Source organism: Coregonus clupeaformis, unplaced genomic scaffold (genome assembly GCF_020615455.1).
Source record: "Coregonus clupeaformis isolate EN_2021a unplaced genomic scaffold, ASM2061545v1 scaf0765, whole genome shotgun sequence".
NCBI classification, from domain to species: Eukaryota; Metazoa; Chordata; class Actinopteri; order Salmoniformes; family Salmonidae; genus Coregonus; species Coregonus clupeaformis.
This window is the reverse complement of record NW_025534220.1, coordinates 49,407-118,700: the sequence shown is the minus strand read 5'-3', so window position 1 is coordinate 118,700 and position 69,294 is coordinate 49,407. Positions and strand designations below refer to the sequence as shown.

At 43.8% G+C, this 69,294-nt stretch overlaps 1 protein-coding gene across 5 annotated transcripts; it reads right to left on the bottom strand.

The window, feature by feature from the left end:
• Window positions 1-21,866: 21,866 nt before the first annotated feature.
• Window positions 21,867-36,223, bottom strand: LOC121582282 (ubiquitin-conjugating enzyme E2 Q2-like). 5 transcript variants are annotated; one of them, XM_041897986.2, is made up of 14 exons: window positions 35,790-36,223; window positions 35,222-35,469; window positions 34,015-34,119; window positions 30,116-30,238; window positions 29,145-29,201; window positions 28,811-28,954; window positions 27,761-27,845; window positions 27,585-27,645; window positions 27,269-27,359; window positions 27,120-27,178; window positions 26,813-26,861; window positions 26,613-26,708; window positions 25,607-25,673; window positions 21,867-25,353 (listed from the first exon to the last, which is right to left on the bottom strand). In XM_041897986.2, exons 1-14 carry the CDS (start codon window positions 35,845-35,847, stop codon window positions 25,322-25,324), a joined length of 1,275 nt encoding a protein of 424 aa, XP_041753920.1. In that variant the 5' UTR covers window positions 35,848-36,223; the 3' UTR covers window positions 21,867-25,321. The 5 variants fall into 5 exon arrangements, with proteins under 5 accessions (XP_041753920.1, XP_041753918.1, XP_041753921.1 ...); XM_041897984.2 differs by having other exon boundaries at window positions 28,796-28,954; window positions 35,790-36,222; XM_041897987.2 differs by having other exon boundaries at window positions 28,811-28,951; window positions 35,790-36,222.
• Window positions 36,224-69,294: the final 33,071 nt, after the last annotated feature.

Here is a 69,294-nt window from a genome sequence, read left to right as displayed (position 1 = left end):
GAAAAACGAATTTTAATGACTCCAACCTAAGTGTATGTAAACTTCCGACTTCAACTGTATATACACATATATAGATAATGCAACACTGGGAGATTGGTCTACACAACACAAACAGTTTCCTTTTCTCGCCATCTCACAAAGGCATACATGATACACGCCATGCAACTTGCATGCACAGGCACATACACTCACTTCTCACACGAAGAACCCATGTTTGTTGTTAGCGTGCGAGGCCAGGCCACACAAACAACTACTAATAGATATTTTCACACACACTCCCACCCGTTTTCCTGTGCATGGTGGGGCTGTGTCCAGTCATCACTCTTTCTCAGACATGCTCTCTGTACACAGAGTGAGCCCTGTGTTTGGCCAATCAGAGCTGCCCACCGTCTCATCAGGAGGTCTGGGCCAGTGTGTGTGTGTGTGTGTGTGTGTGTGTGTGTGTGTGAGTCCCATGGCCCTAATTTATTCATCATCCTTTCTCTCCACTGAACACACACACATACAAACACACACACACACACACACACACACACACACACACACACACACACACACACACACTCCACAGCCCCACTGATGCAAACTGACACCTGAAATATAGCTAATTGAAAAGCCTGATGATGCTTAATTCTATCTGACAACAAATCAATTTCTTATTTTTTCCTCCCATACTCCACAACGTTCATAAACTCTGAAACAAAATGTCTCTCTGAAAGAGGTGCTCGAAGTATTTAAAGATCAATCATAAAACGCCCTCCAGCTTCCCATTACAGAGAAGGCAATTTATGACTGACAGGATAGTGCATATAGCTAGTTTGTCTGTTTGATGCTCAGTAAATTAAACATGACAAACCTGAGTGATGCCCAGAATGTGTCATGAATCCCGCTTCCTGAGTCTGTTTCTGCCTGTGTTGCCGGTTTTCTGTCCTGGAGTCTGTTTCCTGAGGTTCCTGAACGCACCCTGTCTGGTTGCCGGGTGACGAAGCTAGGCGGGAGATCTCTCTATTACCCGCACCTGCATCTCATCAGCTATCTGCACACCTGGTCCTGATCATCACCTCTCCACTTCATAAGCTCTGACCTGACATCCATTCCCTGCCAGATCGTTAGCCATGAACAGTATGTTGTGTCAGCGTATCAGCCTCAAGTTTGCTAGAGTTAGTTTTGTTGTTTTGTACTTTTTGCTTGCCGTGTACTTACCTCCGTTTACTCTGTCTACAGTTATTCTCCCGGAACATTCACTCCACCCTTGCCTGGTCGTCGGTGGGTTACATCATTGGATCTGCTTATTCACTTCCACCAACTCACCTCCGCTGCCCACTCCGTCTCCTGAATTATCCTGCTTCCACATTTGAGTCGTTAAATAAATATTCCCCTTCTGTCTACTCACCTTGTCCTGGTCTGCTTCTGGGTTCTGCTTTGGAGAATCGTGACAGAAAGACTCTGTTTTAATTTTGTTTAACTTTTTTGCAGTATTACTTTAGTGCCTTGTTGCAAACAGGATGCATGTTTTAGAACATATTTTATTCTGTACAGGCTTCCTTTTCACTCTGTCAGTTAAGTTAGTATTGTGGAGTAACTACAATGTTGTTGATCCATCCTCAGTTTTTCCCTATCACAGCCATTAAACTCTAACTTTTTTAAAGTCACCATTGGCCTCATGGTAAAATCCTTGAGTGGTTTCCTTCCGCTCCAGCAACTGAGTTAGGAAGGACGCCTGTATCTTTGTAGTGACTGGGTGCATTGATACGCCATCCAAAGTGTAATGAATAATTTCACCATGCTCAAAGGGATACAAAATGTCTGCTTTTTTTTTTTACCCATCTACTAAAAACGAATTCCACTTTGACATAATGCGGTATTGTGTGTAGACCAGTGACAAAAAATCTAAATGTAATCTATTTTAAATTCAGGCTCTAACACAACAAAATGTAGAAAAAGTGATTGGTGGATTTCCCTTCATGTACTATTTTCACTTAACACACAAACAGTGACCCTCTTAACCTCAACCATCAGAGGACTGTGGAGGGAATGTATTCTCCTAGTAAGTGGCCCGATGCTACGAAGCCTCTCTGTCAGTGGTGTGTCACAGTCATCTACTGCTGGGTGATATAATCCTCCTATCTATACAGGCCGGGCCAGATCACTGAATTAATAGTACTCTCTGAGGGTTACACTGGAACCTCTTTCACAAATTAGGTTTAACAAAGTCCCCTCTGTAATTGTGTAAGCATTCCCCATTTCACCACTCTTCCCAGGCACCATCAGCATAACTGCTGCCCTCTAGCCCCCATCGCTGCCACAGCGCATCCCAGGCCCACCTTGTCCCCCACCTCCTATAAATCAAATACACTTAATGGGGAGAGGAAACATTATAGCTGTAATAGAACCTGGAGCAGGATATGTGTATCTCTGTTCACCGCTCATCCCCACATATCAGGACTGAGAGAGAGGGGAGAGGTGCAGTATGGTGTAAGCATGGTTAATAATCAGTGTCATCTAGATAGAGCTTTGGAGCTGCTTTCACTGTATGTGCCTCCCACTACCATTCATTCCTGTGTGTGTGTCTGTCCCCCAGTCCACAATTTTTTTTTTTTACATTTTAGTCATTTAGCAGACGCTCTTATCCAGAGCGACTTACAGTTAGTGAGTGCATATATTATTTATGTATTTATTTTTCATACTGGCCCCCCGTGGGAATCGAACCCACAACCCTGTCGTTGCAAACGCCATGCTCTACCATCTGAGCTACATCCCTGCCGGCCATTCCCTCCCCTACCCTGGACGACGCTGCGCCGCCCCATGGGTCTCCCGGTCGCGGCCGGCTACGACAGAGCCTGGATTCGAACCAGGATCTCTAGTGGCACAGCTAGCACTGCGATGCAGTGCCTTAGACCACACACACACACACGCACACACACACACACACACACACATCCATCCACTGATGACCCGAATGGGTCATGACAGGAAATGGAGTGCATGGTCAGTGGATCAGGTTCTCTGTGTGATAGAGGAGGGACAGGGAGAGCTGCAGAGTAGAAGCTCAGAGGTGCTCCACTCACCACAACCCAGGGGGAAATATGCTGCGTCCAGAGGGCAACCTCAAGGTGAAAGAGCTGACAGCTAACTGCAATAACGACTCTGTCTATACAGTAAAGCCATGGTTGAAAACAGAATCAGAGAGAAAGCCATATCTGGATGGGATTACAGCACGTTTTAAGGAGAGTTACTGCAGTACTTTACTATGTCTGTTAAAAACTGGATTTACTGGTTTCCTATACCTCTGTTACACATGTTCAGCCAGTCACCTCTGTACCTCTCTGTCTACACCAGTCATTCAGCATGGTGGTGTCAGTGGCCCTCTCTCCTCATCATCGCAGCACATTAATACATTATCCATAAATAATGTGGAAATCCATTAGAACAGACTTTGCATATAGATAGCCTACTTAAGAAGGAACTGGTAATTAACACAACCTGCAGGGGGGAGTGACGAGTCACTAGACTGGCTCTCATCCTGCCCTTCCTTCTTCCTGCCACGCCAAGAGGGAGGCCATGGTGGCAGCGGGATGGTGGCCAAACATGAGTCTGAGGCATGTTGTCCAAACACCCCTCACGTTGCCCACACTCACCCCTCTCCACAACATAGAAAAGTCCCTTTTTCTCATAGGCAACAGTTGTGCAGGGCTCAGAGCACCGGATACCCAGCAGGCCTGCTCTGCTCTTGATGGAAAAGCAATTAGTTCCAGATTAATAATGGATAGAATGGGAGCAGTTAGAGTGGGCAAGGCCCAGGATGTGAGACATCAACAACCAAGCCATAGTGGGCAACAAGCTGGATCTGTCAGGTGGTACATAAAAATAAAATAAAAAAGTTTTATTGTCACACACCTTGTCGGCTCAGGTATTCGAACCAGCGACCTTTTGGTTACTGGCCCAACGCTCTAACCACTAGGTGCCCTGTCTGGTTCTGTCTGTATGGATGTCAAAGATCAAACCACAGACTGACATAGACTGACATTGACCTCAACTCACACAGACACCCAGTGGGTCCTGTGGTATAGATACAGGTTCTCAGTGATCCACTGCATTCTGAGGTATAGATGAGGCTACACGCTTTATCCACTTATGAGAGCACTTTGCTTTGTGTCCAAACAGGCAGGCAGGCGAGAGCGAGGAGAGACCAGCTCTGACATTAAATCACCTCAGCACCCACAGGGCTCTGTCGGAAGACAGATGAACTGCCAATCCCTGGCCGGCAGAGGCAGGAATTAGCCCGCACTCAGCTAATTATACGAATCACTATGAGCGGGTCATTAAATATGGGATAAATCAAACATCATGTGCATTACTGTCTCATTCATCAGGCCCATGCTCCCCTCAGCAGGGTGGAACTCAGGCAGATCCATCAGCCCAATGCATGGGAAACCATAGATTGTCCCATTTCACAACAATGGGGGGAGGAAGGGTTTTATAAGATGGCAGGGATGCCCTTAGTTCGTAGTCTGATATATTGTGCGTTAATCAGTAAATAATGGCCAGTAGCAGGCATTGAATGGATGTACAGTGGGGAAAAAAATTATTTAGTCAGCCACCAATTGTGCAAGTTCTCCCACTTAAAAAGATGAGAGAGGCCTGTAATTTTCATCATTGGTACACGTCAACTATGACAGACAAATTGAGGAGAAAAAATCCTGAAAATCACATTGTAGGATTTTTAATGAATTTATTTGCAAATTATGGTGGAAAATAAGTATTTGGTCACCTACAAACAAGCAAGATTTCTGGCTCTCACAGACCTGTAACTTCTTCTTTAAGAGGCTCCTCTGTCCTCCACTCGTTACCTGTATTAATGGCACCTGTTTGAACTTGTTATCAGTATAAAAGACACCTGTCCACAACCTCAAACAGTCACACTCCAAACTCCACTATGGCCAAGACCAAAGAGCTGTCAAAGGACACCAGAAACAAAATTGTAGACCTGCACCAGGCTGGGAAGACTGAATCTGCAATAGGTAAGCAGCTTGGTTTGAAGAAATCAACTGTGGGAGCAATTATTAGGAAATGGAAGACATACAAGACCACTGATAATCTCCCTCAATCTGGGGCTCCACGCAAGATCTCACCCCGTGGGTCAAAATGATCACAAGAACGGTGAGCAAAAATCCCAGAACCACACGGGGGGACCTAGTGAATGACCTGCAGAGAGCTGGGACCAAAGTAACAAAGCCTACCATCAGTAACACACTACGCCGCCAGGGACTCAAATCCTGCAGTGCCAGACGTGTCCCCCTGCTTAAGCCAGTACATGTCCAGGCCCGTCTGAAGTTTGCTAGAGTACATTTGGATGATCCAGAAGAGGATTGGGAGAATGTCATATGGTCAGATGAAACCAAAATATAACTTTTTGGTAAAAACTCAACTCGTCGTGTTTGGAGGACAAAGAATACTGAGTTGCATCCAAAGAACACCATACCTACTGTGAAGCATGGGGGTGGAAACATCATGCTTTGGGGCTGTTTTTCTGCAAAGGGACCAGGACGACTGATCCGTGTAAAGGAAAGAATGAATGGGGCCATGTATCGTGAGCAAGGGCATTGAAGATGAAACGTGGCTGGGTCTTTCAGCATGACAATGATCCCAAACACACCGCCCGGGCAACGAAGGAGTGGCTTCGTAAGAAGCATTTCAAGGTCCTGGAGTGGCCTAGCCAGTCTCCAGATCTCAACCCCATAGAAAATCTTTGGAGGGAGTTGAAAGTCCGTGTTGCCCAGCGACAGCCCCAAAACATCACTGCTCTAGAGGAGATCTGCATGGAGGAATGGGCCAAAATACCAGCAACAGTGTGTGAAGACTTACAGAAAACGTTTGACCTGTGTCATTGCCAACAAAGGGTATATAACAAAGTATTGAGAAACTTTTGTTATTGACCAAATACTTATTTTCCACCATAATTTGCAAATAAATTCATAAAAAATCCTACAATGTGATTTTCTGGATTTTTTTCTCATTTTGTTTGTCATAGTTGACGTGTACCTATGATGAAAATTACAGGCCTCGCTCATCTTTTTAAGTGGGAGAACTTGCACAATTGGTGGCTGACTAAATACTTTTTTTCCCCACTGTAGCTGGCTCACTCACTCATACAGTTTCCAAACTGCTGTAGCAGCCCACTTAAAATCTCCAGCTGTCAAGTGCATCTCTTTGACATTAGCTAACTGGGTTGTCATGGAAACAGTGGCTTGTTAGCGGTGTTAATGCTCAGAAACATGCTGGTTTTAACACCAAGGGGTGTACTATATGGCTCTATCTATTCATCCCATTACATCCACCACCTACTGTAAGTAGAATCCTGAAAATAGAGTAACCGGGGACACCAATTATGAAGATAAGATGGCACATAACTGTACAATAGATAAGCCATGCAATGTGTCTCACCACAAATCTCTTCAGCATCTGTGATACATTCACCAGAGGACACATATAAACTTAAATAAAGGTCCCTGTGGCGTAAAGCTAACGCGTCTACTCTATCGCGTATGTTACCGGACTGCCTTGAATGATTTTGGCATCTCTCTGATAGCATGACTAGGCGGATTCTACAGCCCAGTGACTTGAAAAAGTGTCATGACTGACAGATGGATTCGTGAGAATCAGGCACACATGCATCAGAGTCATATATCATCCATCTATGGCTCTGACATGCATAACTTCTCTCATGTTGCTTTTCCCTTAAGGCCATGCAAGGCTGCTGGTGAAGAGGCATTTTTAGTAAGTGAGATGTCAAGGTGCGAAAATAGCACATTTGAGTAACAGGCAAATTAAAATCAAATCAAATCAAATTGTATTTGTCACATGCGCCGAATACAACAGGTGTAGTAGTCCTTACAGTGAAATACTTACTTACAAGCCCTTAACCAACAATGCAGTACAAGAAATAGAGTTAAGAAAATATTTACTAAATAAACTAAAGTAAATAAAATAAAATAAAAAGTAACACAATAAATTAACAATAACGAGGCTATATACAGTTGAAGTCGGAAGTTTAAATACACTTAGGTTGGAGTCATTAAAACCCATTTTTCAACAACTCCACACATTTCTTGTTAACAAACTATAGTTTTGGCAAGTCGGTTAGGACATCTACTTTGTGCAAGACACAAGTAATTTTTCCAACAATTGTTTACAGACAGATTATTTCACTTATAATTCACTGTATCACAATTCCAGTGGGTCAGAAGTTTACATACACTAAGTTGACTGTGCCTTTAAACAGCTTGGAAAATTCCAGAAAATGATGTCATGGCTTTAGAAGCTTCTGATAGGCTAATTGACACCATTTGAGTCAATTGGAGGTGTACCTGTGGATGTGTTTCAAGGCCTACCTTCAAACTCAGTGCCTCTTTGCTTGATATCATGGGAAAAGTAAAAGAAATCAGCCAAGACCTCAGAAAGAAAATGGTAGACCTCCACAAGTCTGGTTCATCCTTGGGAGCAATTTCCAAATGCCTGAAGGTACCACGTTCATCTGTACAAACAATATTACACAAGTATAAACACCATGGGACCACGCAGCCATAATACCACTCAGGAAGGAGACACGTTCTGTCTCCTAGAGATGAACGTACTTTGGTGCGAAAAGTGCAAATCAATCCCAGAACAACAGTAAAGGACCTTGTGAAGATGCTGGAGGAAACAGTAAAACAAATCCTATATCGACATAACCTGAAAGGCCGCTCAGCAAGGAAGAAGCCACTGCTCCAAAACCGCCATAAAAAAGACAGACTACAGTTTGCAACTGCACATGGGAACAAAGATCGTACTTTTTGGAGAAATGTCCTCTGTTCTGATTAAACAAAAATAGAACTGTTTGGCCATAATGACCATTGTTATGTTTGGAGGAAAAAGGGGGTCGCTTGCAAGCCGAAGAACACCATCCCAACCGTGAAGCACGGGGGTGGCAGCATCATGCTGTGGGGGTGCTTTGCTGCAGGAGGGACTGGTGCACTTTTTACAAGGATTAAATGTCAGGAATTGTGAAAAACTGAGTTTAAATGTATTTGGCTAAGTTGTATCCGACTTCAACTGTACAGGGGGTACCGATAACGAGTAAATGTGCGGGGGTACAGGTTATTCGAGGTAATTTGTACATGTAGGTAGTGGTAAAGTGACTATGCATAGATAATAAACAGCGAGTAGCAGTAAATAGTCCGGGTGGCCATTTGATTAATTGTTCAGCAGTCTTATGGCTTGGGGGTAGAAGCTGTTAAGGAGCCTTTTGGACCTAGACTTGGCGCTCCGGTACCGCTTGCCGTGCGGTAGCAGAGAGAACAGTCTATGACTTGGGTGACTGGAGTCGTTGACAATTTTTGGGGCCTTCCTCTGACACCGCCTAGTATATAGGTCCTGGATGGCAGGAAGCTTGGCCCCAGTGATGTACTGGGCCATACGCACTACCCTCTGTAGCGCCTTACGGTCGGATGCCGAGCAGTTGTTATACCAGGTGGTGATGCAACCGGTCAGGATGCTCTCGAAGGTGGAGCTGTAGAACTTTTTGAGGATCTGGGGACCCATGCCAAATCTTTTCAGTCTCCTGGGGGGGAAAAGGTGTTGTCATGCCCTCTTCACGACTGTCTTGGTGTGTTTGGACCATGATAGTTCGTTGGTGATGTGGACACCAAGGAACTTGAAACTAGACCCGATCCACTACAGCCCTGTCGATGTTAATGGCGGCCTGTTCGGCCCTCCTTTTCCTGTAGTTAACGATCAGCTCCTTTGTCTTGTTCACATTGAGGGAGAGGTTGTTGTCCTGGCACCACACTGACAGGTCTCTGACCTCCTCCTTATAGGCTGTCTCATCGTTGTCGGTGATCAGGCCTACCACTGTTGTGTCGTCAGCAAACTTAATGATGGTGTTGGAGTCGTGCTTGGCCACGCAGTCGTGGCTGAACAGGGAGTACAGGAGGGGACTAAGCACGCACCCCTGAGGGGCCCCAGTGTTGAGGATCAGCGTGGCAGATGTGTTGTTGCCTACCCTTACCACCTGGGGGCGGCCCGTCAGGAGGACCAGGATCCAGTTGCAGAGGGAGGTGTTTGTCCCAGGGTCTTTAGGTTAGTAATGAGCTTTGTGGGCACTATGGTGTTGAACGCTGAGCTGTAGTCAATGAACAGCATTCTCATATAGGTGTTCTTTTTGTCCAGGTGGGATAGGGCAGTGTGGAGTGCGATTGAGATTGCGTCATCTGTGGATCTGTTGGGGCAGTATGCGAAATGGAGTGGGTCTAGGGTTTCCGGGATGATGGTGTTGATGTGAGCCATGACCAGCCTTTCAAAGCACTTCATGGCTACCGACGTGAGTGCTACGGGGTGGTAGTCACTTAGGCAGGTTACCTTCGCTTTCTTGGGCACAGGGGCTTTGGTGGTCTGCTTGAAACATGTTGGTATTACAGACTCGGTCAGGGAGAGGTTGAAAATGTCAGTGAAGACACTTGCCAGTTGGTCCACGCATGCTCTGAGTACATGTCCTGGTAATCCATCTGGCCCCGCAACTTTGTGAATGTTGACCTGTTTAAAGGTCTTACTCACATCGGCTACGGAGAAAGTGATCACACAGTCGTCCGGAACAGCTGGTGCTCTCATGCATGCTTAAGTGTTGCTTGCCTCGAAGCAAGCGTAAAAGGCATTTAGCTCGTCTGGTAGGCTCGCGTCACTGGGCAGCTCGCGGCTGGGTTTCCCTTTATAGTCCGTAATAGTTTGCATGCCCTGCCACATCCGACGAGTGTCAGAGCCGGTGTAGTAGGATTCAATCTTAGTCCTGTATTGACGCTTTGATGGTTCGTCTGAGGGCATAACGAGATTTCTTATAAGCGTCTGGAATAGTGTCCCACTCCTTGAAAGCGGCAGCTCTAGCCTTTACCTCCGTGCGGATGTTGCCTGTAATCCATAGCTTCTGATTGGGATATGTACATACGGTCACTGTGGGGAAGTCATTGTCAATGCACTTATTGATGAAGCCGGGGACTGAGGTGGTATACTCCTCAATGCCATTGGATGAATCCCGGAACATATTCCAGTCTGTGCTAGCAAAACAGTCCTGTAGCGTTGCAGCCGCGTCATCTGACCACTTCCGTATTGAGCGAGTCACTGGTACTTCCTGTTTTAGTTTTTGCTTGTAAGCAGGAATCAGGAGGATAGAATTATGGTCAGATTTGCCAAATGGGGGGGAGGGAGAGCTATGTATGCGTCTCTGTGTGTGGAGTAAAGGTGGTCTAGAGTTTTTTTTCCTCTGGTTGCACTTGTGACATGCTGGTAGAAATTCGGTAAAACTGATTTAAGTTTGCCTGCATTAAAGTCCCCAGCCACTAGGAGTGCCATTTCTGGATGAGCATTTTCTTGTTTGCTTATGACCTTATACAGCTCGTTGAGTACGGTCTTAGTGCCAGCATCGGTTTGTGGTGGTAAATAGACGGCTACGAATAATATAGATGAGAACTCTCTTGGTAGATAGTGTGGTCTACAGCTTATCATGAGGTACTCTACCTCAGGCAAACAATACCTCGAGACTTCTTTAATATTAGACATCAGGCACCATGTCTAAAATAGTACATTCGAGTAACAGCAGGCTAATTCAAGGTGCTCTGATAGTGACACACGTTATCACTCTCACTCTTCATCCAGTACAATATGTTTGTGCTTTCATTCAACCATTCAGCCATTAAAATGCTCCAACCATTGTAATGGCACTACCTTTGCAACTTCTATCAACAATTATACAACGGATGGGTCTAATCCTGGACCCTGATTGGTTAAAACTGCATTCCAGCAGCTAAAGCTATGACGTTGAAATGCCTATTTACTCTGTTCCATCTCACTACACAATCCACTGTCTCATCAGCCCAGCCAGACAATTTATAAACTTGATCTCCACTGTAAAAAAGTATCTAGACATTATCTCCCATTTCTTTTAGACTAGCAATTGGTTTTCAATAGCGGAGATTTGGTATGGCAACTGCACGCCGCAACCGCAAGGCTCTCCAGAGGGTGGTGCGGTCTGCCGAACGCATTTTCCGGGGGCAAACTACCCACCCTCCAAGACACCTACAGCACCCGATGGCACAGGAAGGCCAAAAAGATCATCAAGGACATCAACCACCCGAGCCACTGCCTGTTCTCCCCGCTATCACCCAGAAGGCAAGGTCAGTACAGGTGCATCAAAGCTGGGACTGAGAGAATGAAAAACAGCTTCTATCTCAAGGCCATCAGACTGTTAAATAGCCATCACTAGCACATTAGAGGCTGTTGCTGCCTATTGAAATCACTGGCCACTTTAAGAAATTAAACTCTAGTCACTTTAATAATGTTTACATATCTTGCACTACTCATCTCATATGTATATACTGTATATACTCTATCCTATAATATTCTACTGTACCTTAGTCCATGCCGCTCTGTCATTGCTTGTCCATATATGTATATATTCTTAAATTCCATTCCTTACTAGATTTGTGTGTATTGGGTATATGTTGTGAAATTGTTAGATATTACTTGTTCGATATTACTGCACTGTCGGAGCTAGAAGCACAAGCATTTCACTACACAAGCAATAACATCTGCTAAACACGTGTATGTGACTAATACAATTTGATTTGATTTGTATAAAAATTGCGGTCGGTCTCTCTGACATTTGCAAGATTGTTTCAATATTGAAATTCGATCTCCAGCTGTCCCATAGTAATGAATGTGTAGGGGTCGGGAGTCGGGAAGAGACAGACAGGCAGGCAGTGTTTCTCAGCCAGTCGAAATCATGATTCAGCATAATTATTATAGACATATACAAAGAAATATCAATAGAAAACAGGTAAAACAAAACGAAATGCAGCTAGTTTGCAGTCTTTCCAGCTTTAGTTTGAAGTGATTGTGTTCGCTGTGTTGTTGGCTAGCTCCTCTGAACGACAGTGTCCTGACGAGAGCGAACATCTTCTATGCCAGGCGAAATCGCGCATCACTAGTTCATTCTTATGAAAGTATCCAAATAAATGTCACTAGAAAACAGCTTAAACAAATGCAAATGATGCTACTTTGCTGTTATTCTGGCTGCATTGACGCGACTGTAAGTTAGCCATAGGCAATAGGGATAAGAACGTTGCCAGCCAGTATTGCAAGAGAACATTTAGAACGAATGACTGGGCCGCGTCCATAAATACAGAACAAAAATACTTTTAACTGGGTTGCGTCTCTGGCAAATGAACCGATAGAATGAAAGACCAGCCGGCTTGGGTAGCAACCCTAGATTTGTGTCAGGACTATATCTTGTGGAAAGATGAAATAGTTTGAATAAATTAATCAAAATATGGTTTTTAATAAAAATATGTCAATCATTATTTGATTATGTTGGTAACCCATTGTCTAAAAGTGATAATGCCCTCGAAGCGGTGTTTGGATAATATATTGACACGGTTTGCCGGCCCGAGACAACATGCCAATATATCCTCCAAACACCGGCTTCTCTGGCATTATCACTTAAGAAGCCACTTCCAAAATGTCTCTCAACAAGTAACAACTCCAACAGCTGTCTTTGGGAGATGGTGGAGCAAAGGTTATGGTAGATGTGGAGATTGTGAGGATGTGCAGTGCACCCCTTCTTTCTGAGGAGAAGGAAGGAGAGAGGATAGAGAGATTGCCTGCAGTGTTTCTACCCCTCCTCCCTGGTCCCTGACTGCTTTTAGGATGGATGGCTGCTTAGCTCCCCTCCCTGGATGGCCCCCATTGTGAGAGGCGAGGTGGAGGGCCTTCATAATGGGATTGCTCGTTCGGGGAGCGACACTCTATCGACTGCTTTCACCAGTGAAGGAGGACCCCCTTTGTGAACCGAATGAACTCTGAGATTGATGACTCCTGGCTCTAGGAAGTTGGCCCAACCTCATCTCCTTCTATCTCGGCCAAGGCTTCAAAGCACAAGTCTATTTAGGGGCATAATTCATATGTACTTGAAAATGAAGTGTCTCCTCTGGGTTGTCGGAAAACAATATAATGCAAACATATTTCATGCTCAACTAACACAGCCTGGAGAATGTCCATCTAATTGGGGCGCAGGAGGAAACACAAGGTAATGTATGTCTTCTCTCTGTGTTGTGGGCATATTGCATTACCAGGCACTGAAAATACGATGTTGGATATGGAAAAAACTAAGAATGCCTTATGTGTCTACAGCCTGTACAAGAACAAATGGTACAGCATAAACGTTCAGCATATCTGTCGCCCGCTCTAGCATTCTGGCTGTGAGAAATGATAACAGGCTTAATTGAAAGACTGTCAAACTGCTTTTTCTGCCAGCCAGTGTGACGAAATGGGAGGAATAGAATGGGGCCTTTATCTGCAGGTAACAGAGGTTGTCTAACGTTCTGTAATACAACATGTATCCTCCTCAGGAAGTTGATGCAGACACTGACAAGATGCTTATCACAAGCAACCTGCTGATGGCACACAAGCTTATCTCTCCAGAGTGCTGTTACCCTCTGGCTTCAGCCAGACAGACAATGATCCTTTAAAAAGTAATCTCACTGCAGAGAGGAGAGAGAGCAAGAAAGATAACTCTGCTTTGTTTTACCTTGTCCTTTTCTTTACAGTGGTGTGCTGTATCTGTTGGTGTCCAATACACATATGGCATTCATCCCTGGTCAACAGTTATGTGACATAGCCTTGTGTCCATACTGTAACACTTATAACACATTTCTGATTCTAGTTTTCTTTTATTATATTACTTCCTACATATAAAACAACTGTATCTGAATATAAATGGTGGTTTCTAGATAATATGATCCAGGAAAGCCAGGCTTAGTGGAACACCTTTGTGCCAATAACACCTGTCTCATGTTCCACAATACTCATTACTTCAAGTCAAAATGTCCATCTTCTTCTTTTCACTGGAATCCACTCATTTAAAGATAATTCATATTTGTAAGTGATGGAGAATACTGCACTTCTCTTTTCTTATACCATCTTCCCTCTGGGGGTGTTCCAGAGGCAATTTAACCAATATAGCCATCCCATTCATCAGCCCTGGAAGTGCACCTCACCTCAGGCAATCTGTCAGCAGACCTGAACATCTCTCCTGCTGCTCCTCAGAATAGAGGAAGGGAGAAGAAAATGTCCCCATGGGCTCAATCTGCCCCCACCCACCCACCGTCCCTCCAACCTCAACCTGCTTCCTCCTTCTATGTTGCCTCCACCTGATAGAGCCATCAAGCAGCCAAGGGTCCAGATTCTGTGCTTCGTTAGGGGAACACAGTGAGGGTGCTCCATCAGGACCAGGCTGCTGGCTGGCTGACACCTGAGGCCAGACCTCTCTTAACTGGGGGGAGAGGATCCACATGACTGGCTGTGCTTCCAGGTCACTCCACACTCTGAGTGTCCCTCTATCTATTTCTTCAGAAACTCTCTCATTATCACTATACATGGATGGAAAAGTGAAAACAATATTTTACAGATAATTTTACCGTACAATTTAAAAAACCCAGAAACACCCTTCAATAATTGTTCCTTAGAATAAATGGCACACAATTCTAGTGTTAATCTGGAAGGAAAGCAGGGTTTTGTTACTGCTTGTCTCTTACAAATTATCACGACAAGACACTTTGTGCGAGAGAAAAGAGGAGACAGTATCTCCAGTTAAAATCAATGTCAGGACGACAAGTCAGTTCCATCACTCTGCAATGTAGTTTAGGCACATTAAGAATCGCAATACGATAGATGGTCTTTTTCAGTGAGATCATTCCTTTCCTCATTGAACTGCCAGTACAATTGTAGCCTGAGTCCAGGCAGGGCACTGATGCATCATAGCAGAGGTACAGTGGGGGAAAAAAGTATTTAGTCAGCCACCAATTGTGCAAGTTCTCCCACTTAAAAAGATGAGAGAGGCCTGTAATTTTCATCATAGGTACACGTCAACTATGACAGACAAATTGAGAAAAAGAAATCCAGAAAATCACATTGTAGGATTTTCTAATAATTTTATTTGCAAATTATGGTGGAAAATAAGTATTTGGTCACCTACAAACAAGCAAGATTTCTGGCTCTCACAGACCTGTAACTTCTTCTTTAAGAGGCTCCTCTGTCCTCCACTCGTTACCTGTATTAATGGCACCTGTTTGAACTTGTTATCAGTATAAAAGACACCTGTCCACAACCTCAAACAGTCACACTCCAAACTCCACTATGGCCAAGACCAAAGAGCTGTCAAAGGACACCAGAAACAAAATTGTAGACCTGCACCAGGCTGGGAAGACTGAATCTGCAATAGGTAAGCAACTTGGTTTGAAGAAATCAACTGTGCGAGCAATTATTAGGAAATGGAAGACATACAAGACCACTGATAATCTCCCTCGATCTGGGGCTCCACGCAGATCTCACCCCGTGGGGTCAAAATGATCACAAGAACGGTGAGCAAAAATCCCAGAACCACACGGGGGGACCTAGTGAATGACCTGCAGAGAGCTGGGACCAAAGTAACAAAGCCTACCATCAGTAACACACTACGCCGCCAGGGACTCAAATCCTGCAGTGCCAGACGTGTCCCCCTGCTTAAACCAGTACATGTCCAGGCCCGTCTGAAGTTTGCTAGAGTGCATTTGGATGATCCAGAAGAGGATTGGGAGAATGTCATATGGTCAGATGAAACCAAAATAGAACATTTTGGTAAAAACTCAACTCAGTCGTGTTTGGAGGACAAAGAATGCCGAGTTGCATCCAAAGAACACCATACCTACTGTGAAGCATGGGGGTGGAAACATCATGCTTTGGGGCTGTTTTTCTGCAAAGGGACCAGGACGACTGATCCGTGTAAAGGAAATAATGAATGGGGCCATGTATCGTGAGATTTTGGGAAACCTCCCCAAGGGCATTGAAGATGAAACGTGGCTGGGTCTTTCAGCATGACAATGATCCCAAACACACCGCCCGGACAACGAAGGAGTGGCTTCGTAAGAAGCATTTCAAGGTCCTGGAGTGGCCTAGCCAGTCTCCAGATCTCAACCCCATAGAAAATCTTTGGAGGGAGTTGAAAGTCTGTGTTGCCCAGCGACAGCCCCAAAACATCACTGCTCTAGAGATCTGCATGGAGGAATGGGCCAAAATACCAGCAACAGTTTGTGAAAACCTTGTGAAGACTTACAGAAAACGTTTGACCTGTGTCATTGACACCAAAGGGTATATAACAAAGTATTGAGAAACTTTTGTTATTGACCAAATACTTATTTTCCACCATAATTTGCAAATAAATTCATTAAAAATCCTACAATGTGATTTTCTGGAATGTATTTTCTCATTTTGTCTGTCATAGTTGACATGTACCTATGATGAAAATTACAGGCCTCTCTCATCTTTTTAAGTGGGAGAACTTGCACAATTGGTGGCTGACTAAATACTTTTTTCCCCCACTGTAAATAACCTTCACTCACCACTGGCTGAATTCTGCTCTCTCATACAAACAATGGTGCGGCCAGTAACTTACAGTGTTCAGGGATAATAATAAAACATTTTAAATCATTCAGCAGACACTCTTATCCAGAGCGACTTACAGTAGTGAATTCATACAGGTCCCCTGTTGGAATTGAACCCACAACCCTGGCGTTGCCAGCAACATGCTCAACCAACTAAGCCACACAGGATACATGAGATTTATATTGTGCTTCCTCTAAATCCTAAAGATGCGTTGGACCCAAACCTAAAGGGACGTTCATTATTACTGTCCGTTGCTTTGTTCTGTTTGAGGGGGACTTTCTGCTACAATGCCCCCCCCACACACACAATATTGAGTAAGCATCTAGAATGAATCATAACCCCCTATAATGGATATCCATTTAGTTTAGGCTCCATGTAAGCCTGTGCAGGGAGGCACATCATCACTGTGACAGTCTTCCATCTCTGATCTGACAGGAGGGGGGATAGACATGCAAGACCACCACAGAGAAACCAAATATCACCCAAGATGATGGTGCGGTCATCTGGGTAACCACAGCAGTGTTAACAGTTTTTGTTATTTTTGTTAATTTTATTTCAGATCTTTCTGGAAATGTTGCACAGTCTTGACGTGAAACATTTGCATTGCTCGACAATTAAAACAGGCAAGTAGTTCATTATTAGTAAGATACTTTGCATTCTGTTCTGTGGAGGGGAAGTGGAAAGTGAATGGACCAATATGTCTCTGGCTGGATACATTCCCTGAAAGGGTTAACTGGTCTGTGACGCTATCTTTGAAACTTCCAGAAGACAGAGTGAAATGCAGGCGGATGCACCATTAATATTTACCAAAGATCTCAAGCCGGAAAGAATTTGATTGCCAGGCTGGCCTTTTACTGTAATATATGCATCCCATCTCCTGATTGTGGTAGTCTGAAAGGCAGACCGTGAATACATTTGAAGTAAATTTATGAAAAGCAACATGGAAAACGCTTGTGAAGGTCATTTTCACCGTGGTGCGGCCTGCAATTACATGCCCCTAAAATGCTGATTTGGATATTTGTCATGAAATAAAATGAGCTCTCTTCCTTTGTAGTGTGAAATTATGTAATATGAATATAAATCTCATACATTGTGTAGTATTGCTTCTCATCATTGAAAATAAGCAGCCCACTGTGTTCTCCAGGCCAAATAATCATTATAGAGAATATAAACAGCCTATGCTCTGTGTGAGAGTGAGCGAGAGAGAGAGAGAGAAAGGACATGCTTTACAATCCAATTGAAATTCAGCGTTGTGTCCCAGGCATCTGTCCAATATTCTCTTGGGATTTATTTCCAAGCCCTTGAGGGGGTGAACTGTCATCAGCGGTGCATTGAGACATTCAGTCGCTAGGACAGTGCTCCTGATGCCAGAAAGAAGCAGAGACTATCCCCCGGTTAGGTCAAGCTGACCTAACTAACTTTATTCAAACATAATCTGATCCGTTCTCTCAGGACAAATGAGTTTATGCCATCCAATGTGACGATTCAAGTGCTAGAAATACAATACACATTCTGCACATAGATATACTTCTGATGGAATGAATCATCTTTATGTCTATCAACTAGCAGTATTACAACACACTAATATACAACACACTAATATACAGTATACATCCCTAGTCTGTGAATGATTATGAATGTCCACCTTGCAGGGACTTTGGTATTCAGAGAATCAAGACAAATGACCAAATAATCTCTGACAAAGTTTACTTCAATCCAAGGTACAATTAAATTCCACCTTCATTGCCATTGGCCATTTTAAACTCATCACTTGTCTTGTTTCCTCCTCCATCCCCATTTTATGTGACAGGGATCATTTACTGAAGAAATGTTACATTTGTTTTATAGATACCTCAGGCTTTTGCACAAGAACATGTTCCCAGTTAACTGAGGGTGTATGATCTGTGGGGATGATCGCTACACCTGCCTGTGTCTGATTGGTGCCCAGCTCTTCCACTGCAGCAGCAGATCACTCAGGGCCACTGTGATTGGCTCCTTGCTCCTTGACCCGGTTGTTCGCCTCAGAGGAAGAGGTTATTACAACTGACCTTTGTCTGCTTGTGTCTCCAATTTTCTCTAACAGGGAGACATTCTTACATACCACAAGACCACTGCATATTAGTACACAATTTACTGTAGCAGGTTCATAGTTAATCAAACCAGACCCTTTACACTTGATTAGCATGGGCATGATGCTAGGAGAGGAGAATGTGTTATGATTAATGTTCAACACAGGCAGCTTCTGATGTCAGAGAACCTGCGAAAGCATCTCTTTCCAGACTCCATTTGGAGGAACATGCTGACAGCACAACCTGTAAGGTTAGGATGCTGAACAGTGAGTAGACTTGTAAAAGTATGTCAGATGAAATCCTCACTATGGCTTTGATGTAGTCCCTGACTCCGGGTGATGCTTGTGTATTTGGCTGATGGAAAGCTGCTGGTGCATGTCGAGTTCTGATGGACAACGACTGTTAAGCTGCAGGCTATCAATCAACTACAGCTGCATTCTGTGTGCAAAGCAAACTGCAGTGTGTACTAGGATCTGGCCTTGGGTTGAAGGAACAGCCAGCATTATCCCAGTCTCAGTATGGGCTCCGTAGAGGTAATCACAGGGACACACTCTCCTTCCACCCCCCGAAGCCATCCTCGCTGACCCTCTCCAGACTGGCCTGTCAGACCTGGAGCCGGGCACGGAGTCAGGAGACAGGCTGAGGAGTCACGGAGAATGACCAGAGCCGGGTAATGAGGTTTGCTCCACTGCAGCCAGAGGTAAGTCAGCCAAGACTTCAAATCAACAAAAATGACTCAAATAATTTCAATAATAGGCAATTAGCCTTGCTAGGGGAACCGTGGAGCTCCCTACCTCCTCCCTCCCTTCCTCATCCTTTCAGTCGGAGAACTGCCTGCCCTGCATACAAAATATATATTCAGAAATATGATTCAAGCTATCAATGTTTTACAATGGAAAATGTAGTTTCAGTGTCTTTGGCATGCTCCGAGATCGCTGTGGGTAGACCTTTTAAGTGAGCGGTGCCTCTGTTTGACTGGGTCCAGTCTACCTTGTGATTAGCCAGTGGACTTTAAAAGGCTTTCCAAATGCACAATGTCTGTACTTGGTTTGAGTGGTTAATAACCATAACTGTTCATGCAGGGATGAGAAGAGCAACCAGTATAGAGGGATTTGAAGGAGGGCCGGATGTTGTTTGACTGTCTGATGAAAAAAGGAACAGTGTTTTTACTACGACTACAGCAATGCTCCCTGTAATAACCCATTGGGATCAATTTGGCTTTTACATCAGACTTCATCTATGGGATTGCTCAAACATTGCCAACTCACTCCACCGTGTGACTCCAAAGTATTGATGAGGGAATATGAGCCGACCAGACTTGACTTGTGATATTCATGTCAAATTATCAATAATGAAAACAGCTTCTGAGGGAGAATGTTCCCAATTTAACAAATGGCAAAAATACAGCTATATAGTGCATTCGGAAAGTATTCACACCCCTTCCCCTTTTCCACATTTTGTTACATTACAGCCTTATTCTAAAATGGATTATATTACCCCCCCACACACAATACCCCATAATGACAAAGCGAAAACAGGTTTAGACATTTTTGCAAATTTATTAAAAATAACAGAAATACCTTATTTACATAAGTATTCAGACCCTTTGCGATGAGAATCGAAATTGAGCTCAGGTGCATCCTGTTTCCATTGATCATCCTTGAGATGATTCTACAACTTGGAGTCCACCTGTGGTAAATTAAATTGATTGGACATGATTTGGAAAGGCACACACCGGTCTATATAAAAGGTCCCACAGTTAACAGAGCATGTCAGAGCAAAAACCAAGCCATGAGGTCGAAGGAATTGTCCGTAGAGCTCAGAGACAGGATTGTGTCGAGGCACAGATCTGGGGAAGAGTACCAAAACATTTCTGCAGCATTGAATGTTCCCAAGAACACAGTGGCCGCCATCATTCTTAAATGGAAGAAGTTTGGAACCACCGAGACTCTTCCTAGAGCTGGCCGCCCGGCCAAACTGAGCAATCAGGGGAGAAGGGCCTTGGTCAGGGAGGTGACCAAGAACCCGATGGTCACTCTGACAGAGCTCCAGAGTTCCTCTTTGCAGCACTCCACAAATCAGACCTTTATGGTAGAGTGGCCAGACGGAAGCCACTCCTCAGTAAACGGCACGACAGCCCGTTTGGAGTTTGCCAAAAGGCACCTAAAGGACTCTCAGACCATGAGAAACAAGATTCTCTGGTCTGATGAAACCAAAATTGAACTCTTTGGCCTGAATGCCAAGCGTCACATCTGGAGGAAACCTGGCACCATCCCTACGGTAAAGCATGGTGGTGGCAGCATCATGCTGTGGGGATGTTCTTCAGCGGCAGGGACTGGGAAACTAGTCAGGATTGAGGAAAATATGAATGAAGCAAAGTAGAGAGAGAGATCCTTGATGAAAACCTGCTCCAGAGCGCTCAGGACCTAAGACTGGGGCAAAGATTCACCTTCCAACAGGACAACGACCCTAAGTACACAGCCAAGACAACGCAGGAGTGGCTTCAGGACAAGTCTCTGAATGTCCTTGAGTGGCCCAGCCAGAGCCTGGACTTGAACCCGATCAAACATCTCTGGAGAGACCTGAAAATAGCTGTGCAGCGACGCTACCCATCCAATCTGACAGAGCTTGAGAGGATCTGCAGAGAGGAATGGGAGAAACTCCCCAAATACAGATGTGCCAAGCTTGTAGCTTCATACCCAAGACGACTCAAGGCTGTAATCGCTGCCAAAGGTGCTTCAACAAAGTCCTGAGTAAAGGGTCTGAATACTTATGTAAATATTTTCCAACTGCACTGTGTCAATGACTTTCTGTAACGATGTTCCAGCATCCTCTAGTGATAATCTGCTGCACCCAGAGAAAAGACAAATATAACAGTGAAACTACTTGTATGGATTTTCTGCACAAGATATCCCTGATCTGTATTAAAGAAGTCAAACCCCCATCTATTGACGTGGTATCGCCATACTAGCCCTCCAAACCAAACCCAGTGTTCCAGATCCAGTGTGATTACACTGCTCTTCCATGAGCAAAAGCATTTCTTTTAGGACTTAAACACTCCGGTAGACATTCCCCTCTGCCCTTTTGGTTAGCGCTAGAGAACAGACAAATCTGAATCTCATGCTAAAGCTGCATCTTTATGTATAGGACACTTGTCACCATCTGCTGGCCAAAATGACAACTGTCCACTACAAAGGGCATATTGATCATCATTCCTGGTTTCAGTCTTAAGCATAGGGTCCTATATAAAAGACTTATACAGCTCTGTATCACATCTCAAATAGCACACAGGGGTATTTCATAAAATTCTTTATTCATAAACTTGATGCAAGTTTACAAATTACTATACATGGTCAAAATTTCCCTTGCAATGAAAATTGTTTAACCAAAGCTAACAGTGCATAACTTTATAACCCATCCAATCACAAAATGAAGCCAGAAAAGGAACCCATAATTAGTTTCAGGTCTCAAACTAAATCTCCCAAAGCACTGGGTTGTTAGTCAGAGAGACAACTTGGTCTGGATCTGTATAAGAGAAGCTGTAATTCACTGCACAACTGACATTAGAATACAGACATGGGGCCTTCCACTGAGTTAAAAGCCCATTTGATGTACGCTCTGATGGCACAGGGATTTAAACTGAGTTGGAGTCCTGCTCTGGGGTGGAAAGAATAGTATAGTAGTCCATTTGTTTCCAATCTCATACTTCTAACACACAGGCGGGACGTCCATAAGTGTTGGAGACTGCCTTTCTGCAATTGTTAACCTTTAGAACTAACCTGGTCTGGTGAGAGTCAGTCTTACATGAATCTATAAAAAGGAATCTGTTCCCAGAGATGGGGTTTATAGAGACTGCATCTACAGACCTGTGCGAACTAATATAGATGAACTGTCCTGTCTACACACACACACTAGTCCCTACAGAGTGTAAGTACTTGCTGAGATATCTACATGCAAAAGACTACAACACCAGAGGTACAGGATGAAGATGTCCTAGATTAGAAACACCCATAAAGACCCAGGACAAAAGGTTAAATTAGCTTAAATGGGTGAGATAAAGCGTTGGTTCACCTTCCTGCATCACAAAACTGATCTGATGGATTGAATGGTATATATATAGGGGGTCTATATCAAGAAAGAGCAAGTATGCCCGTCGCATCTCATCACTCCAACACACCCTTCTTACCACTAGTCTTACCAGTGACTACCACAAAGAAAGATATTCAGACAAGCCAAATGGAGAGAGTGCGCAGTCCAATGGTTACTGTAATTATATGAGGGGAAACAAATTTAGAAGTAAACAATAGTAATTGAAAAAAAAATATATATATATATATATACTTGCATCTTGTGACATTTGTGAAGCAATCCCTTGCTAAGTCAAGTGTGCAGTAGCTATGTATTCCTGAGTTTGCTTCTCTAGAGAACACACAGGGAGGGAGGGGGTTTCTAGCCGGGGCATGTTCACAATGAGGTCAGCCATGTGGGAAAGCAGTGGAACACTTGGTACCAACACCTAACGTCTATGACAATGATCAACAGTTCTCAATGTGTAGTAGACATATTGTAAGGAAGTCAGTCACCATGTTGGGTGAACAGTATTAAACCTCTCAATGAGTTCTTCAGTGTGTTCAGTGCCACCATTTTGACAGAACGTGATGCATTGTGGTATACAGCTGGGGTAGCTGACAGTACAACAAATACAAGGTAGATGGAGCTTAATTATACATTATATGCCCATTATTAGTATATTTCACAAGGGTGACAGTTCTGGTTGAGGTTAGTGTGTTGGGCTGACCTACAGCATTGAACAAAAAAAAGCTAAATATTTACTAGGAACAAGCTGGTTCCTATGCTGGTTTTTGCGACAACAGACTAACAATGTGGATACCCACACAAAAAACACCCATTAAAGTCTGTAATAACATTCAATCAAATGCATCACACAGTATTCTGCATATTATTCATATAGCTAAGACTTGGCATGCTCCAGGTTTGACAGTGCTGAGGATGGTCATGAGTTAGGGGTTCATGACCCCTCTAAAAAAGGTTCCTTCCATCACTGACAACAAAGATCATGAGGAGGGTCAGGTCATAGGTGATACAAAACAAGGTACCAGAGAGGGGAGGCAAAGGATGGAAATCAGTGGGCATCAGTCTTTTGTCAAAGGCATTACTACACACCTTAGTCAGACCTGAAAATATTTTTTTGAATCAACAAATATTTTATTATTGAGCATGTGGTATGAAGTGAAGTCCACTGCAGGCATGAGAGGCATGGATGGGTGATATGGGAGTGTGAACAAGCTAGTTAGAGGATGGATTCAGATTAAGCAGGGGACTGCACTGAGACGTTTTCAAATTATTGTGTGTACATATTACCTCCAAACCATTGTGTGCATAGCCTTATTAAAAGGTTCATCAGGTTTGTGTCACCGGGGAAATTAGCCAGCATATCTGGAATGCCAAAAAAGCACCACCGTGTCATTGAGTAAAAGGAATGGTGTCACTTTTGAACATATGAAACCACTAACAAAATAATGCAAGTACTTCAATTTATACAGGAAAACAAAAAACAATAGTAGTCACTATGCTTACATAAAAACATGGTTTAAAGGTGTTCCTTTTAACTTCTGCAAGAGTATCCATGAAGCAAATGGTTTGTTATCCTACGTCTGTGAAATACACCTTGAGAAATGTATGCCCCTGCTATAGCCAGGGCTATACTAACGCAGTCTCTGCCCGCTCGGACCCCAAGACCCACACAAGGTTACGTTAAAAACAATGAAATCCATTCTCAGAAATACAACTTTACAAGTATACATGTGGAGTTAAATTCAACTACATTACAGTGATTAAATCCAACCTGCCTTTGCTAAAGCCTGGTCATATCTCTGTATGCTGCCGATAAAAGCCAAAAGCAGCCTGAGAGGAGATTGGCTGGGCGGTGGTAGAGGAGGAGGAGGCAGTGGCCTCCACCTCTTGTGCTCAATAGGATATCCTCCATTAAGCTGTCCCAGTCCCACCTTAGTCAGGAGTCTATAACTCTCCTCTCTCCATTCAGGGCCTTTGGCTTTTGTAGACCAGGAGTTAAGGAAGCTAGCCTCAGGAGGACATTTTATTCCAGAAGGAGGAATCTTGGCAATATACAGATACACAAGCAAACATGACAGAGGCCATCCATGGGGAGTGAGGTGGTGCTCATTCCCACCACCAGCGGTTCATTGTCCGTCCCAGCCTCCACTGTCACAGGGGAAATGTCACCGGCCTTTCTCTGTTCCAGTCTGTGGCCAGAGAATCTCAGCCCCAGTCATGTGACTGACAACAGACAGCTTCAGTTGCTAGCAAAAGCCATGCCTCAACCTTGACCCAAAATCACAGGCAGTAAGTAACCTCTTCTTGCCCAGTGTAGGATTTAAGGGAGTTGCACAAGATATGGAGTTCATTCAATGCTCAAGGGATTAGGGTGGATTTTAACAGAGGAAGAAAACAGAACGAGCGATTGCACAAGTGAGAGAAAGAGAAATAGCGAGAGGGTAGATCCCCTATTGAGGTGGATAAGGTGGTTGGTCAGTGAGGGGGTTTTAACCATTGGTTGTTTGGTTCTCATGGTCACAGAATGGGTGGAATTGGCTTGGGATCAAACTCCCAATGAAAACTCCAGTTAGAGAGGGAAAAGAAAAGTATGGGGGGGGAAAGGTGTTGACCCTAAGACATGTGGTCTCAGTGGAGGCATGGCAACGCTCCTCTTACCCATCCTCCTTAGGGGGAGTGTACCAGCCTACAAGGATCAGACAAGAGACAGTGCACTCAGACATACTGGACAAAACACTGAGTCAATTCATCCTAGACAGTAGGATTGATCAAACAGTTGGCTGTATTTTATCTTGACCTATGAACAATCACTATAGCTGCCATATGAAACCCTCTTGGTGCTTGTAATATTTTCCTCAACCACTGACTGATGCATGGAGGGATGTACTATCAAGGTGAAATATGATACAAGATGTGTAACTGGAGAAGGTAACACTCACCGTTCTTTTCATGGATCTGGACCAGGGACTTGTATGACTGCTGTGCTCTGGCAAGATTGTATTGGTTCTGAAACAAAAACAGGGCATTTATTCAACTTCAGTGCTTATGAATGCCCCAAGCAGTGTAAAGGTTCATTTATATTGGGGAGACCATCACGTACATGCGAATTAGTTTGGTGAAGTCAGACCGCACGGTAGATGCCTTTGTATCAGCTTCCACCAGAGAATTTTGCCGCCCGACCTGTTTTCATGCTACTTTTGCGCGCACCGCGGGTGACCATTAATCACACCGTAATAAATAGATTGTCGACCATGTGGGGAAAATGTCTGAGGTGCTGGGTCTATTTTCTCTGATGTGGGTGTATTAAATTCAGCTTAAAAGTCGAACTGGTTCTTATAAGGCCAAAGTTCTATCAACCCGGTAACAGAAACATTGGTATTCTTATATTTTTGATTAATAGGTACATTTTATTAACCATACCTACCCAACTTTAGTAACCTCTGGACAGATATGATAAACACTTTCATTAGACAAGATTTGACATCAACATAGCTGAGTATCAAGTCTTTCTTTGGTGTACATGGTTACATCCTAACTTTTAAAGAACTCAGAGATTCTCACGCAGCAGGGCCCAAGATTCCTTGAAACTGCCCAGACTGCAGCTTGTCTATAAAACATCCCTGTCATTTGGTCTGCTTCAAATTCTACTGGTAGCCCAGAGCGAGATTAGTGTGACCGTGCTGAGAGAAATGACAGCATGAAGAGACCAGCAGCATGGCACTGTCCCAGCGGCGCTAAGTAACAACGTCCTGTTTAAATGAAGTGCTGGGGGCTTATAGTGATACCTCAGTTCCATAGAGCAGCTTGGACCAGCAGGCCACACACAAACACAGCAGGGAGCTCACCCCTCTATCCATGTCAGAACACAGTGTCAATAAACCCTGTAGTATGCATCATGTTAACACATTTCAAAGCTCTCTGCCCCCTTAGAAAAGCAATGCTTACCTTATTGGCTCCAAATTGCACTCTGGCTTTTCCCTTGACTAAAGTGGCGTTGATCTGCATGATTACAGACTCTATGGAATAGGCACTGCTCCAGCCCTGAAATCAAGTGACGATACATCATCAACGCACTAGCTTTTACCTCCACTGAGAAATAACAGTGGACAAGTTATGAGCTGACATTCAGAGGCATAAAAACATACCTGCTTTGTGAGAAGCTCCATGCACAGGGCACCCCCTCCAAGAACATAACTTAGAAGACAGCAGGTGAAAGGAAAATATTAGAATATGTAGATATAAAGGTGATCAAAACACCACATTACATCTCTTATCCACAAGCACAGATTCTCTTTTAAGGGAACTGCCACTTTTCACTGGCTGTTGACAATCAGTCTAGACCAGAAGAGACCGCCCTTCCTTTAAGGTTAAGTGAGGGGAGCAACTCCGTCACAGTGGAAACACAGCAGAAAAACAAAACCATTCCACTCATACGCAGTTTACTGAACTCACCCTCCAGACAGCACAGGAGAAGCCACCCGTACAAAGGGTGGATCAAAGGGGAAATTATCCTGCAGGTTGAGCACAAAATAGCATTAAAAATGAGAACTCCCAAAGCTACCAAATTGTCTTTGCTTTCTAGTATCAGCATTCGTACTTACTTTATATGAGAAGTTTAGCAGAATGTAATCCATTCCCTCCTTTTCCTTTAAAACCTGCAGGTCACTGTGTAGGGGACTATCTGGATCTACCCTGTTGAGCAAACAGAGCGCATCATAATACATCAGTCACATGCTATAATTATACAGTACTGTCAACTCCTATGGTTAAAAGGCCTAGTGCAGAAACAAAAGAGCAGTGAATGCTATAAGGCATTATCCACCCTCATCCTGAGATCCAGCCTTCCTGTTAACTGTGACTTAAGTGTTCCTCCAGTCTAAACCACAGTATTTTGTCTCCCCCCCTTTAGTTACTTACGTTCTCAGCTTGACGTGCCATTCATACAGGCTGTCATTGACCAGCTCCACTGAATAGATACCTGGAAGAGAATGCATAGTCTGGTAAGTGACATTCTGAATCAAACTGTCAATTTATTGTATTTTTTGGCACCATATCTGAAGAGCTTTCTAGTGCTGCTGCAGTGAAGTACGTACCCATCTTGTAACTCTGGGACCGGTATATCTCCCGGAGCTCCTTCATGAGGCGGTCTGAGGCCTGCACTGAACCAGACACTGCACCCTGCAACACATAATACACCCAGGGTAATACACTGATACCCAAACATACAGCACATTCAATGATTGGGGATAATAATGCACATAGATACTGTGACCGCAACGATTAAATCAAATGTTTACATGCCCAGTTCATTTAGCAGACGCTCTTATCCAGAGCGACTTACAGGAGCAATTAGCGTTAAGTGCCTTGCTTAAGGGCACATCGACAGATTTTTCACCTAGTCGGCTCGGGGATTAGAACCAGCGACCTTTTGGTTACTGGCACAACGCTCTTACCCACTAAACTACCTTTAGAAAAAGAAAATCTACAAACTCCAATAAAATAACAGTTATTGTTCAGCATACAGAGACAAAATACTTCAGAACTAACTACTTGGCAGTATACAGTTCCCTACAATAAATGGGGAGAATTACACAGGTTCCATAGCAAGGCTCTCATCTGTGATAATGATAGATTTGAAGAGCAGAGCCAGTGAATGCAGCAGGGACTATGAGAGCAGAGTAAATAATCTGGCACAAACAAATGTGTTTATAAGGCTCTCGGAGCTACTCAGGGGAAATGTCTGTATTCCACAGCAACAATTAAGAGAGCTATGGGTAAATGTTAGATAACATGATCACTATCAGAATGACTAATCACTGTCATTTAGTCTTCGCAATCCATGTTGATTATGTCCTTGTTTACAAATTGTAGTCCTAAACCACATAATCTGGGTGTACTTCTTTGGTAAGAAATTCTCTCAGAGTAAAACACTGATGGAAAACAAATGGAAAATACATTATATTCAGAGCCACCTGAAAAACTGGTTAGATGCATGCATAATGGCTATATCATAAAGGGTCACTCTAGACATCCCAGTATAACAGTGCTGGGTCCAGCAAACTGTTTTAGGCCTAACTACAGAGATATTCCCCATGCATCCCCAAAAAGCGTATGAAAAGTCACCTTACCGAATGAGCACTTACGTTCAAGTGGTCCTGCCTCTGGTTCTTGCGGATCTTCTCCAGGATGGCTAGGTTTTCCTTCTCGATGCCGTCATCCTCAGACTTCTTCCCATCCACTGGCTCCTCCTCTTTCATCTCATAGTGGTCCAGGTCTTCAATGTCCTGCTGGCACAACACAATGACAAGATAAGAGCATTAGAAGACATGTTTTACTTCAAGTTAACACTTGCAAATATGTGTGATTGGTATTGACTAGTATATAATCGAGCTTGACATCCAGCATGGCTCAGCTCATATCAGCATGGTGCAGTGCAGCGCTATATGTAATGACGTTTATTTGGAAAGAGATAAAGACCTCTCCCATTTCCTCTTCTTCCTCTTCCTCGGACGTGACCTCGTCTGTGACCCCATGCTAAAGAAACAGAGAGAAAGATGAATTCACAGACAGTTCAATCTCATTCCTAACATGCCACACTCAGTGACGCCAATTGCTTTAGCAAGTTATACGTCGGCCTGAAGTCTGGTAACAAAAAACTCCCCATAAATGCAGAGATATTTGTAGGAATGTTCTGAAATGTGCAAAACCAGTAACTGAGTTTCTGGGTAGTCAGAAACAACATTCCTCTTGTCTTGGATAGCACAACAGTGCCCCCCGGCCTCCTTTTTTTATTTCAGCCCAATAATCAATGTTTGAGTTTAAAAGCACAGCTGTACAGGCTGCTACTACTTAACTACTCTGCTTCAGTAATTCAAATTCCTCATGTAGGCTATATGAGGCTACGGTTGTGTGTTCATTGGTCATGAGGTACATTATTGGTCCCCTGTAGCTCAGTTGGTTGAGCATGGCGCTTGCAACGCCAGGGTTGTGGGTTCGTTTCCCACGGGGGGGCCAGTATGAAAATGTATGCACACACTAACTGTAAGTCGCTCTCTGCTAAATGACTAAAATGTTAAATGTAAATGCTAGCACCTCCCACTGACCCTGAGCACAGGAAGAGTATTGATTCCATCCCCGGGAATCTGCACTAATCATTAATGTCTGTGCTGATGGACTGTTTCAGGACACTATTAGGTTCTTCATGCAGGTTTTTAAACCCTTTCATTAGCTAAGTGTCTTCAATCTCCTTCGTGGCTTTGACAATAAAATTTAACAAAGGGATTAGGCACATGACTCACTTTAGGTATGTGAAAAGAGATGGTCTTCATGAAAAAGCCTCTAAATGCTTATTTTTCACTTCAATGCCATCCAATGGAAAAATATATAGGCCTAGCAGTCTTTGAAAACCAGTATACATACATATTTGAGGGGACATTTGGCGTCCTTACCTTTCGGTCTTGTCCTACAGGGCCGGCAGGGAGGGGCTGGTCCAGCATCTCTACATCTGGGTGCTGGGGCAGGTTGTACAGCCGACACAGGTCACAGATGAGCCGCTTCAGCTGCTGCAGGAGCTGGGGGACAGTACCAGCAGGCACAGTTAAGAGTTAGGGAGGACAGGCAGGCAAGGAACAGGTCAGCAGCGCTAGATAACACAGCACAGACATGTCACAGATACAGTGCCGTGAAAAAGGATTTGCCCACTTTCCAATTTTTTATAATGAATGCTATCAGATCTTCAACCAAAACCTAATATTAGATAAAGGGCACATGAGCGAACAAATAACACGAATGAAATACTTATTTCATTTATTTAATAAACAAAGTTATGCAACACCCAATGCCCCTGTGTGAAAAAGTAATTTCCCCCTTACACTCAATAACTGGTTGTGCCACCTTTAGCTGCAATGACTGCAACCAAACACTTCCTGTAGTAGTTGTTGATCAGTCTCTCACATCGCTGTGGAGGAATTTTAACCCACTCCTCGATGCAGAACTGTTAACTCAGTGACATTTGTGGGTTTTTGAGCATGAACTGCTCGTTTCAGGTCCTGCCGTAACATCGCAAATCGGGTTCAGATCTGGACTTTGACTAGGCCATTGCAAAAATTCAAATGTGTTGTTTTTCAGCTATTCTGATGTAGACTTGATTGCGTGTTTTGGACCATTGTCTTGCTGCATTACCCAGCTGCACTTCAGCTCAGACAGCCTGATATTCTCCTGTAGAATTATCTAATACAGAGCACAATTCATGGTTCCTTCAATGATTGCAAGTCGTCCATCTCCTGAGGCATCAAAGTATCCCCAAACCATCACACTACCACCACGCTTGACCAATGGTATGAGGTTCTTACTGTGGAATGCAGTGTTTGGTTTTCACCAGAAAAATGAAGTCTACATCAGGCTGAAAAGCAACAGATTGTATGTTTTGGAATGGCCTAGTCACAGTCCAGACCTAAACCCACAAAGGTCACTGAGTTAAAGCAGTTCTACATGAAAGAGTGGGTCAGAATTTGATGCGAGAGACTGATCAACAACTACAGGAAGCAGTTGGTTGCAGTCATTGCAGGTGGCAGTCATTGCAGGTGGAACAACCAGTTAGTGTAAGGGGAAAATTTATTTTTCCACAGGGCATTGGGTGTGGAATAACTTTGCTTATTAAATAATTATAAAATGTTTATTTGTACACTTCTCTTCCCTTGATCTAATATTAGGTTTTGGTTGAAGATCTGATAACATTCAGTGTAAGAAATATGCAAACTCAGAAAATCAGAAAGGGGCAAATACTTTTTCACGGCATTGTACCTCCACCACGGCATGCCCTCAGAGACAACATGAAAGGTAAGATTTTGTCAGGGAATGTCAGACACCTTAGCAACAGTAACTTAGGGCAGAAATGTGTACCTCTGCAAGCTTCTCAGTATTGCTATAGAAGAAACGTATTCTACTGAATGTAGGCCTGGTCCATACATGGTGAAAATGTTGTATAATGCAAAGAGAAAATCTAACCACCACAGATAACTTTGATAAGAGTACTATAAAAGCAGATCTGGTGGCCTACAAACAGAACATTCAGTGTGAGTAAGTAGGCTAAGTCAAAGAATGTATTTACAATGCAGAACAGTCCTATTACGTATGTATGACTGCTAGGGCCAGGCAATTAAGTTATATCTACCGCAACCCTTTACAGACATAGAACACAGCTACAGTAACATGTCAATAGCGACAATTGGTAACTTTTTAGACAATTTGAAAAAGCGACAGTAGAATAATGTATTTTTTCCCTAACAACAATAAAACGTTGCCAATTGATGTGCTGCTGTGTTTTTTATGCTGCGTTTTATGGTATGGTAGAAAAATGTGTTTCATTTCTACTAAATGTCTTGATAAGTCACAGTATTTAACAAACCTTAAAGTACTTTTTTAGGAGATATTGGTCTGTGTGCAGGCAGGCAGCAGCTCAAGATTATTTGATTGACAGTTCTGGTTGCCTAGTGATGGACGTTAGTCCCACTTCAGAAGCCTCATTCCTTTACAGACATGTAAAATGCCTGCTCATGTCTCCAGAGAAGGTTTCGTGTCGGCATTTAAAAATCCGAAGTGTAGCCTACCCTAATAGACAGACAAACAAACAAACATGCCGTAGCGCTTTCAAGGGGCCACATTCCATTATTTCTGAAAAGGGTTATCGATAAAGGATACTGATAGCCTACTGTAATTTCAAAAACAAAGAATAGGCTACCCCGTGCTCGTAAGACTGGCCCGAAGATACCTCCATCCCGGCGACACACAAAATGTAGGGTAATTGAGGTAAGATAGTCATTATTCTCATAAATTATGCATATATAAATTACACATTGACACATCCAGCCCAAAGCGAGAGGTATAAAACATACTTAGTAGGCTAGTCGTCTGAGCAGGTCTTAAAGGGATAGGGCTTAATTGCCAACTCACTTTTTCTACTTACTCAGAGTCAGATGAACTCATGTGCAGTTTGAAGGAAGTTGAAGGTAGTTTCGCAAACCATTACTAACTAGCATTTGCACTAACACAAGTTAGCAACTTCCTTCAAACTGCATGCAAGAGATATAAAAAATGGTATCCATGAATTCATCCGACTCTGGGTAAGTAGAAAAAGGGCTTAATTGCCAAGTCTCCCCTGCTAAATAAATATAGGGGAAACCCTGGAGAACTGCTTGGCACGAAAATGGTGATCTCAATATTCACATGACAAGGCCCTTTGGCCTGCTGAAACTCTCTGTGTCACTGTGGCAGTGTGCCTGTCAAAAATACCCATCCCTCCAGTTCCCCATCAGAGGCACTCTCGAGACTTATGCCAAACATGACAGAGGGCTGTCCTATGATGTTGGAGTGACATGAGGGTGACTTCAAAACACTGTTCAAAACCTCAGCTGTCTAACAACTGGGACTAAGGCAAGAGGAAACAGGCAGAGAACCTGTCCTGCAGCAGAGTACAGCCCTGAATTAGTCTGACATACATCTCCCTTTAACCTCCAACACCACTTGGAACAGCAGTATGAAATAGCCTAGCTGTCACTCAACTCTCCTATCAGAACTGCTCTACCCAACAACACCAAAACAGGTATGGTTAATTAGTCATTAGAAGAGATGTGATTGGCTGAAAAACAACACGTTTCTCCTGCTCCGCATAACACTTAGTCAAAGTTGATTTGATTACTATTCATTTCGTATAATATGGTTGTTTTACTTTGGATAAGAGCATCTGCTAAACAACATTTTAATTGTAAACAAATACTTGAAATATAGTGTCATAATCCAGTTTCATTATCTGAACACTGGGAAGCCTCCTTCCAAAGCATTCACATAATAGATCAAAAGCTGGGATTGAAATGGAAGTCAAAAAATGATTTAGAACCACAATTATCTGCCTGCTTTTGATGGCGCTTGCTCAGCAGGACGGCATTGTAACGTCATAATGCACAGAAAATGCTCCTGCTGAGATACAGCCTGGCCCCTTAAAGGGACTGCTAGTTTAGGTAAACTGCCGTTTTCGCATGAGGACGAAAAGGACAGTGTTCCGTAAAAACTAGCAGTCGTTCAATCTTCTCGGTGTAACAGTTAAGATAATGGGACAACTCAGAGTACAACGCATCTCTCATCCCTGGATTGAGGTACGTTTTCCTAACCATATCTCGCCGCCGGCTACGGTGTCTTAATCTACACAGGAATGCTGCCCAACCAAGTGCTTGTGATGAAAGAACACAGAATAGATAGACGTTAGTAAACATTAAATAAGATGCAAACTGTTCAGAAGAAAACACTCCACTATCAACTGTTAGTTATACTAGTTGTAGGGCTGAGATCTTACCAGGGTGCTGCCCTTTCTGACATCCTCCAGGCGCTCCAACACTTGTGTCAGGCTCGGGTCATCAGAGTCCACAAACCAGATTGGAGGTGTGGAGGGGTACGACTCCTGTAAGACATGGGGTTCAATGAGGATGAGAGAAAGACACAAAAATAATCAGCATGATAAGGCTGAGAAATGTGACAAAATTGTTTAGAACAATAACATAAAAATGAAACAGGAGGGTGACATGGACATGTCTGAATCATAAAATCTGGGAAATCTCAAGAGTCCTTTTATACAGACAAATGTAAATCGCTGATTACTACTTTACATTAAGCTAAATTAATGTGTTGTGTGATGGTGGCCATTTCACATTACTTATAGAATGTTAACTAGCCAGGTAAGAGCACTGAATTCAATCAGTATGCTGGTCAAACGAATGTAGTTATCTACGCGAATTGGACAATACAAACCAACAGCATCCAGCTAGCTAAAAGCTGAGCTGGCAGATCACGGTCTTTTGACAAGACCAGAAGCTGTTTCTTTGACAAGTGATGCTTTTGAATCATGCTAGCTAGCAATTATTTACTGACGTAATGAGTATAGATAACTTAGCATTAAGTTAGTGTTATCAGTGACAACTGACGGACTAGAGCTTATTGCGTTGATCATGAAGCATGCAATCATAACAACCATTACGTTAAATTGTTTGACAATCAACAAACGTTAGTAAATGCGGAAGTGTAGATGGCTAACGTTAACAACGTTCATCAGTGACGCAGAGAGCATGCCTAGCCTAGGCCCTAGCATAATGTCATGCCAGTTTTCAGGATAACTATTTGGCTAAAATCAACAGACTTGTTTGTCTCAGTATATTAGCTAGCTAACTAACGTTAACTACAATAGTAACACGCAAATATTTTGACTCTTACTACTACTAGAAACAAGTCAGCTACCGTTAGCTAGCTTGCTAACATGCAAATATTGGGACTCCTACTAGAAACAAGTGACAAACAAAAACATTGGTTAGCTAAAGTAGCTAAATGATAGCTGGCTAACGTTCGACTAGCCACAATTCGCTGAGTGTTTCTTTAGCTATTTGTCCGTCCGGCTGTCCCGCGCCGCCAGGCTAAAAAAACGACGTGTTCTGAGCTAACCATAACTAGCTACCGTTAGCTACCTACTTAGCTCCAACTAGCTAGCCATGTCGCCTCGTTTCCTTGCTTACCGTAATGTTGCAATGTATAATCAACGGTTTTTCTCCAGTCACATTAAACTGACAGTTTAGCTCATCCGGCTTCCAGTCAATAATTCTGAAGCGTTCGTGGTTTGGATCAAAAATGGACTCCAGAAACTTCAGTTCGGCCTTCAGACCCGAAACCGACATCTTCCACGCATCTCCGGCTGGGCCGCTGGGGAGGGAGTGGGTGAAGTCGGGACTAAAACTGCAGCCACGCAGTCGAGTCCAAATCAAGCCTTTTAAAACAACGTAATGTGAATGTCAAAGTGCCTTCAATACAGGTTAGCAAGCTAGCTAACAAGCCACCTATGGAAACCAGCAAACAGTTAGCTCAATAACAACGCCTTGATTACTCGTCCGTTGTTGTCTTTCCGTCTAGCTAGTGTTGTTGATGTTAGCCTTCTGATAGTACAATTTTAAAACCATACAATGTGGCTTGGTTGAGTATTTACAGTTCCTTCAATTAGTTGCTTATTTGTTTCGCCTGTCAACAAACAGATCATGATGATGCCCGCAGAATTTAAAACCAACGCAGGCACTGTGTGTCGTTGATCACCGGCGCTCAACTGTGATTTCTTCTGGGGTTTAAAGATGGCGTTTTCCCGAGCCTGCATCCAGCGCGTGCTCAGTTGAATAGGTGCGGAGGTTAAAACACAAAAATATAGAAAGAAAGAAATCACTTAGACAACTTCGAAACATTTTGTCACAACTGTCTTTCTGTGTGGTGACAGTTAACCGTCCTTACCTGGAGCATATTGTCCATAAAATTGTAAACGTGTAGCTGGCCAAAGGTAGTCCTTCTCCAGGTGGAAGTTTAGGCCAATAAAAACATATTTATAATTCCATTGATGACAAGGCGAACCTATAGAAAACTAATTGGATTGGCTTGCTGATGATAGTGCTGTCTGTGACTTTTTAGGGGGTATTTAATTCACCTTTGGACATCATTTTTGTTGACTGACTTGTACACTACAGTTGTTTGTCCAACATTATTGTAGCTATGCCCTTGCACCAGAAGATGTCAGTGTACTACTCTTTTTTTTAGTTAAATGTTTTTTCCTCTAGCCTTTAGCAAGGGATAAACTGAACTCAAACAGTAGCTTCTCAACTTAACAAAGCATTATGATGTGATGATGATCATTACACAGCACTCTGATTCCCTGCATTGTAATTCTCCATTTAGTCACACCAACTCCTCATGACACCAACTCCTCCCATAAATGGACAGTGAAAGAATGATAAACCAGGACTTAATTATTGGGTGATGGTAGTCTGATCAACAGCTAATTATGTCTTACAGTCAGTGGTGTAAGGTACTTAAGTAAACTTACTTTAAAGTACTACTTAAATAGTTTTTTGAGGTATCTGTACTTTACTTTACTATTTATATTTTTGACTACTTTTACTTTTACTTCACTACATTCCTAAAGAAAATGAATGCTTCGCAGGACAGAAAATGGTCCAATTCGCACACTTATCAAGATAACATCCCTGGTCATCCCTACTGCCTCTGATCTGGCGGACTCACTAAACACAAATGCTTTGTTTTTAAATGATGTATAAGTGTTGGCGTGTGCCCCTGGCTATCCGTAAATTTAAAAAACAAGAAAATGGTGCTGTCTGGTTTGCTTAATATAAGGAATTTTAAATGATTCGTACTTTACCTTTTACTTTTGATACTTAAGTATATTTTAGCAACTACATTTACTTTTGATACTTAAGTATATTTAAAACCAAATACAATGTAAACTTTTACTCAAGTAGTATTTTACTGGGCGACTTTCACTTTTACTTGAGTCATTTTCTAATAACGTATCTTTACTATTACTCAAGTATGAGAATTGAGTACTTTTTCCACCACTGCTTACAGTCAATATAATAGTAAATATGCTTGTGACAGGTGCAAGTGATATGATATGTGAATTGTCTACTGCAAATTTGGATGGGGCGGCAGGTAGCATAGCGGTTAAGAGCATTTGGCCAGTAACTGAAAGGTCGCTAGTTGGATTCCCCAAGCCAACTAGGTGAAAAATCATTCAATGTGCACTTGAGCAAGTCACTTAACCCTAATTGCTCCTGTAAGTTGCTCTGGATAAGAGTGTCTGCTAAATGCAGCGAGCCCCTTTCAGTTCATGTGTAAGGATGGCAGCTGTGTGAGGCTGAACAGAGGGGGGTCCAGTCAGGTGGCCTCCTGTAGCTCAGTTGGTAGAGCATGGCGCTTGCAACGCCAGGGTTGTGGGTTCGATTCCCACAGGGGGCCAGTATGAAAAATGTATGCACTCACTAACCGTATGTCGCTCTGGATAAGAGCGTCTGCTAAATGACTAAAATGAAAATGTCAGAGGAGAGGAAGATGAGAAAGGCCTACAATTCAGCTGGACAACCAGGATGGGATTCATTGAGCATGCCAAACGTCAAAAGTAAACAGTCAAGGCCATCCCTAAGGAGTAAGCCTGTTACTGGGAGATCAGCGAGTGCAGCTGACTGAACGAGGAGAATGCAGTGCTGTCAGCTCCAATCACACCGTCACAAGGCTGCAGCTCAAGAGAAAGAAACTTCCCTATGGCCCTTCTTCACCCCAAACAACTACCCAGGCAGAAACTGTGAGTACATGAGCACTGCAGTGAAGGACACATGCAACAGTCATGAGCAGACTAAACTCTCTGAGATGTTACATTTAGACCAAGGTGATTTCTACATAACCCAACTATGTTTTGGGTTTATTTCATTTAATAAAATGTACATTTCAATTCAGAAAATAATTGAAAGTCGTTGAAATTATATAGGCTCTGTTCCCCTATGGAAGATGGACTTTCCACTTTTGAGCAGCAACTTACACTGAGTGTACAAAACATTAGGAACATCTTTCTAATATTGAGTTGCACCTCATTTTGCCCTCAAAACATTCTCAATTCGTCAGGGCATGGACTCTACAAGGTGTCGAAACCATTCCACAGGGATGTTGGCCCATGTTGACGCCAATGATTCCCACAGTTGTGGGTCGCTAGTTGGATTCCCCAAGCCAACTAGGTGAAAAATCATTCAATGTGCACTTGAGCAAGTCACTTAACCCTAATTGCTCCTGTAAGTTGCTCTGGATAAGAGTGTCTGCTAAATGCAGCGAGCCCCTTTCAGTTCATGTGTAAGGATGGCAGCTGTGTGAGGCTGAACAGAGGGGGGTCCAGTCAGGTGGCCTCCTGTAGCTCAGTTGGTAGAGCATGGCGCTTGCAACGCCAGGGGTTGTGGGTTCGATTCCCACAGGGGCCAGTATGAAAAATGTATGCACTCACTAACCGTATGTCGCTCTGGATAAGAGCGTCTGCTAAATGACTAAAATGAAAATGTCAGAGGAGAGGAAGATGAGAAAGGCCTAAAATTCAGCTGGACAACCAGGATGGGATTCATTGAGCATGCCAAACGTCAAAAGTAAACAGTCAAGGCCATCCCTAAGGAGTAAGCCTGTTACTGGGAGATCAGCGAGTGCAGCTGACTGAACGAGGAGAATGCAGTGCTGTCAGCTCCAATCACACCGTCACAAGGCTGCAGCTCAAGAGAAAGAAACTTCCCTATGGCCCTTCTTCACCCCAAACAACTACCCAGGCAGAAACTGTGAGTACATGAGCACTGCAGTGAAGGACACATGCAACAGTCATGAGCAGACTAAACTCTCTGAGATGTTACATTTAGACCAAGGTGATTTCTACATAACCCAACTATGTTTTGGGTTTATTTCATTTAATAAAATGTACATTTCAATTCAGAAAATAATTGAAAGTCGTTGAAATTATATAGGCTCTGTTCCCCTATGGAAGATGGACTTTCCACTTTTGAGCAGCAACTTACACTGAGTGTACAAAACATTAGGAACATCTTTCTAATATTGAGTTGCACCTCATTTTGCCCTCAAAACATTCTCAATTCGTCAGGGCATGGACTCTACAAGGTGTCGAAACCATTCCACAGGGATGTTGGCCCATGTTGACGCCAATGATTCCCACAGTTGTGTCAAGTTGGCTGGATGCCCTTTGGGTGGTGGACCATTCTTGATACACACGGGAAACTGTTGAGCGTGAAAAACCCAGCAGCGTTGCAGTTCTTGACACAAACTGGTGCACCTGGCATCTACTACCATACCCCGTTCAAAGGCGCTTACATTTTTTGTCTTGCCCATTCACCCTCTGAATGGCACACATACACAATCCATATCTCAATTGTATCAAGGCTTAAAAATCCTTCTTTAACCTGTCTCCGCCCCTTCATCTACACTGATTGAAGTGGATTTAATAAGTGACATCAATAAGGAATCATAGCTTTCACCTGGTTTCAGGTGTTCTTAATGTGTTGTACACTCAGTGTATGTCGTCATTCATTTTGTATGTTGACCCACTACCAAACTAGAGTATATTGGCCACCAGATGGTAGTAGACACCAACATTATATTCCATAAACCTCAAATTTACCAATTGTATTTTTCAAGATCCTGTAATAGGAAAGGCAAATGGCCATCACTAGAGAAGGAGCAGGCTCTCTGACAAATACCTGCCAAATCAGATGCACAGGAAGCCTATACAACTAAGGCATTCCACACTGCTTTAGTCATTAGCAAGTCCTCTTTTTCTCTCCAGAGGGGCAGGAGTGGATGGAGGTGACCCTGAGGAGTGGCTGTCTGAATTGTTCTTCTCCACATGCCACTATCCCCAGCCTGTTGTGGCTCCTCTTCTGTCTGGAGTCAGTGCTCATTGACACCATGATCCATCTTTATCCTCAGATGCAGATTGGGATTTAGGGAGATTGCATTTTTAGAAATAGCTACATCCTTGTGTCTGCCTGTGAGGGATGGCTGTGTGAATGGGGCTATGGCAACACTGCAGTTGCAACATTCACAGAAATAGTGGCTTGAATGCAGGCAAGCCTTATTAAAAACATCTGTCACTGTAGCACCTCCCATGTCTGCTCTGAACTGGTGCTGCGTCACTTGTCACCCACTGTCATTGAGGCTTCGGTTGTGTGCGAGTGTGCTGACATACTGTATGTGCATTCGTGACTTTGTCTGTAAAGTATTTACAAAGTTGCTTCCATCCATAGAGAACCATCAACTGTATCGTAAATATTTTACAGCTTAGCCATATTGTGTCCAAAATAAAACTCGCTAAATCACTGGGCAGATTGAATTGCTCTTGATTGATTTTGAGAGGGACTGAATGGGTCTGGAGTGGAGGTGGCTGGCAGGGGATGAATCATTAGCATAAACACACTTGGTCCCATTCCTAAATTTCATTACCTACTACTCCCCGTGGTGCTGTCCCATTGATTGGAATAGCAATTTCTGAATTGTGATTAACATCTCTCAGCTGTTAACCTTTCTAACTAACACCTAGTACCTGTGTGTTTACCTAAGCATGGTAAGACTTTTGATTGTGGTGACATTAGGTAACCAGGTGAACAGTGGGTAAGTCTGTAGATCCCAAAGCCACATAAGGCCCCAACTCTTATACCACAGAACACCAAGTGAGGACAACAGAAGGTATGTGAAGATCGGCTCAGCAAAGGCCAGGGTTCCAGCCCAGTGCACAGGGTAATTTTATTTTTGTGGCTTTGGGCGGGGAATGGGGTTGGTAGTGGTCCTTGGTGTGTGTGTATATGTTTTCCTACATTATCAGGACCAGAATGTCGAGACAATTCACCAGAATGTCCTGACAAGGTAGGAAAACAAGAACAAATCTGAAAAGTCAGGACTTTTTCCATGTCCTGAATTTGTTAAAATGCTATTTTAGGCTTAAAGGTTCAGGGTTTGGGAAATAGGATTTTGAATGGGAATACATTTTTATTCCCCAAAAAGTCCAGAAAATTCACATAAAAAAAGCTGTGTGTGTGAGAGAGATTAATGGGCTAAAGAGGTGAGGATATTGGTCAGACCACAGTGATAATAATTCATTTTGAGCAGATCTCAGAATTAGACATGGGTTTATGGGTCAGTTGAAGAAGAGGTAGATCAGCTTTAATATTGCAGATAGATTTGGGGTTTTATCAATTTAATAGTTTGCATAATTTCTAATCCTCCTTATATATTTTTTAATTTTTTTATTTCCCCAACCCTACGACCCTATCCCTGATTGGAGTAAAATATAAATACTTTTACTGCTACTTACAGCTATTTTTGCTCACATGTACGGCACATGTACAGTAGTTAAATTATTATACATACAGTATATTCCTAATTTCCTCATTCTGCAAGTGCTGAATTTTCACCTGCAGCGGCCAACACACCATTCATTTGGTCCTCTGTAGCTCAGCTGGTAGAGCACGGCGCTTCTAACGCCAAGGTAGTGGGTTCGATCCCCGGGACCACCCATACACAAAAATGTATGCACGCACGACTGTAAGTCGCTTTGGATAAAAGCGTCTGCTAAATGGCATATTATTATTATTATTATTAACTCCAACCCTCCGATGTCCTCAGATTAACCCATCTTTCCCAGTATAATACCATTTTGCTATATAGGTCTTGAACCTCCCTATTTATAACATTTCTACAGATATTGTGCTAAAAATAAACACTTTACCCAAGAGTATAATGATATTTCCCATTGACTGATCGTGGTTTTTCAGACCCCGTAACAATACAGTTTGCAGGTCCATCTGAACCCTGATATTATGACACAATATACTGTAAGTACTGCAAGGCTTCATTGATGTCGGAAAAGTTAACAAAAATATATATTATTTTGGTGGTATTTGAAGTCGTCACATTTATCACTTTACATGAGTGAGAACAGGGCTAAAGTAATTCCTCGTGACATTTAAGGATTGGCCCAGAACCCAATAACAGTACCATCGACCGAGATAATAATACCAAGTATTATTAACCACAAAAACTAAATTAAAATCATGACCTTTTCCTCTTGTATAGGAATGGCAATTGTTATACACTGAGTATCTTGGGTGATGGTCTTCCACAGATTTAGAAGATAGGCAGTACATTGATTACATTTAAGAAAAGGTTACATTATCTGTTGCAGAGGGTGAAGCCAAGGGTATTTGTTTTGTCTAGTTTTGCAATGCATGAATCAATTCAAGTTTAAATCCATAGGTTATAAATATATATTTATATTGTATCACAGTGGCATCGTGTGCTTAGTCACTCACTCTCATGGTCAGCACTCTACCCCTCTCTATCCCTTTCTCACCCCATCTTTCTCTGACAAGTCCTAGAGCTGACCTGCGGTTACAGGGTGACTTTCCAGTTGCAGGTCAAATCAATAATATTCACTCCTTGTTACCATGTAATTACTCCCCACTGATAGCAGAGTAAGGGCCGCTGTTCAGGAACCGTACTCCCCTGCTTGGCTTGTGACGGCTGTGGGGATACAATGTTCTAAAACCAACCAAGACCAATATAATACCATGTTTAAACCATTTCACCTCACATGAACCCTTTTGCATCCTCCCACTTAATGACATTTGTAGCTGGAGAGAAAATGTCGCCGTCACTTGAGCAAACCGTAATTGCATGAGACTACCATGAAACCACTGAACCATTCATTGTTAGAGTATATGCATGACAGTGTTGGTTTTTATGCTGTTCATGTGTTTTTTATGTACTTTTTCCTGTGGTATTTCACATACAGCTCTCACTGTCAGAAGGCGACAGTGAAATGCGGTAGGCGAAGTCACACGCAGGACACAGAGCTTACTGGAAACCGTATTTTAATCGAAAGTAACCAGTGAAAAAACAATCTCCAAACATCGGAGGAAACAAACAACCCGCACACGAACACTGCCGATGACGCAAACAATAACACACAACACACAATGCACGACAGAGGGTTAAATAGGGAATACAATACAACATAATGGGGAACAGGTGTACACAATCAGGACACAACAAGTCAAACACCGAAACATAGATCGGTGGCAGCTAGTACTCCGAGGACGACGAACGCCGAAGCCTGCCCGAGCAGGGAGGAGGAGCAGCCTCGGCTGATTCCTCATTCCCAACAAGAGCAGATCTCTAGATCAGCACAACATTTTTAGGCAAGTCAAGCCAGCAGAAAATATTAAAATATCTTGAGAGACCGTCAGAGTGCAGACAAAATATTATGAATGTCTTTCTTTAAATTGTGATTGTCCTCCCAGCCCTGTTTTATGATTGAGGAGCTGACATGTAGTTTGTCAAAGGGTGTGCGTGGTGCTCTCTAATAAAGAGGCAGATTGTTGTTGTCTCTGGTGATTTATCCTGGGCCTCTGTCCTCTGTGTGTACCGGAGGAGAGAGAAGTTAATTAAAACACAGAGACTCGTCTCCTCATTTCAGCCTGGACAGGCCGAGCAAATCACAACCCCTAAAGACATTTACAGTCTTTATTATTTCTTTATGACAAAGCCCAGCACTGGTTGCTTTGAAAAAAATTGTTGTTGAGGGCCTGCGATTCCTGCTTAAGTCTATTCCTCACCATCAGCCTATAAGAGATGGATGAAAACACACTTAGAGCTTACAGTTTTTGGTACCACAAATTCCCTTCGTTTGTGTGTAGTAATGAAAGTGCTGTTTATGAAATAGGTGCCAGCATCATTCTTGATAAACAGCTAATGACCTGGCTCAGTCTCAGTAAGTGGAATTAATAACATGGATAAACTGCCCTGTACATCCCTTTGGCACATTGAGTGCAACCCTCAGGAGACTGTATTGATTGCCAGTTAAGGTCATTTGTATACCATGGTCCTCTTCATCAACAGGATCTGCCACAACTAAAGGATTAAAGATCATCATTCAGATAAAAAAATCTGTTCTATCACGCAATGTTAAACTCCTGTGGGGAAAGATACAGTGCCTTGCAAAAGTATTCATCCCCCTTGGCGTTTCTCCTATTTTGTTGCATTACAACCTGTAATTTAAATGGGTTTTTATTTGGATTTCATGTAATGGACATACACAAAATAGTCAAAATTGGTGAAGTGAAATGAAAAAAATTACTTGTTTCAAATAATTATAAAAAATAAATAACGGAAAAGTGGTGCGTGCATATGTATTCACCCCCTTTGCTATGAAGCCCCTAAATAATGAATCTGATGCAACCAATTACCTTCAGAAGTCACATAATTAGTTAAGTAAAGTCAACCTGTGTGCAATCTAAGTGTCACATGATCTGTCACATGATCTCAGTATGTATACAGCTGTTCTGAAAGGCCCCCAGAGTCTGTAACACCACTAAGCAAGGGGCACCACCAAGCAAGCGGCACCATGAAGACCAAGGAGCTCTCCAAACAGGTCAGGGACAAAGTTGTAGAGAACTACAGATCAGGGTTGGGATAAAAAAATATCCGAAACTTTGAACATCCCACAGAGCACCATTAAATCCATTATAAAAAAATTGAAAGAATATGGCACCACAACAAACCTGCCAAAAGTGGGCCGCCCACCAAAACTCACGGACCAGGCAAGGAGGGCATTAATCAAAGAGGCAACAAAGAGACCAAAGATAACCCTGAAGGAGCTACAAAGCTCCACAGCGGAGATTGCAGTATCTGTCCATAGGACCACTTTAAGCCGTACACTCCACAGAGCTGGGCTTTACAGAAGAGTGGCCAGAAAAAAGCCATTGCTTAAAGAAAAAAATAAGCAAACACGTTTGGTGTTCGCCAAAAGGCATGTGGGAGACTCCCCAAACATATGGAAGAAGGTATTCTGGTCAGATGAGACTAAAATTGAGCTTTTTGGCCATCAAGGAAAACGCTATGTCTGGCACAAACCCAACACCTCTCATCACCCTGAGAACACCATCCTCACAGTGAAGCATGGTGGTGGCAGCATCATGCTGTGGGGATGTTTTTCATCGGCAGGGACTGGGAAACTGGTCAGAATTTAAGGAATGATGAATGGCGCTAAATACAGGGAAATTCTTGAGGGAAACCTGTTTCAGTCTTCCAGAGATTTGAGACTGGGACGGAGGTTCACCTTCCAGCAGGACAATGACCCTAAGCATACTGCTAAAGCAACACTTGAGTGGTTTAAGGGGAAACATTTAAATGTATTGGAATGGCCTAGTCAAAGCCCAGACCTCAATCCAATTGAGAATCTGTGGTATGACTTAAAGATTGCTGTACACTAGCGGAACCCATCCAACTTGAAGGAGCTGGAGCAGTTTTGCCTTGAAGAATGGGCAAAAATCCCAGTGGCTAGATGTGCCAAGCTTATAGAGACATACCCCAAGAGACTTGCAGCTGTAATTGCTGCAAAAGGTGGCTCTACAAAGTATTGACTTGGGAGGGGGGTGAATAGTTATGCACGCTCAAGTTTTCTGTGTTTTTGTTTTATTTCTTGTTTGTTTCACAATAAAAACATATTTTGCATCTACAAAGTGTTAGGCATGTTGTGTAAATCAAATGATACAAACCTCCCAACAATCCATTTTAATTCCAGGTTGTAAGGCAACAAAATAGGAAAACTACCAAGGGGGATGAATACTTTCGCAAGCCACTGTATGATTTCTCATCTGCCCACTCTGAGTCCGGAGGTGTTTCGAGGTCTGACTGTTTATCACAAAGGCTATTCCTCAAACTTCAGTCTTAATTACTGTGGCCTCTCATGCTGACCGCATATTCTAGAGCAGTTTGTCACAGGAGGCAGCCCCATTCCCAACAGCAAGGAGGAGCAATATCCACTTTTCTTTGGGGGAACAGTGAGAACACATCTCCCAGGGAGAGACAGAAAGAGAGCAGGCAGCAGCATCCAGGACACACGGCACATGGAGCCCACTCCCCTGCTGTATACTAGGCTTGGTGTGGTGCTACTGCCTGCACTGTGCATCACCCTGGTGATAGAGATGGCAGCTCATTTACAGAGAGGCTCTCTATCTCTCACTCTCAGTATGGGAGGACCACCAGGCAGCGCTGTCTGGCTTCATTAGGGCTGTACATCACCAGGCCATAAGATAGATGGAAATGAACTAGCATGATTTAGAGAGAAGGCATGCAGCCTCCTGTTGGCAGAATGGACACAGCCTGTCTTGCTGTCATGTTACTCAGCAAGAAACCTGACCTTGAGCGAGTTAAGGTTTTTCTCAGTAAATGTGATTATACAGTGCATTCGGAAAGTATTCAGACCCCTTGACTTTTTCCACATTTTGTTACGTTACAGCCTTATTCTAAAATGGATTAAATAAAAAATGGTCCTCATCAATCTACACACAATACCTCATAATGGCAAAGTGAAAACATGTTTTTAGAAATTTTTGCAAATGTATTAAAAATAAAAAACAGAATATTCTGACCCTTTGCTATGAGACTCGAAATTGAGCTCAGATGCATCCTGTTTCCATTGATCATCCTTGAGATGTTTCTACAACTTGATTGGAGTCCACATGTGGTAAATTCAATTGATTGGACATGATTTGGAAAGGTACACACCTGTCTATATAAGGTCCCACATTAGACAGTGCATTTCAGAGCAAAAACCAAGCCATGAGGTTGAAGGGATTCTCCAAAGAGCTCTGAGACAGGATTGTGTCGAGGCACAGATCTGGGGAAGGGTAGCAAAACATTTCTGCAGCATTGAAGATCCCCAGGAACACGGTGGCCTCCATCATTGTTAAATGGAAGAAGTTTGGAACCACCAAGGCTCTTCCTAGAGCTGGCCGCCCGGCCAAACTGAGCAATCAGGGGAGAAGGGCCTTGGTCAGGGAATTGACCAAGAACCTGATGGTCACTCTGACAGACCTCCAGAGTTCCTCTGTGGTGATGGGAGAACCTTCCAGAAGGACAACCATTTCTGCAGCACTCCACCAATCAGGCCTTTATGGTGTAGTGGCCAGACGGAAGCAACTCCTCAGTAAAAGGCACATGACAGCCTGCTTGGAGTTTGCCAAAAGGCACCTAAAGGACTCTCAGACCATGAGAAACAAGATTCTCTGGTCTGATGAAACCAAGATTGAACTCTTTGGCCTGAATGCCAAGCGTCATGTCTGGAGGAAACCTTGTACCAACCCTACAGTGAAGCATGGTGGTGAAAGCATCATGCTGTAGGGATGTTTTTCAGCGGCAGGAACTGTGAGACTAGTCAGGATCAAGGGAAAGATGAAAGGAGCAAAGTACAGAGAGATCCTTGATGAAAACTTGCTCCAGAGCGCTCAGGACCTCAGACTGGGGCGAAGGTTCACCTTCCAGCAGGACAATGACCCTAAGCACACAGCCAAGACAACACAGGAGTGGCTTCGGGACAAGTCTCTGAATGTCCTTGAGTGGCCCAGCCAGAGCCCGGAGTTGACCCTGATCTAACATCTCTGGAGAGACCTGAAAATAGCTGTGCAGCAACGCTCCCCATCCAACCTGACAGAGCTTGAGATCATCTGCAGAGAAGAATGGGGAAAACTCCCCAAATACAGGTGTGCCAAGCTTGTAGCGTCATACCCAAGAAGACTCGAGGCTGTAATCGCTGCCAAAGGTGCTTCAACAAAGTGCTGAGTAAAGGGTCTTAATTTTTATATTTCTGTTTTCTATTGTTTTATTAATTTGCAAAAATGTCTAAAAACCTGTTTTTGCTTTGTCATTATGGGTTATTGTGTGTAGATTGATGAGGGGGAAAAACGATTTAATCAATATTAGAATTGAAGATTTTATCTTCAACGAGGCGTCCGCGAAGGATATCCTACAGACACCCGACAAGGCCCAAATCCCTGTCATTCGCATGAGAAAGAGACGGAGATATCGTGGACGTAGGTCGGGGTGCCTTGTAAGGATCCGACGGCGAGCGAGTAAACTGCCTCTCCCATCAATCCTATTAGCCAATCTTCAATCATTTGAGAATAAATTGGATGACCTAAGAGTACGGTTGTCCTACCAACGGGACATTAAAAACGGTAATATCTTATGTTTCACCGAGTCGTGGCTGAACGACGACATGGACAACATACAGCTAGCGGGCTATACGCTACATCGGCAGGATAGAATGGCTGACTCAGGTAAGACAAGGGGTGGCGGTCTGTGTATATTTGTAAACAACAGCTGGTGCACAAAATCAAATACTAAGGAAGTCTCAAGGTTTTGCTCGCCTGAGGTAGAGTATCTTATGATAAGCTGTAGACCACACTATTTACCAAAAGAGTTTTCATCTATATTTTTCATAGCTGTCTATTTACCACCACAAACCAATGCTGGCATTAAGATTGCACTGAATGAGCTGTATAAGGCTATAAGTGAACAGGAAAACGCTCATCCAGAGGCAGCGCTCCTAGTGGCTGGGGACTTTAATGCAGGGAAACGTAAATCCGTTCTACCTAATTTCTACCAGCATGTTAAATGTGCAACCAGAGGAAAAAAAAACTCTAGACCACCTTTACTCCACACACAGAGACGCATACAAAGCTCTCCCTCGCCCTCCATTTGGCAAATCTGACCATAACTCTATCCTCCTGATTCCTGCTTATAAGCAAAAGCTAAAGCAGGAAGCACCAGTGACTCGGTTAATAAAAAAGTGGTCAGATGACGCAGATGCTAAGCTACAGGACTGTTTTGCTAGCACAGACTGGAACATGTTCCGGGATTCTTCAGATAGCATTGAGGAGTACACCACATCAGTCACTGGCTTCATCAATAAGTGCATCGATGATGTCATCCCCACAGTGACCGTACGTACATACCCCAACCAGAAGCCATGGATTACAGGAACCATCCGCACTGAGCTAAAGGGTAGAGCTTCCGCTTTCAAGGAGTGGGACTCTAACCCGGTCGCTTATAAGAAATCCCGCTATGCCCTTCGACGAACCATCAAACAGGCAAAGAGTCAATACAGGACTAAGATTGAATCGTAGTACATCCGCTCTGATGCTCGTCGGATGTGGCAGGGCTTGAAAACTATTACAGACTACAAAGGGAAGCACAGCCGCGAGCTGCCCAGTGACACAAGACTTCCAGATGAGCTAAACCACTTCCATGCTCACTTCGAGGCAAGCAACACGGAAGCATGCATGAGAGCACCAGCTGTTCCGGATGACTCTGTGATCACGCTCACCGTAGCCGATGTGAGTAAGACTTTTAAGCAGGTCAACATTCACAAGGCCGCAGGGCCAGACGGATTACCAGGACGTGTACTCCGAGCATGTGCTGACCAACTGGCAAGTGTCTTCACTGACATTTTCAACATGTCCCTGACTGAGTCTGTAATATGATAACATGTTTCAAGCAGATCACCATAGTCCCCGTGCCCAAGGACACTAAGATAACCTGCCTAAATGACTACCGACCTGTAGCACTGATGTCTGTAGCCATGAAGTGCTTTGAAAGGCTGGTCATGGCTCACATCAACATCATTATCCCAGAAATCCTAGACCCACTCCAATTTGCATACCAACCCAACAGATCCACAGATGATGCAATCTCTATTGCACTCCACACTGCCCTTTCCCACCTGGACAAGAGGAACACCTACGTGAGAATGCTATTCCTTGACTACAGCTCAGCATTCAACACCATAGTGCCCTCAAAGCTCATCACTAAGCTAAGGATCCTGGGACTAAACACCTCCCTCTGCAACTGGATCCTGGACTTCCTGACGGGCCGCCCTCAGATGGTAAGGGTAGGTAACAACACATCTGCCACACTGATCCTCAACACGGGGGCCCCTCAGGGGTGCGTGCTCAGTCCCCTCCTGTACTCCCTGATCACCCATGACTGCATGGCCAGGCATGACTCCAACACCATCATTAAGTTTGCAGACGACACAACAGTGGTAGGCCTGATCACCGACAACGATGAGACAGCCTATAGGGATGAGGTCAGAGACATGGCCGTGTGGTGCCAGGATAACAACCTCTCCCTCAACGTGACCAAGACAAAGGAGATGATTGTGGACTACAGGAAAAAAAAGAGGACTGAGCACGCCCCCATTCTCATCGACGGGGCTATAGTGGAACAGGTTGAGAGCTTCAAGTTCCTTGGTGTCCACATCACCAACGAACTATCACGGTCCAAACACACCAAGACAGTCGTGAAGAGGGCACGACAAAGCCTATTCCCCCTCAGGAGACTGAAAAGATTTGGCATGGGTCCTCAGATCCTCAGAAAATTCTACAGCTGCACCATCGAGAGCATCCTGACTGGTTGCATCACCGCCTGGTATGGCAACTGCTTGGCCTCCGACCGCAAGGCACTACAGAGGGTAGTGCATACGGCCCAGTACATCACTGGGGCCAAGCTTCCTGCCATCCAGGACCTCTATACCAGGCGGTGTCAGAGAAAGGCCCTCAAAATTGTCAAAGACTCCAGCCACACTAGTCATAGACTGTTCTCTCTGCTACCGCACGGCAAGCGGTACCGGAGTGCCAAGTCTAGGTCCAAAAGACTTCTCAACAGCTTCTACCCCCAAGCCATAAGACTCCTGAACAGCTAATCATGGCTACCCGGACTATTTGCACTGCCCCCCTACCCCCACCCTTCCCCATCTTTTACGCTGCTGCTACTCTGTTAATTATTTATTCATAGTCACTTTAACTCTACCCACATGTACATATTACTTCAACTACCTCAACTAGCCGGTGCCCCCGCACATTGACTCTGCACCGGTACCCCCCTGTATATATAGACTCCCTACTGTTCTTTTATTTTAATTCTGCTCTTTGTTTCTCAACACTTTTTTGTTGTTGTTTTATTTTACTTTTTTTATAAAAAATAAATGCACTGTTGGTTAAGGGCTGTAAGTAAGCATTTCACTGTAATGTCTGCAACTGTTGTATTCGGCGCATGTGGCCAATAAAATTTGATTTGATTTGATTTGATTTGGATAAGGCTGTAACGTAACAAAATGAGGATCAAGTCAAGGGGTCTGAATACTTTCCAAATGCACTGTATGTGAGTACAGCAATGCAGGTTGTAGCCTCTGTTGTATATCTTGTGCCAGGGACTACAAATTATTTTGAAATATAGTTTAACACGACCCAGAACTGTCAGGATTAAAGACACCTTTTCTACCATGGGAATGTCTTTCACGGACCCCTGTAAATACAGGACCAGTCGTTGAGTTCCTTAGATCTGACATGCCCTGACATGGTAGACTCCTGAGGCCTTTAGTTCTACTTCTACTACATTCTAACATGAACTGCCCCTGTGTGGAACTCCAGATGACATTTAAATGTACATTTACATCATTTAGCAGACGCTCTTATCCAGAGCGACCTACAAATTGGTGCATTCAACTTATGATAGCCAGTGGGACAACCACCTTTTTTTTATGGGGGGTGGGGGAAGAAGGATTACTTTATACTATTCCAGGTATTCCTTAAAGAGGTAGGGTTTCAAGTGTCTCCGGAAGATGGTCAGTGACTCCGCTGTCCTGGCGTCGTGGGGGAGCTTGTTCTACCATTGGGGTGCCAGAGCAGCGAATAGCTTTGACTGGGCTGAGCGGGAACTGTGCTTCCGTAGAGGTAGGGGAGCTAGCAGGCCAGAGGTGGATGAACGTAGTGCCCTCGTTTGGGTGTAGGGTCTGATCAGAGCCTGAAGGTAAGGAGGTGCCGTTCCCCTCACAGCTCCGTAGGCAAGCACCATGGTCTTGTAGTAGATGCGAGCCTCAACTGGAAGCCAGTGGCGTGTGCGGAGGAGCGGGGTGACGTGAGAGAACTTGGGAAGGTTGAACACTAGACGGGCTGCAGCGTTCTGGATAAGTTGTAGGGGCTTAATGGCACAGGCAGGGAGCCCAGCCAACAGCGAGTTGCAGTAATCCAGACAGGAGATGACAAGTGCCTGGATTAGGACCTGTGCCGCTTTCTGTGTAAGGTAGGGTCGTACTCTGCGAATGTTGTAGAGCATGAACCTGCAGGATCGGGTCACCGCTTTGATGTTAGCGGAGAACGACAGGGTGTTGTCCAGGGTCACGCCAAGGTTCTTTGCACTCTGGGAGGAGGACACAATGGAGTTCTCAACCGTGATGGCGAGATCATGGAGCGGGCAGTCCTTCCCAGGGAGGAAGAGCAGCTCCGTCTTGCCGAGGTTCAGCTTGAGGTGGTGATCCGACATCCACACTGATATGTCTGCCAGACATGCAGAGATGTGATTCGCCACCTGGTTATCAGAAGGGGGAAAGGAGAACATGAATTGTGTGTCGTCTGCGTAGCAATGATAGGATAGACCATGTGAGGATATGACAGAGCCAAGTGACTTGGTGTGTAGAGAGAATAGGAGAGGGCCTAGAACTGAGCCCTGGGGGACACCAGTGGTGAGAGCACGTGGTGCGGAGACAGATTCTCGCCATGCCACCTAGTAGGAGCGACCTGGCAGGTAGGACGCAATCCAAGAGTGAGCAGCGCCGGAGATGCCCAACTCGGAGAGGGTGGAGAGGAGGATCTGATGGTTCACAGTATCAAAGGCAGCGAATAGGTCTAGAAGGATAAGAGCAGAGGAGAGAGAGTTAGCTTTAGCAGTGCGGAGAGCCTCCGTGACACAGAGAAGAGCAGTCTTTTTTTTTTAATAATATGTTTATTATTTTCCAATAAAAATAAAGTAAAAGAGACAGCAATACAAACAATGACATTCATTGTACTGTTGGATGGGATGGCCAGTTTAGAGGACAAAACAAAAGTTAACTCACACATACACAAAATAAAACAAAATCCTATTAGGTGGTACGTGTATAAGAAGACAGCATATAGTCATTACAAGCAGTGTAGTTCAGCCAAAAATAAATATTGAGTGGAGTACAGCACAGAGTAGCAGCAGATCGTCAGCCCAGTTATGAAGCGGGACTAGACCATTTATCCAGTATCGGCTGCCATATTTTGTAAAACAATGGACTTCTATTGGAGGTGTTGTATCGAATCTTTTCCATATGGATTACATTCCCTAAATCCCGTAACCACATTTCAAAGGTAGGTACAGTCTCCAATTTCCAAAATTGCAATATGAGCCTTTTGGCCAATAGAGTACAAAGAGAGACAGCTTTCCCCTCCTGGTTATTCCCATCAACTGTACCAAACAGAGCGATCAATGGGTCTGGGGCTAGAACTCTATCAAAGGCCTTAGATAAGTAATCAAAAATGAGAGCCCAGTAAGCCTGTAATTTAGGGCATGTCCAGAATAAGTGGGACAACGTCCCCTCCTCCTGCTTGCACCTCTCACACAGTGGTGAGGTGTCCGGGAATATTTTATGCAGTTTTACTTTTGAGTAGTGTAACCTGTGTATCACCTTAAACTGTACAAGGTTGTGTCTGGCATTCACTGAACTGTGGTTTATATTCCTGAGAGCTTCTATCCAGTCCTCATTTGAGATTTCTGAACCAAGTTCTTGTTCCCAAGCCCTTTTAATGGTGTCTGTGGATACCTCTATGTGGGCCTGTAGCACATCATACAGTCTGGAGACCGACCCTTTTGAATGGGGTTTGACAAGGATCAAGCTATCTAATGTAGGACTATTTGGCTTCATGCCATACTGTGGGATGTGTGTCCTTAAGAAATTCCTGATTTGGAGGTATCTGAAAAAATGTGTTGTTGGCATGTTGAACTTTGCCTGTAGTTGTTGAAATGAAGCTAACTGACCATCTATGTATAGATTACCAATTGTTGTGAGCCCTTCTCCCTCCACTGTGAAAAACACCACATCATCCATTGCAGGGTGGAAAGCATGATTCCGGCTAATCGGGCTGTCTATGTACACAGTGGGTATGTTAAGAAAATCCCTAATCTGTTTCCAGATCCTAAGAGTATGACAAATGACTGGATTGGAGTCATAAGTGGCTTTTTTCCACATATGATGGGCTATTAACAAGTGCAGGGAGTGAGGAACGTTGACAGGAGGCCTGCTCAATCAAAAGCCATGAAGGCATATCCTTCCGTCTCATCTCAGGTAAACTTTCCCTCCAGAAAGACACAATGTTCAGATTAGCAGCCCAATAATACAGTTTGAAGTGAGGAAGGCCAAAGCCCCCCTCTATCTTGTACTTGCATATCAATGCTTCTTTGCAATTCTGGCTGCCTTGTTATCCCATAAAAATGGAGTTACTATTGAATCCAGTTTCTTAAAATAGCTTTGTGGTATGAAATTGGGTAGACATTGGAAGAGGTAAAGAAACCTGGGTAGGACAACCATTTTAATAGCGTTTATACGACCAACCAAGGAAATAGGCAGAGTTTTCCAGAAATCTATATTTTGTTTAAGCTGATATATTTTCATGTCCCAATTCACTTTCAATAGCTGGTCAAGGTCTCTTGTCACTACAATGCCAAGGCTTGTGAACTTGTCCCTCACTGTTCTAAGCGGGGTAGATTGCAGAAATTGCATATCCACAGGCCGTGATATTGGCATCATCTCACTTTTTTGGCAGTTTATCTTGTAGCCAGAGAAGGAGCCGAATGTGTTTATCAAGTTAAGTAATGGTGGAATAGACGTTTTAGGCTTGGACAAAAACAAAAGAACATCGTCTGCATATAGGGAAATTTTGTGCTGTGTGTCTTTTATTTTAACAGAAGCTATATCGGCACATGCCCGAATGCGCGTAGCAAGGGGTTCCATGGCTATAGCGAAGAGAGCAGGCGAAATAGGGCACCCCTGTCGGCACCCCTTGAACAGGCGGAATGACTGCGACATTTCCTGATTGGTCACCACGGACGCCATTGGGTGTGCATAAATAATTCTTATCCAATTAATAAATTCCTTTCCAAATCCGAAATGCTCCAGAACCGACATCATATACTTCCACTCAATCTGATCAAACGCCTTCTCTGCATCAAGAGCTATTACCACTGCCTCAACTTTATGATCATGATACATTACGTTGAAAAGGCGTCTCAAATTGTAGTATATATGTCGGCCCGGGATAAAACCTGTCTGGTCAGGGTGTATGATGTCGGAAATATATTTTTTCAATCGGTTTGCCAATATCTTTGTCAACACCTTGTTTTCTATGGGGAGTAACGACACGGGGCGATACGACGACATCTCCATGGAATCTCTATCTTTTTCAAGATCAGGGCTATTGTAGCCTCATACAGTGTTTGCGGGAGTTTGGTATTTTCTTTGGATTGTTGAAACATTCGCAGCATAAGTGGAGATAGACTAGCGCAGTACTTCTTATAGAATTCTATTACATATCCATCGGGCCCAGGGGCCTTGCTGTTTGGAAATTGTGCTATCGCTGTGTTAATTTCATCTAAGGTTATCCCTGCATCGAGTGCGGCAGCTGCCCCCTGTCTAGTTTAGGAAGTTCACAATCAGCGAGAAAGCGTTCCATAGTTTGTGGATCAGTAGCATCGCATTTTGATTGGTATAGCTCTGAGTAAAACTGTGCAAAGCATTTATTAATGTCCTGCGGATCTGTTACTATTTTACCCTTCTTGTCTTTTATTTTGTGAATAGCTCTAGATGCTTGTACATGCCTTAGCTGTCTTGCTAATAATTTATGTGGTTTGTCCCCCAGTTCAAAATAACTTTGTTGCGTTCTAGCAAGTAAAGAGCCCACCCGTTTCGAAAGGATGGTATTGTATTCATACTTTAACTTTGTGATCTTCTCAAGGACTGTATACGAGGAATTTGTCCTAAAAACGTTCTCCTGTTCCCCTAACTCTCTTTCAATTTCTCTCAGCCTAGTATTGGCACGTTTCTTCCTCTCTGATGTATAAGAAATAATGTAACCTCTAATCACAGCCTTTAGAGATTCCCAAAGGGTGGAGTCGTCAACATCCCCCGTGTCGTTAGTACTGAGGAAAAAGGCAATCTGCTCCTCCAAATACTGACAAAAAGCCTCATCTTTCAACAGGTATGCGTCTAAGCGCCACGGTCGCCGACCTGTCGACATATTGTCGAGTTTCAGCACCATGGACAGAGGAGAGTGGTCCGTAATTAGAATGGGGTGATAGGTAACCGACTCAGCTGCTGAGATTAGTTTGGAGTCCAACAAAAAATAGTCAATTCTGGAATATGATTTATGAACTGATGAGAAGAAAGAATAATCCCTGTCTGTTGGGTGCGTCAGTCTCCAAATATCGACAATGTTAAGGTTTGTCATCAATGTATTTAGACAGACACTGGCATTTGATTGTTGAAGTGACCTTGATAGCTGTTTATCTAAAAGATGGGTCTAACGTACAGTTAAAGTCACCTCCAACAATAACACTTGTATCCGAGATATTTGGTATGGCCTTAAATACCCTTTGAAAAAATAATGGATCATCGAAGTTGGGTCCATATAAATTGACCAAGGTTATTGGTTTTGAATTCAGTGTACCAGCCACAATAATATACCGACCATTAGGATCTGAAATCGAGGTTGAGTAAACAAAAGGAATGTTTTTCCTTATCAGGATTGCTACCCCTCTCGCTTTTGCATCAAAGTTAGACTGGTATATCTGACCGATCCAGCCGACTCGTAGCTTGGCCTGCGCGGGCGTTTAATATGAGTTTCTTGAAGAAGCACTATGTCAGCACCCAGTGATTTAAGATGAGAAAAAACCTTAGCTCGTTTCACGACATGCCCTAATCCATTACAGTTCCAGCTGACTATCTTTATTCCACCTGGTCTACTCTGTGCTCGGTCACTATGTGGCATTTCTTATTTTAAAGCAAATTGCTGCTGTCATACAAAACCCAGAAGAAAAAACGTCCCGCCGTGCGGGAGCTTGTCATGCCACCTGTACTAATAAACGTGAACATAAAACACAGACCCCAACCCCCCTCCCGTCCCTTTACTGAGTGACTTCCCCAAACGAAGCACTCCTTGGCTAACACACAAACGTTAGGGTGTCTAGACATAAAGCTTGAACTAACTCGTCGTCTATAGATGCTCCGCATATAAACTAATATTAAATAACACTTAACTTAACTCTCATGTTAGGGGGTGAGTGGCGCTAAAACATGACATGCCAAACAATGCTATATTAGCCACAACATCTCACCTATCCTATAAGTCCCAATTTCTGATCTTCTGATCGAAAAGACATAGGCCGGAAATTCAATTCACACACATTCCTGGCCTGTATTTGGCCATTTAGCCTGCTGGCACAGCCGTTCTGTATCCTCAGCCTGGGAGCTTGCTTGTCAAGAACAGATCTGCCTCTTTTGCGTTGTCAAACGTACGTGTTGATCCTCGACTGTCACCTTAAACCGGGCTGGGAAGAGGAATCCATATCGGATGTTGGCCGCCCTGCATTTGTTGCGTACCTCATCATACTCTTTCCGTTGGTTCCTCACCTCCAAGGTAAGATCTGGGTATAAAGACACCCTGGCTCCGTTGTAGTTAAGGGGGAACTTTTGACTAGCCAGCTTGAGGATGAGATCCCTGGTGTGGGGGATAGTGCAGCCTTACAATGAATGGCCTTGGTGGCCCGCCCTTGGCCGGCTTCGTTGCCTGTGCTCTGTGTGCGGTCGATCAGGATGGCCGTTTTGAAGTGTTCACTCCCCAGCAATGCCGGTATCAGCTCCGAGACAAATTCAGTGGGTTTCCCTTTCTCCGTGTCCTCCTGGATCCCACATATTCGGATGTTCTGGCGTCTTGAATGCGACTCGAGCATTTCCAGTCGGGCCTTCAGGGTTTTGTTGTCATTTTTGAACGTTGCGCACTGTTTCTCTATGTCCTGTAGCCTGGCCTCGTGATCGATTGTCGTCTGCTCAACCTCGTGCACCCTTCCCTTAGTTGCCTTCACAGTTTCGGCCAAAGTCCCAATACTCTTTGAGATATCAGCCAACCTTGTGTCCACCTTCTTGCTTAGTGCGTTTATGGCAGCCAGTATGTCACTTTGAGTAGGATCTGTGGGGAACTCTTGGAAGCTAGCCTCTTCAGCTAGCTCCTCGTGGGTCGGCGACGTTGAAATTGGTTCGTTGTCTATCTCATTCCAATTATCTTGTTTGAGAAGAGCAGTCTTAGTTGAATGACCAGTCTTGAAACCTGACTGGTTTGGATCAAGAAGGTCATTCTGAGAGAGATAGCAGGAGAGTTGGCTAGAGACGGCACGCTCAAGAGTTTTGGAGAGAAAAGAAAGAAGGGATACTGGTCTGTAGTTGTTGACATCGGAGGGATCGAGTGTAGGTTTTTTGAGGAGGGGTGCAACTCTCGCTCTCTTGAAGATGGAAGGGACATGGCCAGCGGTCAAGGATGAGTTGATGAGTGAGGTGAGGTAAGGGAGAAGGTCTCCGGAAATGGTCTGGAGAAGAGAGGAGGGGATAGGGTCAAGCGGGCAGGTTGTTGGGCAGCCGGCCGTCACAAGTCGCAAGATTTCATCTGGAGAGAGAGGGGAGAAAGAAGTCAAAGCATAGGGTGAGCAGGACCAGCGGTGTCATTTGACTTAATAAATGAGGATCGGATGTCGTCAACCTTCTTTTCAAAATGGTTGACGAAGTCATCCACAGAGAGGGAGGAGGGAGGGGGAGGAGGAGGATTCAGCAGGGAGGAGAAGGTGGCAAAGAGCTTCCTAAGGTTAGAGGCAGAGGCTTGAAATTTAGAGTGGTAGAAAGTGGCTTTAGCAGCGGAAACAGAGGAAGAGAATGTAGAGAGGAGGGAGTGAAAAGATGACAGGTCCGCAGGGAGTCTAGTTTTCCTCCATTTCCGCTCGGCTGCCCGGAGCCCTCTTCTGTGAGCTCGCAATGAGTCATCAAGCCACGGAGCAGGAGGGGAGGACCGAGCCGGCCGGGAGGATAGGGGACATAGAGAGTCAAAAGATGCAGAAAGGGAGGAGAGGAGGGTTGAGGAGGCAGAATCAGGAGATCGGAGGGAGAAGGATTTAGCAGAGGGAAGAGATGATAGGATGGAAGAGGAGAGAGTAGCGGGAGAGAGAGAGCGAAGTTTGCGACGGCACATTACCATCTGAGTAGGGGCAGAGTGAGTAGTGTTGGAGGAGAGCGAGAGAGAAAAGGATACAAAGTAGTGGTCGGAGACTTGGAGGTGAGTTGCAGTGAGATTAGTAGAAGAACAGCATCTAGTAAAGATGAGGTCAAGCGTATTGCCTGCCTTGTGAGTAGGGGGGGACGGTGAGAGGGTGAGGTCAAAAGAGGAAAGGAGTGGAAAGAAGGAGGGAGGCAGAGAGAAATGAGTCAAAGGCAGACGTAGGGAGGTTAAAGTCACCCAGAACTGTGAGGGGTGAGCCATCCTCAGGAAAGGAAGTTATCAAGGCGTCAAGCTCATTGATGAACTCTCCAAGGGAACTTGGAGGGCGATAAATGACAAGGATGTTAAGCTTGAATGGGCTAGCGACTGTGACAGCATGGAATTCAAATGAGGAGATAGACAGATGGGTCAGGGGAAAAAGAGAGAATGTCCACTTGGGAGAGATGAGGATTCCTGTGCCACCGCCGCGCTGACCAGATGCTCTCGGGGTATGCGAGAACACATGGTCAGACGACCTGTTGCTTGTCAATGGGACGACAACTTACCTCTTGTACCTTTTATGTTAATTTTATTTATTTAGCCAGGATTGTCCATTCAGTAACAATTGCTGCTGTTTTCCAGGGAGTATCACAATGGCACTGTCTGACCTGAGTGCAGTTTGTCCCCTTATACTCAAAGCACAAAGTATCTCACTCCAAATGGCTGAGAGCCAGCTGTAACGGCACTGTACCCGACCATCTGAACCAGGATCCACTTCAGGTAGACGATGACAGACAATGACAAGGCATGGAGTGAGACTGCCGAAAGAATACAGCTTGCATTTAAACCCAACCTCAGAGAGAGAACAGAGGAGCAGTGCGTGTCGTAGTTAATGGGCTTCTTAATTCTTCTTCCTGACACTTTTATGATATCATCAGGGCCCAAATGCGATTTTCCCCTCCGCCACCATGTCCTTTCACCCTGGTTGAACAGGCTTCTGCTAAGGGCAATGACCGGTTTAATGCTGCAATAAAAATGTGTCACAGATTTATCCTTTCCATTTGTCCTACTGTATGTATTATGGGATATGCAGTAAAACAGTGCCATTCTTCATTCTGAGCATGCATTGATAATAATTGTATGTGATCAACTAGTGAAAATAGTTGAAAAGTTTAAATGCAAAATGCAACAAAGTTTCTTCTTTCTCCACAATGTGAAACAACAACAGAGCGGCAATCTTTGCCCTTGACTCTCTGAAAGCACTAAAAAGGACTTGGAGGAGATAGTAAGTTATGCCTTCTGTCTACATAAGTAATTGTTCATTGGCTGAATCACCCTTTTCTTCTGATTGGGAAAGAAAACACAGGTTAGACCTACAGTGGGGAAAAAAGTATTTAGTCAGCCACCAATTGTGCAAGTTCTCCCACTTAAAAAGATGAGAGAGGCCTGCAATTTTCATCATAGGTACACGTCAACTATGACAGACAAAATGAGAAAAAAAAATCCAGAAAATCACGTTGTAGGATTTTTAATGAATTTATTTGCAAATTATGGTGGAAAATAAGTATTTGGTCAATAACAAACGTTTCTCAATACTTTGTTATATACCCTTTGTTGGCAATGACACAGGTCAAACGTTTTCTGTAAGTCTTCACAAGGTTTTCACACACTGTTGCTGGTATTTTGGCCCATTCCTCCATGCAGATATCCTCTAGAGCAGTGATGTTTTGGGGCTATCGCTGGGCAACACAGACTTTCAACTCCCTCCAAAGATTTTCTATGGGGTTGAGATCTGGAGACTGGCTAGGCCACTCCAGGACCTTGAAATGCTTCATACGAAGCCACTCCTTCGTTGCCCGGGCGGTGTGTTTGGGATCAAGACCCAGCCACGTTTCATCTTCAATGCCCTTGCTGATGGAAGGAGGTTTTCACTCAAAATCTCACGATACATGGCCCCATTCATTCTTTCCTTTACACGGATCAGTCGTCCTGGTCCCTTTGCAGAAAAACAGCCCCAAAGCATGATGTTTCCACCCCCATGCTTCACAGTAGGTATGGTGTTCTTTGGATGCAACTCAGCATTCTTTGTCCTCCAAACACGACGAGTTGAGTTTTTACCAAAAGTTCTATTTTGGTTTCATCTGACCATATGACATTCTCCCAATCCTCTTCTGGATCATCCAAATGCACTCTAGCAAACTTCAGACGGGCCTGGACATGTACTGGCTTAAGCAGGGGGACACGTCTGGCACTGCAGGATTTGAGTCCCTGGCAGCGTAGTGTGTTACTGATGGTAGGCTTTGTTACTTTGGTCCCAGCTCTCTGCAGGTCATTCACTAGGTCCCCCCGTGTGGTTCTGGGATTTTTGCTCACCGTTCTTGTGATCATTTTGACCCCACGGGGTGAGATCTTGCATGGAGCCCCAGATCGAGGGAGATTATCAGTGGTCTTGTATGTCTTCCATTTCCTAATAATTGCTCCCACAGTTGATTTCTTCAAACCAAGCTGCTTACCTATTGCAGATTCAGTCTTCCCAGCCTGGTGCAGGTCTACAATTTTGTTTCTGGTGTCCTTTGACAGCTCTTTGGTCTTGGCCATAGTGGAGTTTGGAGTGTGACTGTTTGAGGTTGTGGACAGGTGTCTTTTATACTGATAACAAGTTCAAACAGGTGCCATTAATACAGGTAACGAGTGGAGGATAGAGGAGCCTCTTAAAGAAGAAGTTACAGGTCTGTGAGAGCCAGAAATCTTGCTTGTTTGTAGGTGACCAAATACTTATTTTCCACCATAATTTGCAAATAAATTCATAAAAAATCCTACAATGTGATTTTCTGGATTTTCTTTTCTCAATTTGTCTGTCATAGTTGACGTGTACCTATGATGAAAATTACAGGCCTCTCTCATCTTTTTAAGTGGGAGAACTTGCACAATTGGTGGCTGACTAAATACTTTTTTTTGCCACTGTAGCTACCATATAATGAATGACTACAAAGAACAAAAGCTACATTCAAACAATTAAAAGTCATCGCAGGCAACAAAGTGTTGGATGGACATAAGAAATAAAATACTATGGTATCTATCTATGAGAAGGTTATTGCTTCAATTTGGCACTGAGAATATCATCCACGTAGCATAAAAATGGTAAATAACTTTTTAAAGAGATGACTCAAGGTGCTGATTTTACACCAGTGTTTTTACAAGCATAGCAACAAAAAAAAAAAAATTAGAGTAAAAACCCACTAATCATTCCAAGTATCACCCAGTCCGCTTAAGCGCTTCCTCAAATGGCCCCCCAGAGGACCATTACTCTGTTAAAGTACATAACCAAAGACTATGTCACCTTGAACTGCAGTGGCACTACAGCTGGTGCCAACCGCCATGCACCTGTTCAGAGCAGCAGTTAGACTGTTACAGTGCATTTGGAAAGTATTCAGACCCCTTGACTTTTTCCACATTTTGTTACATTACAGCCTTATTCTAAAATGGATTACATTGTTTTCCCCCCTCATCAATCTACACACAATACCCCATAATGACAAAGCAAAAACCGTTTTTTAGAAATGTTTGCAAATTTATAAAAAATAAAAAACTGAAATATCCCATCTACATAAGTATTCAGACCCTTTACTCAGTACTTTGTTGAAGCACCTTTGGCAGCAATTACAGCCTCGAGTCTTCTTGGGTATGATGCTACAAGCTTGGCACACCTGTATTTGGGAAGTTTCTCCCATTCTTCTCTGCAGATCCTCTCAAGCTCTGTCAGGTTGGATGGGGAGCGTCACTGCACAGCTATTTTCAGGTCTCTCCAGAGATGTTCGATCAGGGTCAAGTCCGGGCTCTGGCTGGGCCACTCAAGGACATTCAGAGACTTGTTCTGAAGCCACTCCTGCATTGTCTTGGCTGTGTGCTTAGGGTTGTTGTCCTGTTGGAAGGTGAACCTTCGCCCCAGTCTGAGGTCCTGAGCGCTCTGGAGCAGGTTTTCATCAAGGATCTCTCTGTACTTTGCTCCGTTCATCTTTCCCTTGATCCTGACTAGTCTCCCAGTCCCTGCCGCTGAAAAACATCCCCAGCATGATGCTGCCACCACCATGCTTCACCGTAGGGATGGTGCAAGATTTCCTCCAGACGTGACGCTTTTCATTCAGGCCAAAGAGTTCAATCTTGGTTTCATCAGACCAGAGAATCTTGTTTCTCATGGTCTGGGAGTCCTTCAGGTGCCTTTTGGCTAACACCAAGCGGGCTGTCATGTGCCTTTTACTGAAGAGTGGCTTCCGTCTGGCCACTCTACCATGAAGGTCTGATTGATGGAGTGCCTCAGACATGGTTGTCCTTTTGGAAGGTTCTCCCATCTCCACAGAGGAACTCTGGAGCTCTGTCAGAGTGACCATCGGGTGCTTGGTCACCTACCTTACCAAGGCCCTTCTCCCCCGATTGCTCAGTTTGGCCAGGTGGCCAGCTAAGAAGAGACTTGGTGGTTCCAAACTTCTTGATGGAGGCCACTGTGTTCTTGGGGACCTTCAATGCTGCAGAAATGTTTGGGTGCCCTTCCCCAGATCTGTGCCTCGACACAATCCTGTCTCTGAGCTTTACAGACAATTCATGTATTTTTTGTTTTGTTTTGTATCCCCTTTTTCAATAATTTCTCATCGCTGCAACTCCCCAACGGTCGACGAAGGTCGAGTCATGCGTCCTCCGAAACCACACTTCTTAACACCCGCCCGCTTATCCCAGAAGCCAGCCGCACCAGAGGAAACACCGTTCAACTGACGACCGAGGTCAGCCTGCAAGTGCCCGGCCTCCCACAAGGAGAGCGCAATGAGCCAAGCAAAGCCCACCCGGCCAAACCCTCCCCTAACCCGGACGACGCTGGGCCAATTGCCATTTGTACGCCGCCCTATGGGACTCCTGATCACGAGCCGGTTGCGATACAGCCTGGGATCGAACCCAGGTCTGTAATGACGCCTCTAGCACTGCAGTGCAGTAGTGCCTTAGACCGCTGCGCCACTCGGGAGGCCCTCATGGCTTGGTTTTTGCTCTGACATGCACTGTCGCTGTGGGACCTTATATAGACAGGTGTGTGTCTTTCCAAATCATGTCCAATCAATTTAATTTACCACAGGTGGACTCCAATCAAGTTGTAGCTACATCTCAAGGATGATCAATGGAAACAGGATGCACCGGAGCTCAATTTCGAGTCTCATAGCAAAGGGTCTGAATACTTATGTAAATAAGGTATTTGTTTTTATTTTTTAAACATTTGCAAAAATCTCTAAAAACCTGTTTTCCCTTTGTCATTATGGGGTATTGTGTGTAGACTGATGAGGAAAAAAATGTATTTAATACATTTTAGAATAAGTCTGTAACGTAACACAATGTGGAAAGAGTTAAGGGGTCTGAGTACTTTCCGAATGCACTGTATAAGCATGCTGAACATTTCAGGGATGAAGGAGAGCTGTTGGTGAGCCAGCTAACTTTGGTAAGCTAGCTTTTATTTGTACATGTCAAATAAAAACAGATCAGTAATATGTATGGTGAGTCCATCAGTAGGCTACATAAAGATGATAAACCCCATGAAAAACGAGAGAACAAAAATGTATGTACATATTATTGTTATGCAACCTGATACAATGTCAGAGAATAAATATTAGGAGTATAAACACTGGTTAAAACATGCATAATGCATTTTTCATGAAGCCACCACCAGTGTAATTGATAAATGGACTGTGCTCTGCAGCTCTAATTGGATAAGGGTTATCTAAGGATCAACATTGTTTAATGGGCTCTCTCTGCTGCTCCTGATCCTCTATCTCTAACCAAGTAAACTGCTGCCTAATCAGATTCCCGCCAAAGTCCATTTACTCTCTGGCCGGGCAGTGGCGACTGGGCGCGGCTATAGGAATGGGCTGCTGCTGGAGAGGAGTATGGACGGTGTTGCCAATCTATCAGTTATAATGCTAATGCAGTTTTACAGGGCCAGGCAGAGGACCTGACAGCCTGACAATAGGGGAAGGAGGTCCAGCCTAAATCAATTAGCTAAGAGCATAAATATCATCTAAATCATAGTCTGCATGCCCCAGCTAGGCCCCAGGCAGTAGACCTGCAAATGAAAAGAGCAGGCAGGCACAGAGGAGAGCTTACTCAGGCCTGGCCAGAGAGTTATGACTGGGGCGCTGACATGTAAACACAGGGCCACTTATCCTCCAACTCACAGGAAACTCACAGCAGCAGAGACGAGAGAGCAAGACAGGAGCCAACCCTGAGATCAAACTTTATGTAAACCTTTCCCTCTGTCAATCAAGGTGTTGTTAAAGTCTGCTGCAGTACAGCTTAATAGGTATAGTAAGAAGCAGTAAAAAGACAGGAGATTGACGAGAGGTGTTGCTGCAATAAAAGTCCCTCACTTACTGTATTTTGCTAAGCTAAGCCTTACTTTCATTATACATCAAGATCAGTGTTTCATCCCTTCTGAAAAAAGATTGCAGTCCAAAATACCACAGTCGACTGCAGTTACTGCACTTTTACTGCAGTTTCAAAACTGTGTTGCAGCCCAAATAAATGTATCATTAGGCCTGCACAAAGAGTCATGCTAACATTTCATGATAACTTTTGTTTTGGATTTCCATTCCCAGTGAACAGCCTTGCTGACAAATGTTTGAAAGAAAGCCATTGACTTGAACCAAAAAAAGTTTGAAAAGAAAGCTGTGTGAGTATTTGTTAGTTAGTGTGTTATTGCATTGGTGTGAGAGTGAGAGGGTGTCTAAGGGTGTCGGGATGGTGTTGAGGGCTTTGTAACAGGGATCGGCAGGAACATATGGAGACTGTGCTGGGAAACGATATGTGGCAGATAGTATTTTCCGCATATAATTCAGATCTCAGTGGAGGGTGGGAGGAGGAGAGGCAAGTCATGTGGGTCCTGTGAGTCCTGGGGGCATCACTCCACCATCTGGAGCCCAGAGAGATGTGTGACACATCCAATTTACCTCTACCTGCGTAGCAGTATGACACCTCTCCACCTCTCCACCCAGCACACAGACAGGGCCAAGGACCATGGAACACGGACGCTGTCAAAAATGACAAGACGGACTGACGAGACCCGAAAAATCCTCAAAGTGGAACAGATTAGATTTAGTGACCTCAATTGGACAAGAAAAGGCCACTAGTCACTCACTGGAGAACATTTGTCAGTGTTACTACAGAGGATTCATTGTTATGGCCTCTCACTGTCCTCTCATTGTATAGAATCCATACAGCTGATATGTATTGCTTACTGTATGGTTCTTTTGTATTCTTGCACTTTGCTTCATTTGGTATGAATGAATGCCTCAGTCACTGTGGTTTATCCTAAGACCCAAGTTAGTCATTGTTACCTTACAGTGCCTTCCCATTGCGGCAATTTTGTTAATGGTAACATTTTTCTTTAGCTGGGTAAACACAACATGGATAACAACAGTCAAGCCATCAGGTATTTCATAACATTATTATTTTGAGTAAATTCTGGACAAATGGCTCCATTGCTTCCAGACGGACCCTTGTTATTTACATTAGACAACCACATAGACTTGGATGTCCTCCAGATCAGCAAAGTGAGCCAGCAGGTAATTCACCTCTTGATTGGCAGGAGGACCTAGCAGGTTAAGAGATGACAGGTATCCAACACATTATGACCTAAGCCAATGAGACTGCTACTGAAGCCCTGGCCCATCTCTCTGGTCAAGTGCCAACACTGGGCTGTTTGTATTCCATGTCACAGCCAGATCAATAAGCACAGGATAAAATATTATAACTTTCAAGGAATCGTGGGAGGGACAGAGAACATTAAAAGCAGATTTTATGGAGGAAATGTCTCCAACCTATAATGAATCGAGGCTGGCAGAATTAGTATTCATTGAGGCAAATGTCTCCATATTGGAAAAATAAATGGACGCTAATGCAATAAAATAGAAGGACTTGATTAAAAAAAAAAAGAAATCAACCGTGAGCTGAATTAAATGGGGAGGTAAATCAAAGCAATAAATTGAGGTACAAGGACATGTACCATTACATATAGAGAGAATGACTTCCACCTGCATTTGAGCGTAATCAGCCAACATTAACATAAAGCCTGGAATAATGACTCACACTACATGGAAGGAGAAACCCACCATCATTCTGTTTCTTTTGTTGTTGTTGTTGTTGACTGCGGTTGTTTAGGGGAAAACCAAACCCCATGACATGCTTTGTATGGTTAGTTGATTATCTCTGGCATACATCATTAGTGGTCAGTCCAGATCCACAGCTATCACTCACATAGTGTAGCCAACCCAGTCTGTACTGATGAGATCCGTAAAGAGGGCTCTGCCTGCGGTCTCCCCCTCACTGTGGCTTACAGAGGGCCTCACCTCTCTAATCACACCTCCCTGGGGAAGGGTAATATATACACCAAATTGAATCACAAAGATGATGAAACACTGTCCAGATGATGTCAGGGATAGACTCCTACTAACAACACTCCTTTGTTAATTGTAAACAAGTGGGTAAAAATATACTGTTGCATCATGGACAGCTGCTGTGGGTCAGTCATGGGGGAATCTTACAATCTGTGTTTCAGTTCAATTAAGGTTTGTGTTACTCCGGATTCTTGCTCCAGTGGTCCAGAGTTCCTATGGGGATGTAGAAAGACCCAGACCCTTCTGTTTGTAACATAACACTGTGATAATGACTTTGACCTGTTCACCCAATCTTGATCATTAAAATATATTTGTACAGTTTTAAAAATGCTCATAGATCCCCATGAAATGAATGCAGAGCTGACTCCAGTTGCAGTTGTCCCATACTGTTCTTTGTTCTCCCTCCATCACAGGAACATGAATAATGGTGGGTGAGAAAGTGCAAAAAAAACAAAAACCAATTAAGGGATAGCAGCACTTCATAAAACCCAATCTTGATCTTCGTAAGCAATATTCATTTGCCAAGCACACCAACGATCCGCCAAGCCTTGGTTTTGTGTTTTAAAGCTTTATGTCAAGGTTCACCCAAACACACTGTGGAGGCCAAATTCCTCCCACATTATAATGACTCCTATTCCTCTCTGTTGTGGTTGCGTTGTCAGTGATGAAATGTAGTGCTGTGGTGGTAGATGAAGTGCAGCGGTGCATATCATTTCTTCAGGCAACATTTGTTCTCCACACCACCTGTTAACACCTCAATAATAGTATACATCCATTCCTGGAGTGTATGAGTGATAGTATATGTTTTCCTCCAGATGTGTCTTATCTCTGTTTGGCATCAGTCCTGTCCCCCCCAGACAGATGATTCCACTGGGACCCCATGGCCCCAGGGTTACTCCTGCACTCTCCAGGCCAGTGGGTCAGGGCCTTGGAAGGTCATTTCCATGTCCAGCATTGATAGTCATTTATTAGATTTGCACAGCCCCGACCCCCATGCAATACGAGCCCCAGGAAGGAGCTGCCTGGGTTCGATTAGGGCAACAACCACAACAGTCACACATATACAGCATGGACCAAATGAGAGAATGTTGTTTCACCCAATTATCCCAAATGTGTCCAACTATGCCATTATCCAACCCTGATAGTATGCTGTGTCCTACATCCCGATAATTTAGACCAGGGATGGGCAACTCCAGTCCTTGTGGGCCTGATTGGTGTCACACTTTTGTCCCAGCCCCAGCTAACACACCTGAGTCCAATAATCAACTAATCATGAATTAGAATTTATGTTTAATCATCTGTGTTTGCTAGGGAGGGAAAACGTGTGACACCACTCTGGCCCCAGGCTCATACATCATTTAGACCTTTTTTTTCATAGATTCACACAATGTTTTGAAGTCCATCACAACATAATTAGCAACATGCCCTGTGAAGGCCTTCCTCCTGATTTCTCTCTCATTTTCTCCATTTCATCTTCATAGACTGTCTAAATAAATTCAGTTAAAGAATTGCAAACCTTGTGATGTTATGGGTAGGCCAATAGCCTGTCATTTATTTGATCATCAAAGCAGTGTGTTCGGCTTCAGACAGCTGAGGTTAAGCAATGAAGAGCTCTGTCTGCCTCCATCCCATTCAGCAATTTAGTGGCTTCTGCAAATGAAAGAACGGGTAATTAATCACACACATACACACATGTACAGTGAGGGAAAAAAGTATTTGATCCCCTGCTGATTTTGTACGTTTGCCCACTGACAAAGAAATGATCAGTCTATAATTTTAATGGTAGGTTTATTTGAACAGTGAGAGACAGAATAACAACAAAAAAATCCAGAAACACGCATGTCAAAAATGTTATAAATTGATTTG

Excerpts from the sequence above, each read along its gene's own strand:
- LOC121582282 (XM_041897984.2), bottom strand. The coding sequence starts at position 35,847 with ATGCAGGCTCGGGAAAACGCCATCTTTAAACCCCAGAAGAAATCACAG. Across the intron at positions 35,470-35,789 it reads GAAATCACAGTTGAGCGCCG|GCTTGATTTGGACTCGACTG; the intron begins GTGATCAACGAC and ends TTGTTTTAAAAG. Across the intron at positions 25,674-26,612 it reads TGCAATTTGGAGCCAATAAG|AACCAATACAATCTTGCCAG; the intron begins GTAAGCATTGCT and ends TTTTTGTTTCAG.